We start from the raw sequence: 72,089 nt of genomic DNA on the forward strand, positions 1-72,089 counted from the left end.
AGCAGGAGTTATAAAGCCCTGAGCACCGCCCATGTGGGCCCAAAACAGAAAACAAATTTTAAGTTAAAATATTTAGAGCGTACTTTTCTATGGAGATTTGTAATTTCAAAGGGATATTGTGTATACGTTAGGTAAAAGCACTTGCTTCTAAAGTTGTCCTTGATAATAAATGTATCTCAACGTTTAAGTCCCCACTGAGACTTTCACCTACATTTGCCATGCTACACTGGAATCAGGGTTCCTGCTATCACCGGGTGTTAAAAAGAGCAATTGCTGGCTCCACACACAGCCCTGCAGACCTGCAAGAACGTTGGTTTCATTATCCTAGAACTGCTAACACCTCTGACACATGCTCCGTGGAGATTAACAGTCCTCCCTTCGCGCTCACTCCGCTTCACACCGCTTCTGTTTTTAACTGCTCTCGAGCACTACCACCCGCGTTACGAGAGCAACCGCTCTCGTGCTGGAACTTCATCTGGATGTGCGAGGGAGGAACAATGGTCCTCCAGTCGTTCCCGTTTGAAATCATTACCATTCCACTAATTTTACGCAGACACACACACACACACACACACACACACACCCCGACGCGTTCACGGTGATCTGGTTAGGACAGCAGACGGCACCCCAGGCACCGCCGCTACACGACTCCCGAGCAACTTTGGAGGCGAGAGGCGACGAGCTTAGTTTGTGCTGCAACTAACGACGAGGGAAGGGTCGCGCCCAGGAGCCGAGCCCGGAGCCGCCGGCCCGGGCCCGTGGCGCTGCCCAGGACGCGCGGGGGCATGGGGTCGGGCGCGGGGGGCGCGGGAGCCCGCGGTCCCGCAGACCGAGCCGGGCTTGGAGCGGGTGGGGGAGGGCCGCGTCCCAGCCTGGCGACCCACCCCCTGTGGAGTAACTCCCTCCGCCCCTCACCCCCCGCAAACGCGGCGGCTCCCGCAGCCACAAACTTTCCGAGTGTCACTCGGGCCGAGCGCGGTGCCACACGGTTCAGTCCGGCGCCGACGCGCGCACGCCCTGCCCCAGGGCCGGTCCCGGGTCGCCGGGACGGGCCGGGAGGCGCGTCGGAGCCCCCGGGCCGGCCCCGTCTCCCCCACCGCCGCCCCCCGCTCGCGGCGGCAGCTCCGCGGCGCGCCGCCCCGGGAAAATGTCACTCCCGCCGGCCGGTCGCCGCGGCCCGGGCCGCCCGCACACGCACACGCGCGCCGCCCCGAGGCTCGGGCGGGCCCCGCGCTCCCCGCCCCTCGCCCGGAAGGGGGGAAAACCCGCCCGCGGGAGGATTCAACAGGAGCGCCGCGCCGCCCGCCTGCCGCCCGGGAAACAGCCGCCGGCCGGCCGGGCGGGGGGGAGGGGCGGCGGCTGCAGGGCGCGGGCGGCCCCCGGGGCCAGCGCGGACCCCCGGCCGCGCGCAAGGTCACCGCCCGCCGCCGCCGCCCGGGCCCCGGCCAGGGCGGCAAGTTTAATTTCCCGAGGCGGCGTGGAGGAAGCGCGCCGGGCCACGGGGACCTCCCCAACCCCCCCCCCACGGCGCCGCCGGGGCCCCCCGCGCCCCCCGCCCGCGCCCCGCACTCGGGGCCCCCGGGCCGCCGCCGAGCCCCCGCAGCCGGGCGGGCGAGTCTCGGCCGGCGAGAGCGGGCGGCGCTCGAGCCCCGCCAGCAGACACCAGCCGCGCTGGCGGCCGCGCAAAAATGGAGCGCGGCGGCTCCGAGCGCAGGGACGTTTTTCTTCCCGTTAACTGGATCGTTCCCTACCTCCGGCTGCCCGGCTCGCGACTCCTCTCACTCCGCTGCTCTCCGGGAGCCGCCGCCGCCGCCGCCGCATCCAATCGCCTCCTCCCCCCCCTCCCCTTCCGCAGCCAGCCCGGCCGTTCCTCCTCCTCTCCGCTTCAAAATGGCGCCAAGCCCTCTCCGGCGGCTGCTCCAATCGAACCGCCGCGGACAGCACCCGGGGGCCGGCGGGCCGAGCGCGCCGTGAGGGCGCAGCGCCCCCTGCCGACCGCACGGGCGCCGCGCGCGCGCGCGCGCGCCAGCCCGCCGGGGCTCAGCCGCCCCGCCCCCGGCCCCGCGCGCGCCCGTCCCGCCCCCGCCCCCGCCGCGCGCGCTCGTCACGCCCCGCCCCGCCCCGCGCGTGCGCGCGCATAGCCCGGAGGACCGGGGGCCGCGCGGCACCGCAGCTGTCAGTGCTGTGTCCCTGTGGCTGCTCTGACGCCTGCAGAAAACCACCAACGATTTGTGTATCTCTTTTTCTTTTTTTGTCAAAGTGGGGCGTTGGAAAGAATCGAGTGCTGACGTCTCCTGGAAATAAGATTGGTGTTAGTAACTACTTTGCTCCTGACTTGGTGACTGCTCCCATCGCGAAATGTCTTAAGAGAATAGTTTCTTCTGCACTTGTGTTAACGTCTTTACTAACTCCTGTGGCTTTCCCAAATTGATGAATTGTTGAAGCGGCAGAGGATAAAGGACACGCTGGTTCGGCCTGCAGCAAAGCCTTCCTTTCATTTAGTTAACGCAGTTGTCTGTACTGGAGGGACAAATAATCTGCAGACCCCAAGGACGCCCTCCGGGGTGGGGTTCCGTCTTTAATCACCTCCAAGGACTGCTGCTCAAAAGTTATAATGAAAATTAAATTGAATGCTTATGAATTGCTCCTCTAGAAATACAGCATTTGTGCATACAACCCGCCTCCCCTGACCCGACCCCAGGTGAAGTATGTTAAAAGTTGATCACGCAGATTATCATGGGCGGGGAGGAGATTAAAGGCCTGAATGAAGCAGGCTTTCACCGAAAACTTTTATACATCTGCAAATGAATCTACTGAAGTCTGTAATATAAGCCTTTATTTAAATGCAAGATGTGGTGAACCTGGAACCCATAGGGATTAAAACAAAAAATAGATTTTGTATCTAGGACTTTTTTTAACAAAATAACCAGGTGTAGGAGAGCACAGGGGTTAATGCAGTTGCCTTGCATGCAGCTGAAACTACTAGATGCCCCAACACGAAGTAACAGCTGAGCCCAGAACCAGACAAAAACCCTTAGCATCACTCTGTGTGGTCCAAAACCAATCCTCCCCCCAAAAAAAAGTTACAATGAAAATTAAAGCGAGTGCTTATGAATTGCTCTTCTAGAAATACAGCATTTATGTATGCAATTATATTTTTAAATATACAAATAGCAAAAATATGTCAGAATTGCTTTCAAATGACTGAAAGTAAGCTGAGCACATGCGTTTAGAAGAGATGGTATATGAGTAATTAAAAAATAAAGAGTTTTCTGAAAAAAAATCTCTTATAAGAATATATCATAGAGGTATGGTGCCTCCAGCAGGTCAACCTGTACCTGCTGGACCAGTACATCAGCAGCCTGATGGTGCCTTCACACTTCCAGATACCCCAAAATTGTTGCTGTGCCTTTGGCCAGACCCCAACAACTTGGGGCCAAGTTTACCAAGAAATTAAATGGCCAAAAGTTAGGTATGTCAGAGCCATGCCCACAAATCACCTCCAGCTCAGCTATATAAAGCTCAATTATTTGCCTTTTTTCAGATCAAAAGACACAGGTAGGGCCAGTAGCACCGAGGTAAGCAGGAACCTGTGATGAGATCTCCAAGCCCACTTGGATCAGGACTGGGCCTCCTCCCCCCAGGTCCCCAGTTTTCCAGTTACTTGGCAGTCACACACACAAACTGCCCCCAGCACCGTGTAATCTCATCAACAGCCAAGACCCAGAGACTATAAACTGAAAGAGAACAAACAACACAGAATTTCCTGGACGTTATATTCTATTCATAACAAGCAATACAAAACAAATCGTCTAGCATTGCCTTTTTGGCAGTTTTGAATGGTGGTAGGACTGGTCTCAAAATATCGAACGTAACCAAAGTGGAGAGGGAGAATATGGGGAAAATTGCCACACAGGCAGGAGAAGGGATGGAATGGGGTTGGGGGGGTCGAATACTGGGGATTTTAGTGTGGAAAATGTGCATTGGTAAGGAATGGGTGTTTGATGATTGTATGACCGAAGCTCAAACATGAAAGTTTTGTAACTGTATCTCACGGTGAAGCAATAAAAAAGGGGAAAAATAGCACTGTCGCAGCACTGTTGTTCATCAATTTGCTCGAGCAGGCACCAGTAACATCTCCATTGTGAGACTTCTTATTACTGTTTTGGCATATCGAATATGCCACGGGTATCTTGCCAGGTTCTGCCATGCAGGCAGGGTCCTCTCGGTAGTTTGCCAGGCTTTCCGAGAGGGACAGATGAACCAAACCCGGATCGGCCGCGTGCAAGGCAAATGCCCTACCTGCTCTGCTAACACTCCAGTCCAGGGGAAAAATAATAATAATAAAATTAAATTAACATTCTGAATTTAAAAAAAAAGTAATGTGGAGTTCATGCCCAATTCAATCAGCTTAATCAATGGCTGAATAAATAGCAGTACTCCTACATTATATAAAAAACAAATATATATGTATATCATTGGTGGGGTGAAGAATAATAGTACAATGGGTATGGCATTTGTCTTGCACATGGCTGACCTGAGTTTGATCCCTGGCATCCCATACGGTCCCCCAAGCACCACCAGGAGTAATTCCTGAGTGCAGAGCCAGAAGTAACCCCTGAGCACTGCCAGGTGTGGCCCATAAACAGCAACAACAAAAAATATGTCATTTTTACATTTACCTTTATAATCACTAAAAAACAGAACACTTGTTGTATGTATTAAAGCATGCAAAGTATCTCATTAGTGAATGAGGAGACTCCATTTACTTAGGTAGAGACTATTACTTCAAACTCCCAAAGGTCAGTCAAAATGAAAAATGAGTCCTTCCACTCTGCAACTGCTAAATTCTTCCATTTAAATCACTGGCTTCAAAAACCACATTGAATTTGGTTGTGTTACTTGACAAACAATACCCACGAGTTCATTAGTATCTATTAGTGGAGACTAACCAGAGTAGAAATTAACTCTATGATGTCTTAGGAACTGGACAAAACAAGATTGTGCTGTCTTCCCCAGACCCCTGTCAGCCAGCACTCAGCACTGGTAGTCTGTGGGCCTGTACTCAGTGATGGGAGGATATTATATCTATTTATGCTCTAAAGCATGTATTTGGCCTTTCCTGTTTTGGTTTTTTTTTTTTTTTTGGTTTTTGGGTCACACGTGGCGATGCTCAGGGGTTACTCCTGGCTCATGCACTCAGGAATTACTCCTGGCGGTGCTCGGGGGACCATATGGGATGCTGGGATTCGAACCAGGGTTGGCCGCGTGCAAGGCAAACACCCTACCCTCTGTGCTATTGCTCCAGCCCCAATTTGGCCTTTCCTTTTCAGAAAAAAACTACCCAGAGCTGCACCTGGAAATCTATCTCTTTTTTTTTAAGTACATGTTTCAGGACCAGAGCAGTACCACGTCAGGTAGGATGCTTGCCATGCATGCAGTCGACCTGGGTTCAGTCCCCGGTATCTTATATATCTCCTGAGCACTGCCAGGAATGCAGAGCCAAGAGTAACTACACTGAGTATACCCAGTGTAGCCCAAAAAGAAAAAGAAAAGTAAAAACAGTTTATTCCGGGTAATAAAATGAGGGAAGGAGACAGAGCTATGTGAGCAAGAGAAAACAGGAGCTTACCCAAAATAGAAAAAGCAAACTCCCATCAAAGCAGGAATGTGTGAGCCATTCCCCCAGACTGGGGAAATGTGCCCTAAAGTAAGAAAGTCCACATCTCAGGCAGATGCAGGCAAGGCAAGGCTAAGAGATTATACACACAAGAGGGGAAAGCCGGCAAGTGCACCAGAAATCTAGGAACAAATAGAAAGCGTCCCCCCAAGGGCAAAATAAGAAATTTAAATATTTTCTGTAATATATATTGACAATATATATAGCCAAGTTGTCATTCCCACCCAAAGATATGGTGGGAGTGACAACATATATAGCCATGTTGTCATTCCCACCCAAAGTGAATTTAAAATGGATGAATAAGCTGTTTTACATCATTTGGTTCATATAGTAAAAAATTTTAAAGCACCTCTTAATTCAAAGTGGACTTATTTCAAGTGCTTCGTGAGCACATTGTGGCTAGAAGCTTCCAGTGTGAACCCCCTAAGCTGTAGACCCTGCAGTGAAAATGCTATCTTTTTCTCTTTACCCTTATTCATTGAGGTGATTTAGACTATCATAAATTGGACTTTTCATGCACACACCCATCATTCCAACACCACTCGCTCTACCACACTGCCCACTTCCTTCCACCAATGTCCAAACAATACCTCTCATCCACTCTCATCCCCAGAAAACTTCAGTTCTGTAGACAGAATCTCCATTTTTTTTTTCTGGGTGGGGGACGGGTAGCAAGTGGGGCCATATTCAGTAATGCTCAGGGGGGTTACTCCTGGCTTTGCACTCAGGAATCACTCCTGGCAGTGCTCAAAGGAGCATATAAGATGCTGAGGATCTAACCACGGTCAGCTGCATGCATAGCAAACTCCGTATCCACCATATTATCTTCCAGCCCCAAATCTCCACTTCAGATGCCTTCTGCCATTTGTTGTTTTCCTTACTATGGTTCTTTATATCCACATACATAAGAGATCTTATGCACGTATGTGTGTGTATGTGTATAAACAGTGACATGTATAGATAAAGCTAAACTTCTAGAACAAAATGCTGTTTCTTAACAATGTGCAATAAATAACCAACAGCTTTGCATCATGTTTTTTGCAATATTGGCACTTATGATGTTAAGTTAATAATGATGTTAATACTAGTTGAATGTGTATATTTATTAATAAATAAGATAATAAATTTGGGAGTGTCCAAATGTGGCCTCATTTGGGGGGTGAGTAAAATCTATCATCTGTCAATGAATAAGCCAGTCATGGGCCTGGAGTGATAGTATAGGGGTAGGATGCTTGCCATGGACACTACCAACCCTGGCTAGATGTCCCGCATCCCATAGGGTTCCCTGAGCGCGGCCAGGAGTGATTCTGGCTGGGGGATGGAGCAATAGCACAGTGTGTAGGGTGTCTGCCTTGCACGAGGCTAACCAGTGTTCGATTTCCAGCATCCTATATGGTCCTCAGAGCACCACCAGGAGTGATTGCTGAGTGCAGAACCAGGAGTAACTTCTGTGCAAGCTGGGTATGACCACCCCCCCACAAAAAAGGGAGTGATTCTGGAATGCAGAGCCAGGAAAAGCCCTGAGCACAGCCCGGCATGGCCCAAGAAGGAAAAAAAAAAACTAACCAGTCATAAAAAGACAAATACTCTCCAATTCTATTTAGAAAGTTTCTAAAGTATACATTCTTTGAAGCAAAATAGAATGGTGGTTATCAGGAGCTGGGGAAAGAGCAAAAGCATTTTGTTACTAATGAGTTGAAAATCTCACTTCTATAAAATAAGGAAGCTCTGGAGATGTTTTGTAACAATGTAAATACACTTCACACTACTGAACTACTTATAAAAGGTTAAGAAGGTACATTTGATGAGATTCTAGAAGTAACCATGACTTAGGGCTTCATTTCTCTTCTCAAATTCAGTATTCCCGCAACCTGCATGTTTTCTAGTGACTTGAGTGGTATTTAATTTTATCTGGGTTTGTGTGTGTGTGTGTGTGTGTGTGTGTGTGTGTGTGTGTGTGTGTTTGAGAGAGAGACAGACAGAGAGACAGAGAGAGAGAAAGTTAGAGAGAGAGAGTTTGTTTTTGTTTTGGGTCATACCCAGCGATGCTTAGGTGTAACTCCTGGCTCTGCACTCAGGAATTACTCCTGGCGGTGTTCAGGAGATCATACGGGCTACTGGGAGATCAAACCAGAGTTGACCACGTGCAAGGCAAACACCCTACCTGTTGTACTATTACTCCAGTCACCTTGAGTGGTATATAATTTTAAAATATTTAAGCATATTCGTGATATGGAAAGGGATTTTTACTATTTATTATTATTTTTTATTCACTCCCAGCAGTGCTCAGCGAACAGTACAGTGCAGGGAATGGAACCCAGGGTTCTGCCATGCAAAGCACATGCTCGGATCATCGATCTATCTCCCCAGGCCAGAGTTTCCTTTCTTTTGGGAAAGTGTGAGAATTACAGGTGATCATTTCTATGCTCTATTAATCCTAAAATTCTCAGTATCTGTGGCTTCTGACACCTTTCCCTAATCATTTTCAAAGTGTACCTATATGTAAGTAAACTGATAATAAAATTTGAAAAGTCAACATCAAACATCAATTAACTGAAAGACTTTTAGTTAAAAGGCAGATTTTGTTGTTGTTGTTTTGTATTGTTCTGTTTGGGGTCACACCCAACAGCCCTATGTACAGGGCTCAGGGCTCTGTACTCAGGAATCACTCCTGATGATGGTCAAGGGACCTGGATTGCAGGGAGGTGGGGAGGGGGGATGGGGAATTGATCCCAGGTCAGCCACATGCAAAGCAAGCATCCTACACCCGTCCTATCAGTCAGCACTCACCCTCCTCCCTTCTGTTTTCTGCTGTTGCAATGACTGAGGGTTATACACATGTTTGACTGTGGTGCTCATACTTGACTATGGTGCTCCCTAAGGGTTGCAGACTTGAGCAACCCTTATTCTCATGCCCATGTTACCCCGAGATTGCACTCGATGACACTGAGATACGCAAAGTGGAGCCTATTGGTACATGTGAGAAGGAACAGGGTTTAAACTCACACTTCCAAGGCAGGTGCTTTTGGCACTGAGTGATCCCCGGGCTCAAAAGCATCCCTAGTTGTTTTATTTGTTTTGTTTTGTTTTTTGTTTGTTTGCGAGCCACACCCGCAAGCTAGTGAGGGGTCATTTTGGGCTCTGCACTCAGAAATCACTTGTGGCATTCCTTAGAGAAACATACCGGATGCTGGGGATCAAACCCTGTTCGGCCCATGCAAGGCCTTATCCGCTATACTATCTCTCTGGTCCCCATGTCCCTAGTTTTAACACAGGAATTCTGTTTCTTTGAGCAGGAGGGAGAAGAAAGGTAACACTTAAGTTTACTCAGCAACCAGCAGATGGTGCTATTGAAGAACATTGACATTACTTAAAGAAAAACTTTTTTTTTTTAGCTTGCAGAAGTAAAACCAGTAGAAGAGACAAAACAAGGCAATGTACACTATTGAACAATGACCAACTCTTAAACTTACATTATAAAACTGACTAACAACAAGTACCTGGAAAGACAGTGCAGCAGATAGGGCACTTGCCTTCCAAATGGATGACCCTGATTGAATCCCTGGCATCTCATATGATCTCTGAGCATCACCAAGAGTAATTTCTGAGTGCAGAGCCAGGAGTAACCCCTGAACATTGCTGGGTGTACACCCCACCCAAGTAAAAAAAAATTATTAACAACCAGAATTCAGTGGAGCGGGTCAGGGAAAAAGGTATATGGGGTGGAGGAAGGAGAAAGATGGACCAAAACTGACATAGGAACAGTGGTGGAGGATATGAGATGATATCTCTTCGTTGTTTTGATTCAAATTTCCCTGTAGCACTGTAGCACTGTCCTCCCGTGTTTGATTGATTTGTTCGAGCAGGCACCATTAACATCTTCATTGTGAGACTTGTTGTTACTGTTTTGGGCATACGAAATACGCCACGGGTAGCTTGCCAGGCCCTGCCATGCGGTCGGGATATTCTCCATAGCTTGCCTGGCTCTCCGAGAGGGACAGAAGAATCAAACCCAGGTCAGCCGCGTGCAAGACAAATGCCCTACCCGCTGTACTAACGCTCCAGTCCATATTACATATATTTATTATAAATATAGTAAGTGATCATTTCAAAAGCTTGTTGATCATTTATATGTATTCTTTGAAAGATTATCTGTTCAGTTCCACTTGTCCCACTTTTTGTTTGGGGATCAGACCCAGTGGTGTTTCAGGGCTACTTCCAGCTGGGTGCTTGGGGTTTGCTCCATGTCCCTTGGTCCCATGGACAAGCTATTGGGAATCAAACCTTAGACTTCTGTATCAAAGCATGCACTCTAGCCCTTCAAGCCATTTGCCTGAACTATCCTCTCTCCATTTTTTGATGGGTTTGTTTTGTTGTTGTTGAGTTTCATGAGTACTTCACCATCTCATAGATTTTAGCACTGTCAGATGTATGATGTGAGAATTTTTTCTTCCATTTGGCAGGGTATCTTAATTTTGACTGTCATTTCTTATTGTTTGTTCGTTAGTTTGTTTTTATTTGGAAGACACACCCACAGTACTCAGGACTTACTTTTGGCTCTGTGCTCCAGGGTCATTTCTGGTAAAGCCAGGGGAATCCTATTGGGTGCTGGAGATCAACCCAGGTTCGGCCATGTGCAAGGCAAGTGCTCTACCAGCTGTGCTGTCTCTCTGACCCCAACTCTCGTTTCTGTCACAGTGCACTGTAGCACTGTAGCACTGTCGTCACGTTGTTCATCGATTTGCTCAAGTGGGCACCAGTAATGTCTCCATTGTGAGACTCAATAGTGTTTTTGGCATATCGAATATGCCATGGGTAGCTTGCCAGGCTCTGCCACAGTGCAAAAAGGCATTTTTTTTAAATTTTTTATTGTGGAAAGTTACAAAGTTACAAAGTTTTCAGGTTTAAATCTCAGTTATACAATGCTCCAATACCCATCCCTTCACCAGTGCTCATATTCCACCACCAAGAATCCCAGTATAGCTCCACCCCGCCCCCTCACACCCCAAACCCCCCCACGCCCCTAGCCTCCCCACCCTAAGCCCCTCCCCCCGCCTGTGTAACTAATAAATTTCACTTTACTTTCACTTTGATTGCATACAATATTTCAACAAAACTCACTATTATTGTTTGGAGAGTCTCTCCCCTAAAGTCAGACCTGCTGAAAAGGAAGCATTAGATAATTTGTTTTCCATTGCTGAGGATGAAGAAGTATGAGGTCGAGTGACCACACTTAGCGGCCTCTCAGTTTTGGGCTTCTGTAATTTAGTATTTTAGTAACTAAGTCCAGAGAGATATCTGCCAGAAGTTGCATCGTTGCCAACTTGTACTTCTCAGTTACATTATATTCCACATATGAGTGCAATCTTTCTATGTCTGTCTCTTTCTTTCTGACTCATTTCACTCAACATGATACTTTCCATGTTGATCCACTTGTATGCAAATTTCATGACTTCATGTTTCCTGACAGCTACATAGTATTCCATTGTGTAAATATACCAGAGTTTTTTTAGCCAATCATCTGTTTTCGGGCACTCTGTTTTTTTCCATATTGTGGCTATTGTGAACAGAGCAGCAATGAACATGGAAATGCAGATATCATCTCTACTATACAAAAAGGCATTTTTTTAGAATGTAGTAATACACATGCCTTTTATTTCTGTATTATCTCTCTGCCCTATCACTGTAGCACAGCGGGTAGGGCATTTGCCTTGCACCTGGCCGACCCAGGTTTGATTCCTCCATCCCTCTCGGAGATCCCGGCAAGCTACCGAGAGTATCCTACCTGCATGGCAGAGCCCAGCAAGCTACCGAGAGTATCCTGCCTACACGGCAGAGCCTGGCAAGCTACCCATGGTGTATTCGATAGGCCAAAAACAGTAACAATAGGTCTCACAATGGAGACATTACTGGTGCCCACTCAAGCAAATCGATGAGCAACTGGAAGAAAGTGATACAGTGATACAGTTATTATCTCTCTGACCCATTAACATACACTTTAAAGATGATGAAGAGATATAAAGACTTTGTTCTAGATATGACCACTATATCAACTTTAGTCCTATTTTGTCCCTTCCTGCGGAACTGGATAACGGGGTTCACGAGGAGAGGGTATGAGAGTGATAGGGAGAAGGGAGACAAACACACACACATACAGAGATGAGAAAAAGCAAAAGAATACTTTATTGTAACTCCACAGCACTTATGTATGCTTAGGCTTAAATCTACTTGTGTCATGGCCTTAAGGTAAAACTACAAGTAACTAATGGCACCCCGGGCAACTAGGAGAGATAACAATAGATATCCAGAAGGCTGATCTATCTGTTCCTGTTGGCTAACCATCCTGCTCTTGTAAAAATGTCCCAGTCCTCTGGTTCTTGTAAAATGGCTTTCTCAACCTGTTTATGCGAATGTTTGACTGCAAGCTATATGCTGAAGGACCGCTCACCACACTATTTTTCTGATCAACAACATAATTTTATTTAGTTGGTACTTCTTTTTTTTTTTTTTTTTTTTTTTTGCTTTTTGGGTCACACCCGGCAATGCACAGGGGTCATCCCTGGCTCATGCACTCAGGAATTACCCCTGGCAGTGCTCAGGGGGACCATATGGGATGCTGGGATTCGAACCCGGGTTGGCCGCGTGCAAGGCAAACGCCCTACCCGCTGTGCTATCTCTCCAGCCCCTAGTTGGTACTTCTTGATCCTAGAGATGAGTTTGCAGGGTGAGGTATAGTTTGTCCATACTGGATGTACTCAGAGCTTACTCCTGGCTCTATGTTCAATTATTCCTGGTGGGAACCATAAGTGGGATTGAACCAGGGTTGGCTGTGTGCAAGGCCTTACTTGTCTTATATCTCTTACCTTAGAAATAGATTTTATTGATGAAATCAATGATGTTCAAGATATAATGATGAATAAATAGAAAGACAGATATGTGCTGATAGAAAGCAAAACATACAGTACTTATTCTTAGATTAATAAGGCATCCTTGAAGCAATGTGATGTTATTTTCTTAAAAGATTGCTTAGAGTCCGGAGTGATAGTACAGCGAGTAGGAAGTTTGCCTTGCATGCGGCCAACCTGGGTTTAATCCCAGCATCCCATATTGTCCCCTGAGCACCGCCAGAAGTAACTCCTGAGTGTAGAGCCGAAGTAACCCCTGAACATCTCTGGGTGTGACCCAAAAAAAGCAAAAAAAATATTAAAGATTGTTTAGACACTAATCTGGGGGATTCTTCTTGCTTAATTATCTATAAAGTGATTTTTTGTTTGTTTGTTTTGGAGAGTTTGGTTAAGGGCTGGCAGTTGGTGACAGGTTTGGTATGTGCTCTACCACGTACGCTATGTCCTTAGCTTTATTTTGCCTTCATTGTAGTTGTTTTCATAAACTCTTCATATGGTTGTGCCTAGGACCTTTAAATGTCATTTTAAAGAATGTTTGAAGTTCTTAATAAAACTTACAAAACAGGTTTCTAATTATCATTATTCTGTTCTGTGGCAGTTTGTTAATCAAGTCTGTATATATTGCAGAAATGAGTCTAACCTGGTATCAAGGTTGTATCAATAAGCCAGTTTAACACTGCTCTACATCTAAATGATGAGGGCTACTTATGGCAAGAAAATAAACTTAGTGACAAATAAATCTCAGAAGAGAGCAAGAAGCTGCAGAGATGCCTCCACACCCTGCACCAGGCTGAGTCCATCTGGAGCACCCCAGAGAGAAGCGGGTGAGACCCACCACCTGCCCAACAGAGCCCTGGCAGCCAAAAATCTCCAGAACCCAATCCCTGCCATGCTCATAGCCAGTCTCCACAGGCTTGGAATGAGCCCCTCATGCATGAGAAAGAATCTGCTGAAAAACTCAGGTATGCGAGTTTTGGGACCAAAATTTCCAGGTTTGCAAGGAATCAGAAATGGGCAACCTCCCCGTATCTCCCTGTCCTCTGGAAGCCTGGCAGTCACGCCCACAAACTGCCTCTGTTATCATATAAGCTCATTAACAGCCATGATCCAGAGACTCCTAAATAAATCTAGGAAGAGAGCAAACACTGTAGAGATGCCTCCAGACCCCAGAGTCACCAACCAGTCAAAAATTTAAGTCTAGCTGTATCGCCCTATTTAAAATTTTAGAATTCGTGGAGCAACATCTCAAACTCTATGCCACTGATATACCAAAAGTAGCACACTATATTAGATGGGGTGTAAAGTAAAAGGCAACCAATCTCAGTTTAAAAAAATACATATATATATATATATATATATATATATATAAGTACACAAGGCTCAACCTGTAATAACATGTTAGAAATCTCTCATACAAGGGCTTTTTAGCTCCACGGTGAGATAAAATAATCTTCACACACTTTCCTCTAAAGAAGCACTTTTGGATCATTTTTAGCAGATTATTCTTAACAAGCACCATAGCACTGTCATCCTATTGTTCATTGATTTGTTTGAGCAGGCGCCAGTAAAGTCTTCATTGTGAGACTTGCTGTTAATGTATTTTTTGGCATATCAAATACGCCGAGGGTAGCTTGCCAAGCTCTGCTGTGCAGGTGAGATACTCTCAGTAGCTTGCCGGGCTCTCTGAGAGGGACAGAGGAATTGAACCCGGGTCAGCTGCGGGCAATGCAAATGCCCTACTCTCTGTGCTATTGCTCCAGTCCCATAACAAGCAATACAAAATAAATTATTTAAGATCTGGAGCGATAGCACAGTGGGTAGGGTGTTTGCCTTGCCCCAGCCAACCCGGGTTTGATTGCCAGCAGCCCATATGGTTCCCCGAGCACCGCCAGTGATAATTTCTGAGTGCATGAGCAAGGAGTGATCCCTGTGCATCGCCGGGTGTGACCCAAAAAGGAAAAAAGAAGATCTGCCTCTGGGGGCAGGCTTGAGAAGTTTCAAAGTAATGGTGGTGGGAAAGTATAATGGTGGTGGGATTGGTGTTGGAATATTTAATGTAATAAATTATTGTGAACAAGTTTATAAAAATGAAATTTTAAATAAATGAATAAACAGTAATTGTGAGTATCCGAATGACTTGGGTCTATTCTTAATATTCATCAGAATGAAATAGGGGCTGAATTATACAGACTTAAGTCAGGGATCTTGTTCCAAATGTCCAGGCAAGTGAACCGTATAGATAGCACCAGAAGATTGTGAAAATATAGGAGGGGGCTGGAATAATAGCACAGTACATAGGGCATTTGCCTTGCACGTGGTTGAACTGGGTTTGATTCCCAGCATCCCATATGGTCCCCTGAGCACCACCAGGAGTAATTCCTGCAGAGCCAGGAGTAACCTCTGTGCATTGCCGGGTGTGACCCAAAAAACTAAAACAAAAAAAGTTTATGGGGGCTTGATAGATAGCACAGCAGGCAGGCAGGGCGTTTGTCTTGCATGTGGCTGACCTGGTTAGATTCCCGGCATCCCATATGGTCCCCCAAACACCACCAAGAGTAATTCCTGAAAGCAAACATAAACAAATAGGACTACATCAAACTAAGAAGCTTCTGCACTTCAAAAGAAATAGTGACCAAAATACAGAAAGAGCCCACAGAATGGGAAAGAAAATTTACCCAATACCCATCTGATAAAGGATTAATATCCAGGATATACAAGACACTAGTACAATTGTATAAGAAAAATACCTCCAACCCCATCAAAAAATGGGGAGAAAAAATGAACAGAAGTTTCCTCAAAAAAGAAATACAAATGGCCAAAAGGCACATGAAAAAATGCTCCACATCCCTAGTCATAAGGGAGATGCAAATCAAAACAACAATGAGATATCATCTCACACCACACAGACTGGCACACATTCAAAAGAACAAAAGCAACCAGTGCTGGCGTGGATGTGGGGAAAAAGGGACTCTCCTTCACTGTTAGTGGGAATGCCAACTGGTCCAGCCTTTCTGGAAAACAATATGGATAGTCCTTCAAAAACTAGAAATTAAGCTTCCATATGACCCTGAAATACACTTCTGGGAATATATCCCAAGGATGCAAAAAAGCACAGTAGAAATGACATCTGTATTTATATATTCATTGCAGCCCTGTTCACAATAGCCAAAATATGGAAACAACCCAAGTACCCTAAAACAGATGACTGGTTAAAAAAACTTTGGTACATCTACACAATGAAATACTATGCAGATGTTAGGAGAGATAAAGTCATGAAATTTGCTTATAAATGGATAAACATGGAGAGCATCATGCTAAGTGAAATGAGTCAGAAAGAGAGGGACAGACATAGAGGACTGCACTCATTTGTGGAGTGTAGGGTAGCATCACATGAGGCTGACACCCAAGGACAGTAGATACAAGGGCTAGGGGGATTGCCCCATAGCTGGAAGACTGCTTCATGAGTGGAGGGGAGAAGGCAGATGGAATAGAGAAGGGATCACTAAGAAAATGATGGCTGGAGGAACCAGTTGGGATAGGAGATGCATACCGAAAGTAGATAATGGACGAAACATGATGGCCTCTCAGTGTCTGTGTTGCAAGTTATAATGCCCCAAAGTAGAGAAAGAGTATGCGGAATATTGTCTGCCACAGAGGCATGGAGAGGGTGGGAAAGGGGGGTATACCCGGGATATTGGTGATGGGGAAGTACACTGGTGGAGGGATGGGTGTTTGATCATTATGAGATTGTAACCCAAACATGAAAGCTTGTAACTATCTCATGGTGATTCAATAAAATTAAAAAAAAAATTTTTTTGAAAAAGAGTAATTCCTGAGTGCAGAGCCAGGAGTAACCCCTGTGCATCACTGGGTGTGACTCCAAAAGCAAAAAAGAAGAAAAAGAAAAAATAGGAGAAAATGACTCAATCAATTTTGAGTTTGTTAGAACCAGGGATGGAAAAGTAAAAGATAAGAACCATGAAGGTGGATCCAGAGAGATACTACAGCAGGTAAGTTACATGTAGCTGACCCAGGTTCCAACCCTGGCACCCTATGCAGTATTCCAAGCTAAGTGCAAAGGCAAGACTTTTTTTTGGGGGGTGGTATGGGGTTCGGCCACACCCTATAGTGTTTTGGGTTTAAGGCCTAAGCACAGCAGAGTGTAACCCCCAAACCCTAAACACTATGTTCAGTAATTATGAGTACCCAAATGACTTGGATCTATTCTTAATATTCATCAGGATGAAAGAGGGGCTGAATTATATAGACTTAAGTGAGGGATCTTGCTCCAAAGGTATAGGCAAGTGAACCAGTATAGATAGTACCAGAAAATTATGAAAATATAGGAGAGGGGCTGGAGCACAGCATAGTGGGTAAGGCCCTTCCACCACCACTGCCCCTCCGAAAGAATTAAAAGTCTAACGCAGAACTGGAGAGATACTCACAGGTCTGTGGTGCATCTTTGCATGCTGGAGGTCTGTGTTCCATACTCAGCACTGCATTGTCCCCTGAGCACTGCTGGCAGTGAACCTGTTTGGTAATAATACATGAACATTGTCAGATATGGCCACCAAACAAAACAAAACAGCCCAGAAGCAATAAAAAAATGATGAGTTTCTTTTTTGGCGGGGTAGTGTTGGGGCCAAATCTGGCAATACTTAGGGGCTACTCCTGGCTCTGCACTTGGGAATTACTTCTGATGGTGCTCAGGAGACTATATGGGATTCTGGGGATGGAACTCGGGTTGGCCATAGGCAAGGCAAAAGTCCCACCCTCTGAATTACTGCTCTGACTCCAAGAAACGATGAATTTCATAAAACTAATTTTTATGGTTAAAAAATATTTTATATAGAGGACTCAGAAAGGCAGTAGGACACTTGCCTTGCATGAAGCTTACTGAGGTTCAATGCTTGGCATCCCATATAGTCCCCTCAGCTCTGCTAGGAGTGATCCCTGAGTGCAGAGCCAGTCGTAAGCCCTGAGCATTGCTAGGTGTGGCCAAAACCCAAAAACTTTTACACACACAAAAAAAATCACAGTAAAACCACTTAGGTTGAGAAAATAGTGCAAGAAATATGTCAGAGGGACTGGAGAGATAGTACAGCAGGTATGGCATTTGCCTTGCATGTGGCTGACCCCGGATCAATCCCTGGCAACCCATATCATCCCCCAAGCACTGCCAGGACTAATTCCTGACTGAAGAGTCAGGAGTAATCACTGACCATCACCAAGTGTGGCCCAAAGCAAAAAAGAAAAAAGTAAAAATAAAGATAAGTTTCCCTAATATATAAGTACATTTTTAAATTGAATTAAACGAGAACTTTTTCAAATTCAACAAAATATAAGCCAATAGGCCTGGTAAGCTGCCAACCCCTTTCAAATTCCCAGCACAATTATGTCCCCCTGAGCATCAGGGATCACTCTTGAGTATACAGTCAGGGATAGACCTTGAGCATAGCTGGATGCGGCCCCAAAACAATATATATAGGAGCCAGAGATAAAGACACACATACAGAGTCCCAAAATGCTCTCACTCTTAATAAGATAATTATTAAATTAAAATTATGCTGACATCATTTCTCACTCATGATAGTGAAAGTTTGTAGACAGGCACTTTTACATATTGTTGGTAGAATACAGAATGAAACAATCTCTAATTTATAGTGTATCAAGATGTATCCTTTGATTTAGCAATTTCTTATTACTCAACTCCTGAAGACAGAGCTAGGAATGTTTCCTGAGCACTGTCAGGTACGGCTCCAAACTCCTGAAATGTTTGTGTGTGGTGTGAAATAGGGGTCTGGTTTGGTTTGATTTTTTTTTTTGCATAAGGCTAACCAGTTTATTGTTACAGTGCCATTTATTAAATAATCTTTCTTTGCTTCATTTAAAGCACCTCACTCACCCCTCTGTCATAAACTAACTGTTGATTCTCTGAGGGTCTTCCTCTGGACTCTCAATTCCATTCCATTGGTCTGATAATGTGTTTTCATTCTAGCACCACTCAGTTTTGATTGGTAGAGCTTTATATATAGTTTAAAGTCAGGGAATGTGCTGAATTCCCTTTTCTGTTTTCTCAGAATTGCTCCTTATACCAGTGAGAGTGATCCATGTCAAAAAGCCCAGGAACAACCAGTGATAGTGAGGATGTGGTTAAAAAAGAAATTTGTATTCAACATTGGTAGTACTGTTATCTGGTTCAGCCTCTCTAGAAAACTATACGGAGATTTTCAAACTAAACATAGACTTTTCCTATGATCTTCCTTGGCATCTAGCCCAGTATATGTACACTTATGATCATTTGTAGCACAGTAGCACTGTTGACCCGTTGTTCATCGATTTGCTCAAGTGGGCACCAGTAATGTCTCCATTGTGAGACTTGTTGTTACTGTTTTTGGCATAATGAATATGCCACAGGTAGCTTGCCAGGCTCTGCCATGCAGGTGGAATACTCTCTGTAGCTTGCTGGGTTCTCCAAGAGGGACGAAGGAATTGAACCCGGGTCAGCCATGTGCAAGGCAAATGCCCTACCCGCTGTGCTATAGTGCTATTTACTATCGTAAAGATCTGGAAACAACCCAAGTGTCTAACAACTGATAAGTGGATAAACAAATTGAACATATACACAATGAAATACTACCAAGCTATAAAAAAGTGAAATCTTGCATTTCACTGCAGTATGGATGGAACTGGTGGGCATCGAATAAGTGATTAAGAAGAAAGACAAACACTGGATAATTTCACATATACATGAGGTAAAGAGAAAAAGAACAGACACTGCCCAGTGGAAACAAATTCTGAGATACTGACAAGAGAACATAAAACCGAAACTGTCATGGCTGCTTTGGGTGATGGTGTTGGTGGTTTTAATGGGAGAAGGGACAGAGAGACATTGGGGATCTGGTAGTGGGTATGATGCAATAGCATTGTAAGGATGAAATAATAACATTATTATAAACCACGATGCCTCACTTTTTTTAAACTGGGAGAGAATAATAATGAAGAAACACTGGGAGCGGTCCAGGCAGCGGCTGACTCTGTGGTTTAAAAAGCTTGCAAGCTTATAGCTCTGACAGTGAATTCTATCCTGGGTGCTGCCCGCATACTCCCCAAAAGATTTTACCAGAAGTTAGAGATACTAGACAATACTTGATCAGGTAATAAAGGTTGTTTTGTTTTGTTTATTTTCTGGCTTGGTGCTCAGGGAAATCATGTGGTACCTGGGATTGAGCCTAAGCCTCCTGCATGAATAAACATGCACTCAAGCCCTCCCAACCCCCAGTGATAAAGATTAGCACCAATTTATAATGGATAGACAGACAGTCTATATACAACATCCAGAGAAAACACAACACTCAACATGGTTATTACTAGGTAGGATGCACAACTTGAATCTTATATGGAGCTGTGATAGTGTGTCTCTGTGTTGGTCCACGGTTCCCAGGTTCTTCAATATTTTCAAGTATAAAAATATTGAGTAATAAAAATGCTCAGAGTTGGGAAGTAGAAAAATTTATTGTAAAGTAGAAGAAAAAGAAAAACAAACTCCCTGTGTGGGAAGGAACTTTGTATAGGACTAAGTTAACTATGGCTACTTTTGTGGGATTTCTAAGGAAAACTGGGTCTTTGTGTTACAGCAAAGATAAGGGTTTGTGTGTGTTGGGTTGGAGGAAGAGCTCTTAAGTGAAAACTAAATTCCCAGAACTGTTTTATTGTTTGGCGAGAATGTTACAGAGGGGCTGGAGCAAAAGCACAGCGGGTAGGGCATTTGCCTTGCATGTGGCCAACGTGGGTTCTATTCCCAGCATCCCATATGGTCCCCTGAGCACCGGCAGGAGTGATTCCTGAGTGCAGAGCCAGGAGTAACCCGTGAGCATCGCCAGGTGTGACCCCCCACACACACCAAAAAAAAAAAAAAAAAAAAAAGAACCTTAGAGAATGCAGAGATCCTACAGAGTGAGTGGTCTTGCCATCTGCCTTATGTATTTCCCATTATCTATTCTCCTATCAGAGCCTAAACTCTTGGGGAAGAATTTTATGAAGTTGGACAATTGTTTATCCATTTACCTATTGATAAATGGACAACCCATTTTTCAGAGAGAGCCCAGGAATTTGCAGAAATATTAAAAATGTAGGATAGGGGCAGTTGGAAATGGGACTACTCACAGCAGTTGTAAAGGGGAGAAACTGAGGATTCTTTTTTCAAATCTATTCACAAGAAAATATTCGATTGAGACCTCTCAGGGTATTTGAGGAACTTTCGTTGGTTTCGTTTATATGGACAGCGCTCGGTGGACCTTATGGAATGCCAGGGATCAAACCCAAGTCAGCCATGTGCAAGAAAAGTGCCTTCTCCACTGTACTGTCAGTTGGAAACCATTTGAGGAAGTTTTATGGAGTGGATAGCTTTGACAAGGTCTCAATATTTCGAGACTGTTATCAAATACTCCAAATAAGGTTTTAACTATAACATTGTGTTTACAACTTATCACATTGTTGCAAAAAAATAATTAATTTAAACTGAAAGAGATCCGCAGTTTTCCTTGAGTCTTAGGAAAGAATACAAGGAAGGGAGTAGGTCTTGAATGGGAGGTGACAGGAAGAGAAAAATCTCTGGCAGTGATTTTGATAGAACCCGAGTGTTTTTTCTTATGCTGCCAGGGATCCATCCAAGGTCTCTATACATGCAAGACAAACGCTCACTCAGGAGCTACACTCCCAGGCCCACTGAGTGTTTTTAATAGAAACAGCTAGTAATAGGCAACCCAAGTAGGTGATAATAAATGTTGAAACCTCTTTGGGAAAGGATTCCTTATCTCCTAGAAAATCTTAAAAGTATATTCTGAGATCAGCTTCTTTATCATTTTAGGGTGCCAAAAAGGAACTCTAGGGCTGAAGTGATAGCACAGCGGGTAGGGCGTTTGCCTTGCACGCGGCCGACCCGGGTTCGAGTCCCAGCATCCCATATGGTCCCCTGAGCACCGCCAGGGGTAATTCCTGAGTGCATGAGCCAGGAATGACCCCTGTGCATTGCCGGGTGTGACCCAAAAAGCAAAAAAAAAAAAAAAAAAAAGGAACTCTAGTTCTCTTTGTCTTCCGGAACAACTCGCAGCCTTTTTCAGCCAAAATTGAAATTTCTAAATAACTTCCTCTCCGGATGTAGAAACCAATTCCGGCTTACAGGCGTTGCCACATTTCTCCGTGTGTCGCGCAGAGGGTTCTGGGAGATGAAGTCCGTTAGTGCGACAGCTCCAGGCAGGGCTGCGAACGCCGGACTCCGATTCCCACAATGCCTGGCGCCCCTCGGCGATTCCTACCGGGGTTGCCGCGAGGCGGCCGCCATCTTGCGTACGGCGCTGCGGTTTGTTGCCGTGGTCCCGAGGTCTGGAGTTTCAGGCTCTCCGCCCGGACCGCTGCCGTAGGGCCGTTTTCCTGCGCCTTTTTGGTTTTGGTGTCGGTTTTTCTCTGTCTCGGGAGTGCCTGCTCTCTGAGAGGTTTCGTTGGGAGAGAAAGGTAATGCAGAGCGGTAGAGTAAGGTGAGTGTGTGGGGACGTTTTCCGGTTGGTTTCTTCGCCCTCGCGGCGCCTCGGGCGGTCCCGATGCTCGGGAGCCCGCCGTGGACCTTCCCGCCCCAGAGACTTCCAGAATCCCAGAAGGAACCTGAGCGTGTGTGGCCTGGGGCTGGTGCGGGCCGGGCTCGGGCGGCGCCGCCGGCGAGGAGAGAGGCCGGGCCAGGCCGCCGAGGCCGCCTGCCGCTCACCTGCGCCGGCCCGTGGCTGTCCCCGCCCGCCGCCGCCGCCGCGCGGAGAGCTACTGGGCTCGACCTCGGGGCGCGGCAGGGAGCTAAGGAGAGAGCGCTTTGCGCCCCGTCCCTTCCGGACAGACCGACCTGAGTTTGATTAGGGGGGGTGCGGGCGGGATGCGGCCAGTGTCTTTGCTGACCAGCGTGGACCTGAGTTGCCTCGTTCTCCGAGCAGCCGCGGTGGTTTTCCTGTGAGGTGATGGCAGATGGAGTGGAGCCTGCAGGCACCAGTACCGGGCACCAGTACCGTCTCCGTTGTGAGAGTTGTTGTTAACGTTTTTGGCTTATCGAATATGCCACGAGGAGCTTGCCGGGCTCTCCGAGAGGGACGGAGGAATCGGACCCGGGTCGGCTGCGTGCAAGGCAAGCGCCCTACCCGTGCTATCTGTCACTCCAGTCCATGGCTTTATATATAAAAAAAAAGTTGTGGGACAAGGGGCCATCTCTGGTAGTGCTCAAGGTTTATTCATAGTTCACTCCTGGCCGTCCTCCATGGACCATACATGGGGGGTTGGGGGGTAGGGATACAAACAGTGTCCCTGCAAGCCGCTGTGCTCTCACCTGCATGGTGCTTTAAAAGAGAAGATGGTTAGGATGCAGTTTTCCTGATCTAGTTTCATGTGTTTGGCAAATTAACACCCCTTAGCTACCCATGGTGTATCTGATAACGCCAAAAACAGTAACAGCAAATTTCACATGGAGACGTTACTGGTGCCCGCTCGAGCAAATCGATGAGCAACGGGATGAGAGTGACAGTAGTACACAATTGAGTATACTAACAAAATATGTTATATATAGCTATTGGGCCGAAGAATTTGGCCCCAAAACAAAAATGTTTTTAAACAGAAAAGACAGCGGTGCTATTGGTTCACACCTATGTTCTCTTCAGTACAGAAACGCATTGTTGAGGGAACAGAGCCATAGTTCAGCAAGTAGGGTACTTGCCTTGCACAGTTCTCACTCGGGTTTCATCCTCAGCCCCCTTATAGTTCCCCAAACCCTGCCAGGAGTGATCCTTCAGCACAGAGCCTTGAGCACAGCCAGGCGTGGCTCCCAAACAACCAAGAAGAAAGCATTTAGACTGAAAGTAGGGACTGAGAGATGGCCGGGTTGGAATCCTGGGCTCAGTCCCTGGCACTGCAAGGTGAGACTGCCCTATTGAAAAAAAAGGGAGGGAGGGCAGTGCCTTATTAAGTTGCAATTTTATGAGTTTTGTGTTTTGAGAAAACACAAAACATTAGAAGGTGCTATCACAAATTTAAATGTCTTTTTTAAAAAAATTTCTGGGCTGGAGAAATAGCACAGCGGATAGGGCATTTGCCTTGCACGTGGCTGACCCAGGTTCCATTCTTCCATCCCTCTCAGAGAGCCCTCTCAGAGAGCCCGGTAAGCTACCTAAAGTATCCCTCCTACACAGCAGAGCCTGGGGATATTCGATAAGCCAAAAAACAGTAACAGGTCTCACAATGGAGACGTTACTGGTGCCCACTCAAGCAAATGGATGAACAAAGATTTGTTTATAGCTATATACAGTGCTATATTTTAGTTTCTGAAGACATTTTGTTTAGATTTTTGGGGGAGAATAGTAGTCACAGCAGGGCTTACTCTTGCTTTGCTCAGGGATCACTCCTGGTAGTGCTGGGGATTGGGCCCAGGTTGGCTTCATTCAAGGTAAATACTGTCCTGTCTCTCCAGTTCCTTGTTTAGGTTTTTTAGTTGTTAAATATTTATTGTGTAATTTATTTTCTCCTCAGATGCCTTATGGAGAAACTGAAGTTAATGGGAAGGAATTAAGTGAACCACGCAATAAAAAATTGAAGGCAACTGAAGAGCGTTCCAGTTTTCCTCGTCAGTGTAGGATTCATTTTCACAGACTCCAAGAGAAAACTGGAACTGATGTGGCGAGTAATTCTCAAGTGGACAAAACCAAAACTACAGATTTACTGAGGCCAGATGTTACTGTGGATGCAAGGCCTCCATTAAAATCTGATGATGGAATATATAGTACAAGTAAAGCATTTATAGGACCCCTTTACAAGCCTGAGAAAAAGAAAAGTGAAAAAAGGACCAATAGCAAAGGAAGAAAAGAACAAAAACAGAAATTTAACTTAAAAAAATCAGAGATTGACAGTGAATTATCCCAATTTTATAAAGAGATTGAAGAGCTTGAGAATGAAAAAGTTGATTCTGAAGATGGTTGTAAGGAACCTGGCCCCTCTGAAGATCAACATCATAAAAATGATCTCTTCAATTCTGAAGAAAAAGAAGAAAGAGGTATCAGTAATGCTCTTCAAGCCCATTGTGCTGATCAACAGTATGTGGAGAATGAGCCTGACAAACATCCTTGTAATGGACAGGTAATCCCTTCAGTTTGTGATGTTTCATTTACTTCCTTCAGGCCTGAATGGCCACCAGTTCCTTCTTTTGTAGTACCCCATGGTCCTCCTCTTCCCAGTTTTAACTATTTAAATATTCAGAGACTCAATGCTCCACCAAATCTGCCATCAGAGATTTTCTGTGCCCATGATAGCTCTCACATACAAAATGGGTTTTATGAAAATAGCTGTCATGTTAATTGGAACAGTTTGACTTTTGACCAGAACAAAGAATATGCAGACTACGGTGTAGAAGATGGATATGTTGGTTTCTGTGAAACCAGCGCAGTGCATTGGAAAGATCCTTCTATGGATGAGTATAATAGAACAGACAGGTTCCTAAACCAGCAGTTTCAAGAGGAAAAGTTGAATAAATTGCAAAAGTTACTCATTCTTTTAAGGGGCTTGCCTGGTTCTGGGAAAACAACTTTATCTCGGTAAGTAAAAGATGCAGGTGAATACTTGGTAATTCATTACTTTAAGATTGCAAATGATAGTTGCAGTAAATGACAAATATTTTCATGTTTCTAGTAGGCAGTTTTTAATTTGTCATACTTCAGTATCATATCTGTCAATGTAAATTTTTTTAAAAATTTTTTTTTCAATGTAAATATTTTTTAAACGTTTTTTGTTACGGACTTTAAAATACAGCATGTTTATTTATGCCAGTGATGAGATTCTGAGAATTGTGCTTACATTCCCTTTAAGTTGTCTGTTTGAGAATAATTGGACCTAAGAGTTTAAAGGTGGACTTAGTGTTTGATGATTTGGACTTTGACTCTGCTATTGCACCATATATTCCTGGACAGGTTTGCTATCAATAGAATATTTACTTCTTTGCAATTATTTTTGAAGCAGTTTGAGTATATTTTAAGTATTGTGGTATATTAAAACATTGATTGGCAGAGGAGATATTTTGGTTTCTTTAAATATAAGAAGTTTGACCCAAATGTTGTAAATTCCTGTTTTTATTACGTTAAAAAAGATACTGATGTGGGGCTGGAGCGATAATACAGCAGGTAGAGTGTTTGCCTTGCATGCAGCCAACCTGGGTTCGATTCCCAGCATTCCATATGGTCCCCCGAGCACCGCCAGGAGTGATTCCTGAGTGTAGAGCCAGGAGTCAGCCCTGAGCATCACCGGGTGTGACCCAAAAAGCCAAAAAAAAAAAAAAAGATACTGATGCAATGGTGAAAAATAGTACAAAGAAAAACAATACACATTCTTTGCAGTTTATAGAGGATGATTCCAAATGTATACTAACATAAAGAAAAAATTATTTGATGATCAGGAAAGATAGCACAGACTTTAATGTTCTTGCCTTTGCCTTGCTTGCAGCTTACCATGGTGGTTTCATACACAGACACACACACACACACAAGAGTACCTAAGCACTGCCAGGAGTGACCCCTAAGCACCACTGGGTATGACCCACCCCCACCCCCAGGGTTTTTATTTGATATTTTTGGATAAGATAAAGGTTCGAGGAACTAATTTGTTAATGTTTATTTTACTTATTTGCTTGTGTAAATCCATCTCAGAAAACCTATTTGTTCATCTGTTGTTTTCAGGACCTCTTTGTGGTATTTATTTGTGATCCTCTTGGTCTCTTGCTTTTACTGCTCTTTGCATTTAGCTTAAGGTATTTAAGACAGCATTGTTTTATTTTATTAATATATAATAGTCACTAATTTGATTATAAATGAGAGTAGTTTACACTTTACTAGCAGATTCTAATACAATCAGACTACAGTCTAACAATACTCTGAGTATTTACAGGTAAGTTAATGTAAAACAGTCTATGCAACCTTTGTACATATGATGAAATGCTGGCTTTTTTATTTTTAGGCAAACAGCACTTTGAAAGGTTGATTTGAAGCAGAATCAATATTTCTGAAAATATGTTTTATTTTTTGGCGGGGTGGGCAAGTGACCACATGGCAGTGTTCATGGGTCATTCCTGGCTCCGCACTCACAAATCACTCCTGGCAGAGCTTGGGGGACCAACATGTGGTGCCGAACCATATTACCAGACAATATGTGTGCTTGAACCCAGGCAAATCACATGCAAGACAAGCTCGCTGTCTGCTATATTTTCACTCCTGCTCCCAGAATCAGTATTTTGTCATTTTATTTATTAAAGATGATTTGTTACAGACATTCAATATTCCAACACCAGTCCCACCACCATTGCACCTTCCCACTATTATTCCAATTTCCCAACTATCCCTTAAGCCTACCCCTATAGCAGGCTCTTAGTAATTTAGAACCGGTACTCTCAAGATAGAATTTTGTTACCATTTGAAATCAGCCAGAGAATTCTGGGTTTTTTTGGGGGGGGGGATTTTTGTTGTTTTCTTTTCTGGGGTGGTCACATCCGCCGATGCTTGGGGGTTTCTACTGGCTCTGCACTCAGGAGTTACTCCTGGCAGTACTTGAGGGACCATATAGGATGCCGGGATCGAACCCGGGTCTGCCTTGTGCAAGGCAAACACCCACCCTGCTGTGCTATCATTCGGGCCCCAGCCAGAGAATTTGTCTCACTGATTGAACACAGGATCATTTAAGGTATCACACTTCATGGATTTGGGCTATAGGTTTTATTAGATTCTTATATCCTATCTATACAAAGAGGAGGGCTGAATTTGTTTAAAAAAAAAAAAAACATTTGGTAGGGACAATACCTGGCTATGTGCTTAGAGATAGGACAGGTCTTGGGGTTCAGGGGTCCTTTTGGGGTACTGGGGATCAAACCCAGGACAACTGCATGTAAGGCAAGTTATTTTAAACCATCAAAATTGTAGTAAGTTTTGTGGGGATGGGGTTGGGCCACACTTGGGGTGCCCAGGTCTCCTGGTTCTATACTCAGGGTTCTTCACTGGTGTTGCTTGGGGAATCATATACTATACCCAGGGGGGCTGTTCCTGGCATGCTTCTTCCCTTTCGTGCTATTACTCTGGTGCTTCTAGTAATGTGCTAGTTTATCAGTTTCCAGAGAAACAGGAAGGTATTTTTCCCTCTCCTCCTTTTTTTTTTTTTTGCTTTTTGGGTCACACCTGGCGATGCACAAGGGTCACTCCTGGCTCTGCACTCAGGAATTACCCCTGGCGGTGCTCAGGGGACCATATGGGATGCTGGGAATCGAACCCGGGTCGGCCGCGTGCAAGGCAAACGCCCTACCCGCTGTGCTATCACTCCAGCCCCACCTCTCCTCCTTTTGGAGGATATCTTCTTTTCAATTATTGAGGAAAGTTATGTTTTCTTTTTTGGGTTTATAGACAACATGCTTAGGTGGTGCTTAGGGCTTCCTCCTTGCTTTGTGCTCAGGGATCATTCTTGATGGTGCTCTGCTGGTAGGCATGGAACCTGCGTCTGCTCCTTTGTTACCACTATGCTGTGCTATATCTCTAACCCATTAGTCTTTGTACTACTGGCATTTCTCAGCCAACCAGCACTAGCTCAAGGATGCCGTGCTGCTTGGACCCTGTGATGCCAAGAATATCGGGTGTGGGGTCCCCCCTGCGGGCATCATCCTGTCCCGCAGGGAGGACCCTTCGTGGGGCTAAGGAGGGGACATAACCGAATGAACAGACGCAGAGCCAGAAGGAGGAGGAGAGAGAGAGTTTATTCACAGCAGTTACAATACTTATACCTCTTGGTGGGAGGGGGGCGGTATGCATGCTTGGACCCCCATAGGAACAATAGTAAAATGCAGATCAGGCATGGGTGTTGGCTAGTGAGAGAGGAATGGCGAACTGATAAGATCAGTAAGGTCAGCAGTGGTGACCTTGTTACAGGAATCCCAAGTAAGCCTCTGCTTGACTAGAGGATAAGAGCGGGGCTTGTAAAATGGCTCCCTACAATCGGGACACCCTGTGATTCTGGGGTTCTCCAGGGCTGCACCTAGTGATACCCAGGGAACCATGTGGTGCTGGGATTGGATTCTTAGGGTGTGCCCTGATTGGTATATTATCTCCCCTGTAGGTCTCTAAATTCAAGGAGTGTTTAGCATAAAGGTAATGTTCAAGACTGCTTGGTAGGCAATAAAGGATTCATGAAGTATCAGTTTTACTGGAGGGGAAATTACTTCTGTTTTTAAAAATGCTTAGAGATATGTTTAAGCAAAGTATAGTTCGTAAAACAGTTTTAAATAGGCCATGAAAATTAACTCTCTTTGTTGGCTTTGGACTAGCTTTCCCAAAACAGGGTTTAAGGAAGAAGATTTACATTTGTTCCTGAAGTGAAAAATCATAAACAGGGCGTACATTCATTATTTATGGTTGCTAACAAGACTCACTTCCTAACTGACCTGGCCGTAGACCAGAGATATCTTTCAGCTCCTGCCTGGGTTGCTCCACAGTGAGAGAAACTGTTCTGGACAGAAGTTGATAGACTGTAGTTTGATTTTGGGAATGACATCCTAATAACTTTGCCATATTCTTGTCGTGGGAGTTAAACCTTCAGCATTATTCACAAAAGGTTTGCTTGTTTCCCCATCCACCGTGTTTGAAGCTAGTCACTGAATCTAACTAGCACTCAGGAAGTGAATACCAGGAAGCAGGGATCATTGTAAATCATTGGTTTGGGGGTCAGAGATCTATCTTGGCTCACCGTGACCACATTTGTTAACTCAGGTGACCAGATTTTTTTTTTTTTTTTTCCTTTTTGGGTCACACCCGGCATTGCACAGGGTTTACTCCTGGCTTATGCACTCAGGAATTACTCCTGCATTGCTCAGGGGACCATATGGGATGCTGGGAATCGAACCCGGGTCGGCCGCATACAAGGCAAACGCCCTACCCGCTGTGCTATTGCTCCAGCCCCTCAGGTGACCTGATTTTTAAAATTATTTTCATTCTTGAACTTCCTTACTGTTAAAGTACCAAGCTTATTAGAACTAAATGAAGTCAGATGTATGTATAAATATGCTTGGCATATAGCAAATTCCCAAGAAGATATTAAAGTGGCCAGTGGGCCAACATCCATGTGATTGGTTTTATTTTTGGTGACTTAGTTTCTCCAAATTATAAATGTTGGCATTCTGAGAATCCATTTTAGAAAGTGACTTAACTTGAAGGGTACTCTGTGTGTGTGTGTGTGTGTGTGTGTGTGTGTGTGTGTGTGTGTGTGTGTGTGTGTGTGTGTGTGTGTGTGTGTGTGTGTGTGTGTGTGTGTGTGTGTGTGTGTGTGTGTGTGTCCCAAGGTGCTAGGATTGAGCCCAGGTCAGACACATGCAAAGTAAACACCATAATTGCTCTACTATCTCTCTGGCCCTCTGTCTACTGTTTAAGCCACATGCCTGTCCCACAAAGTAAGTATACTTAAAAATATCTCTGAACTATCTTGGGGGGGGGGTGTGTGGAGATTTTCAAACTGTTGATCAGGAAGTCGGGGGCTCCTCAGAAATTCTCGGCCTGTCTGGCCTGCAGTTCAATGTTGTGAACATTGATCCTCATGATGCTGGGGGGATCTTGTAGTGCCACGCATAGAAGTAGGGTGAGCTGCATGTAATTCATGGGGTCTTAAAACCTTTTGCCAATATGACTCTCTAGGCATTATTAAATTCTCTTACTCTAAAAAAAATTATAGAATGTTACCTAATTGCCTAATGAATGAGGAAGAGAATTAGATAATATTTGTTACTGTTTGATCCAATCCTCTTACTGTGGGGTGGTTGTTGTGGTTTTGGTTTTGGGGTCACACCCAGTGGTGCTCACTCCTGGCTCTGAGCTCAGGAATCATTCCTGGTGGGGCTTGAGGGACCACTGAGCCATAGTCTGCTTACTCCTAGCTGTGCAATAAGAAACACTCCTATCAGACTCAGGGCACCAAATGGGATGCTGCAGATCAAATCTGAGTCGGCAGGCAAGCACCTTACCTGCTAAATTTTATCTCCGCATACCCCCTGACCCTCTCTGGCTCCCACTTTGGGGTTGTATATGTTGGTGATTCGTAGAAATGAATTAACCAGAGTTATCTGTAAAGACGAGTTTGTGTTTTTACGTTTTTTTGGTTTGGGACAACACCTGGCAGTGTGTTGCTATTCCCAGTACTGTGCTTGACGTCTGTTCCTCCTGGTACTTGAGGGATCACCCAGAGCTGTGAATTGAACTGGGGCCCCCTGAGGCAGCACATGCACTACAGGCCTTTGCATCGCCCTGGCCTTTGTTTGGGGATTCATGTATAAGAGAAATCTCACAAGTGTCATTCTCTGATGTGTTTTGTTTAGCGTAATCCATGTTGCTAATGGCAAGATTCCCTTTTTTAAGGCTGAATAGTGTGTAGAGCTAGATCTGCTTATATCGCTGTGGATTGAACATAGAGCCTTAGAACTGAGCAATAGCTCTGGCTAATAAATTATCACTTTTGTTTTCCTTTATTTTGTTTTGTGACTACTCCTGGCAGTGTTCAGAGGAACTTGATGAGGTGCTAGACATCAAACAGAGGTCTGCTGCACAAGAGGCAAGCACCTTACCTCTGAACTGTCTCTCCAGTCCCTGTATCTCTCTCTCTTTTTTTTTTTGAGGAGGGTACCAGGGATTGAACTATAATTATGACCTCGTACATGTGAGGCATGTGTTCTACCACTGGGTTGTATCTCCAGCTCTCCTCCCCAACAAGTTTTTTAATGCTCGCTATACTTAAGAAGATTGATATTTGAAATCTGTAGTCCCTTTAAGATTGTTCACCTCCCATGCTATTCTCTCTGCAGTGTATGTGCAGGTAAGTATAAGTAGTTCATTTAATCAGCTTTCCTGTGTGGCTTATTTCTTATGGTCAACGGGTTTTATAAATGGCACCTTTATGATTTCTTTTATTAACAGAATTCTGCTTGGTCAGAGTCGTGATGGCATTGTGTTCAGCACTGATGACTATTTTCACCATCAAGATGGGTACAGGTATAATGTTAATCAACTTGGTGATGCCCATGACTGGAACCAGAACAGAGGTTTGTTTTGGACCGAGTCTTCTGGGATAGAATATTTGATTAGGATTCAGATGGATCTGGGTTTTATTCTCAATTTAGATTTTTATCATCTGAATGATTTTGACAAGCTCTTTAAACAGTTCTGAAATCCATCTTTTTTAATCTGTAGGAAACAATGAAATTATATTTGTTCTTCCTGCTTGAGGAAAATAGGAGAATTTAGATGGAACAGCTTATTGTAAACAGCTTATCAGAATAACTGGTAAAAGAAGTGTGGGCAATTTCTGTAGGTTGTATATTCTGTACTTTTATATTCTATACCTCATAAATAAATTTGATAGCTAACGCTGTAGTTATTTCCTTAGAAGTCACGCTAATGTATTGTAAGTCTTATAATACCTTTGAATATTAAGTTTTTCACTTGCTTAAAATGTTTTAAGACAAATTCTAGACATTTTGTGCATTTCAGATTTACTTTTACTTAAGGCACATTTTACTTAACTACACTGTCATTATCAAACCTAAAAAAAAAAGCCAATTCTGGGGCACTGGAGTGATAATAGAGTGGGGAGGATGCTTGCCTTGCAACCTGACTTTTTTCCCTGGCACCCTGTATAGTCCCTGATCCCACCAGCGTGATCTTGGAGTGCTGAGCCAGGAATGAACCCTAAGCATAACTAAGTATTGCCCCCAAACAAACAAGAAATCCAATTCTTTGACATCACTTAATACCCAGTTTATAACCTAATTTCCCCTACTGCTGTATATATTTCTTTACAGTTTTGTTTGAATCAGGATCATACAACTTCTTTGAAGTATATTTGGTTACCTGTTAAGTTTAATTATGTTGATCTAAAGCAGATCCTCTCTTTTCACTCAAATCATTAGTTTATTATAGAAAATTGGTTATTTAATCATGTGGAATGTCTCATATCTTATAGTTTGCTTCCTTATAACTATCTTATTCCTTTTTCTCCTGTATTTCTTTAAATGAAACTTAGAGCTAGATTGGAGTATGTACTAGATTCAGATTTTTTATTTGTTTTTTCACAAGCAGATTGATAATTAGCTTCAAATGAACAGTCTTCTTCCTCTATTGTAAAGGTTCTATCAGTCTTTTGGGGGGGTTGTCGAGGGGAAAGGGTTGTACCACACCCCTCTGATCAATATTCCTGGCAGTGCTCAGAGAACTGTATTTTGTTTTGGGTATTTGAATTGGTGTTGGGCACATGCAAAGCAAGCACCTTACCTCCTGTTCTATATCTCCAAGTCCTATCTTATTTTAGTGGTTTTATTTTCTGGTGTTTGAGACATATCTGGCAGTGTTCAGGGAATACTCTTGGTGGGGATCAGGGGACCATATTCGGTGCCAGGGATTGGACCCAGAGTCACTGCATGCAAGGCAAGTGTATGTGCTGTACTATTTCTTCAGCCCCGATACCCCTTATTTTAGTGGTTTTAACCAACAATGAAATGTTTCTTGAGTCAGTTATTTCATTAAGGATTGCAAAATGTTGATTTTCTCAGTCCTTCTTTTCCGTGTAGTAACTAGAATTCTTCTATAAAAAGAACTTTATTTTTCATTTCAACTAGAACTAGCAACTAGGATTACCCTGAAGAACAGTTTGTGCAAGAAAAACAGAATTAATACTTTCTGTGTCAGGGGTCGGAGCGATAGCACAGCGGGTAGGGCGTTTGCCTTGCACGCGGCCGACCCGGGTTCGATCCCCGGCATCCCATATGGTCCCCCAAGCACTGCCAGGAGTAATTCTTGAGTGCAAAGCCAGGAGTAACCCCTGAGCATCGCTGGGTGTGACCCAAAAGCAAAAAAAAAAAAAATACTTTGTGTCAGTTATTAGTTTTTCAAAATAAGGAATTTCAGTGAGGGTATTTTTGAGTAAAATATTTTTGCCATTATTGTTTCATGGTTTCATTGGAAAGTTTAAAAATAAGTTTGATTGAAAGATTGAAATATTGATCTTATGAAAGTATAATTTGCCTGTATACATTAGAGAGGCATAAATATCTCAAAAAAATTATTCTAATGGCACAGAACATTATTGCCCAAATCAGATGACTATGGTATTATAATTCTAAAAATACTTGTGGTATTGCCTTGAAACTAGAAGTAGGTTAATACATTGAATCAATGATGATTGTAATAGATTTCACTGTGTATTGAGGGCAGGGGGTGTCCATACCTGGCATTGCATAGGCTTGTTCCTGGTTCTGCACTCGGGGATTACTCCTGGAACTAGGGGAATCATCTGGGATGCCAGGGTTGAACCTGGGATGACCACATGCAAGGCAAGTGCCTTACCCACTGTATCCTCTGGTCTCCAAATATCTGCACAGTGTTTTGTAGACTGAGATGTTTAGGATTTTTTTCCTTTTATTAATACTAGCCTAGAATATTTCATTAATGTTTGTGTCATGTGAATTATACTTGCTGAACAAAATAAGGTGTCTTGGTAAACTGTTGGTTTTATTATTGGTATAATAGAAGTTTTTTTCAAGGTAATGATAATGAACAATAGTTTGACATTTTGAAAATAAAAGCATGATTTGTTTCATTTAGGGTAAAATTGTTTAATTGCCCTTTTCAAATATTTGTTGAATACCAGGCATCATTTTGTGAATATCTCTTTGCTTTATCTTTATAATTATAATAGCTCTTAATTCATCTTAGACCAACCTCTTAGAAATTGAAAACATATCTATGGTGTCATTCTTAGATTATGATGATATATTTTAGGTAACAGATCTTACTGTTGGGATATTTACACATTGGTTATTAGATGCTATATTTTGGAGTACACCAGAATGTGGTATTGAATGGAGATTACTCTTGCAAATTAGACATGTTAATGACAGCCTATTTTAGAGCAGTGGTCTTCAGCCACCGGTCTGTACTGTGCTGATCTACAGGTGTAGAATGGCAGGCAACTCCTGGTCAGCCACTTTGGTTAGAACTGCTGAGCCATGACTATTGTGCAGACAGGTGCCAGTTTTCAGGTGTAAAAGGTATAAGCCTAAATCTCAGGGAGTAGGATAATTACTTTAATAAGCTTTTAAAATTTATCTATTTTTGGACCATAGCCAGAGGTGATCAAAGGCTGCTCTGAGCTGGATGTTGGTTGCTTCCAACAGTGTTTCGGGTACCATGCAGAGCTGGGGATTGCACCTGGGCCTTCTTCATTCAAAAATGTATTCCAGTTCATCGAGCTATTTCTCTGGCCCTATTTTTATTTTTTAATTATTTTTGAGTTATTCTCAGGGTGGTGCTTAAGGAGCCATGTGGTGCTATGGGTGAGATCTGGGGTCCTGCATGCAAAGTATGTGCTCTAGATTTTTGAGCCTTAAAAATCATTTTTTCAGGCTAGAGAGCTACCTTGTACATAGCTCACCCCCATTCTGTACCTAGCACGCATATGGTCCCCAGAGCATTACGAGGTGTGGCTCAGTGCCTCCCACCTCCCCACAAAAAAACAAAACAAAAAGAACTCCCCACAAAACTTTTTTTAAAGAAAAAATTAATTCTTGCTTATGATTGAGAATTAAATGGTGGAAGATGGGGTGATATCCTAGTCATGCCCCAAATTCTGAATTTTTTTTGATAGAACCATACTCCAGTACATGAGCAATGTATTTCATGCTACTCATCGCTACTTGACTAACCTTGTAAATTAAGCCTGCCCTCGCCGGATGTGACTTAGTCTTTTACACAAAAGTAAAAGAATTACATGTCTACCCAGACATCTGTATGAAGTTTTTGCATTATGTCAAATTTAGAGGCTTAAATATAAAAATTTCCATATCTTTGCATTTTGTGTTAGTCTTTAAAATTTCTATTATAGTTTATTTTCTCTTGTCTGCTTAAAAATTAAGAGGCACACAAGTATCATTAATAGTGGGTGATTGTGACAGGAATTCTCAGCCCACAGGGAATCATAGAATTACTGGGATTAGTTTAGAAAAGTTTCTATCTCAATTCAAAATTTAAGAATCATAGTTATAAGAATATCTAAAAAGTCATTGAACGGTGGTTATCAGCCACTTGGTATGTAGAATTTGTTGGCAAGTACTGATAAATCCATAGTATTTTTTTCTGAGCGGTGCTCAGGAGGCTGGAGGCCTCTTGACTTTTCTAGATCTGTTGGACTGGTGGTTCAGTGCAAAGGCTTGAGGATGCTGTGTTGCTTGAGATCTGCAGTAGAGGTGCCTCCCGGTATCCCAGGGCCCCCAAGGTCTCTCCTGACAACTCAGGAGAGCTTGTGGTGCCATGATTCAAACCGGGATTGGTCACACGCAAGTCATGTCCCTGAACTGCCTGCACTGTCTCTCCAACTCCCATAGTACTCTTTTTTAAAGCAAATCTATACTTCAGGAACATTTTTATTTTTTCTCTTCTCTTGGTTTTGTTTTTTCTGGCTCTGTGCTCAGGAATTACTTCTGGTGGGCTCAGGGGACAATATGGGGTGCTTGGGTTTGAATCCTGTGTTGGCTGCATGGAAGACAGGTTCCCTCCCTGCTAGCCCGTCTATCTCTCTAGCCCGAAAAGCTTCATTTTTAATTATATGCCTTGAACAACATAGATAAATGCAAATATTTCTGCTATAGATAACCACTTTTGATATCATAGTAACTCTTTCCAGCTTTTCGTATTTTATTTATTTTATATATATATATATTTTTTTTAATCTTTTTTTTTTTTTGCCTTTTGGGTCACACCCAGCGATGCACAGGGGTTACTCCTGGCTCACGCACTCAGGAATTATTCCTGGCATTGCTCGGGGGACCATGTGGGATACTGGGAATCGAACCTGGGTCGGCATGAGCAAGGCAAATGCCCTACCTGCTATGCTATCGCTCCAGCCCCCCTTTGTATTTTAATCAAATATAAGATCTTACATATTGTTTCATTACTTGCTGTTTTCCATTGGCACTCTCCATCTTTCCTTGTCAGTAAATATGTACCTCTTATGCTCAGATGTTGTCCAGAAACAAGGTGTACCTATATTTCCTGTAAATGAAACTTAGCTTTAGACTGTAGGTTTGCAAATTTGTCAAAAGCAGCATTCAGTTTGGAAAATAGAAATTGAATGTGGTTGTCGCTTTAATTTCCGTTTAGTCTAATGGAGTGCCCCCTCTCCCCCTTAGCTCTTTGATTTTTTTTTTTTTCCTTTTTGGGTCTCACCCAGTGATGCACAGGGATGCTCAGGGGACCATATGAGATGCTGGGAATTGGACCCAGGTTGGCCGTCTGCAAGCCGCGTGCAAGGCAAACGCCCTACCCGCTATTCTGTCACTCTAGCCCCAGCTCTTTCATTTTTAAGTGGCATTGATTCAGTATTTGCATAGTTTTGTTTCTTAAGTGCAGAGGTGTGGAAAATTTCTTGATGGAGTGTTCTTGCATTACCTTATTACCTTATTTTTTTTTTACTGTTTCTATTCCGTCTCTTCATTTCAAAGTCCTTGTCACCTTGTTTTATCTAAATTTTTATAGCATGTTATAGTAAAGACAGTAAATCTTTAAATTGCCAGAACATAATGTTACATTTTATTTTATTTTGACCTAATGGTTCTTTTTAAATTTTTTTTATTTTTAATTTATTTTATTATTTCAGCAAAACAAGCCATCAATCAGGGGAGATCTCCAGTTATAATAGACAACACTAATACACAAGCTTGGGAAATGAAACCATATGTGGAAATGGTAAATATGAAACATGAGAGTGTTCTTATATTTTGTCAATTTTTTTGTATTCTGAAATTTAGAATATTTACCATTTATCATGAAAACTTTTGTCCTTATTATCTAAAGAGGTATGTACAGTTACATAGTTTTTGAAAAATTAGGAATAATGCTTTCTGAAGAATATGTTCATTTTACTGTTTTCACCAGTAGTTTGAGAATAGTAATTGGAATTTGTCCATTTACGTGATCTTACTGTTTTTATAAACACAAATGTGATGTTTTATTTTAAAAGTTAAATTTTCTTGGTTGAGCAAATGTAGTAGTTTTGAAAAATAAAACTTGTCTTTTACTTTAAGAAATATTCTCTGGGTTTTTGTTTTTTTCTTTCTCTTTGTATAGGCCATAGGAAAAGGGTACAGAGTTGAGTTTCATGAACCAGAAACTTGGTGGAAATTTGATCCTGAGGAGTTAGAAAAGTAAGGCACTCAATTTTTTTTTAATTCTAATGTTTTTCTACTTTTTTCTTTATATATTTCCTTTACTAGTTTGTCTTGTTGTAACTCTGCTGTTTGTGAACTAGGTACTACTCCTTTTTATTAAGAACACTGGAAGTGTCGGGCTGGGATGATAGTACAGTGGGTAGGGCCATGCCTTACATCCGGGTGGTGCGATTCGACCCTCAGCATCCATATGGTCTTGATCCCCACCAGAAGCAAATCCTGAGCACAGTCAGGAGTAAGCTCTGAGCACCCCTGGGTGTTGCCCCAAAATAAAACTAAAAGAACATAGGGGGGGAAAAAATCAACCTGGACTTGAAAAATCAATCATTTTGAAGAGCCTTACCTTATTACAGTTTATTAAACTTCCCTCTTTAAATGTAATTATCTCTTAGTTGATTTTCTTTATCACTTCAAGATTTATGGAATGTTAATGGAGATCAGAAAACTGAGGGAAATTAGGACTTTTCACTCTGGCTTTTATCTAGGCCTCGATCACTGCGTGCCCTTAATTTAATTAATTTATTTTTGCTTTTTGGGTCATACCCAGCAATGCTCAGGGGTTACTCCTGGTTCTGCACTCAGGAATTACTCCTGGTGGTACTTGGGGGACCATATGGGATGCTGGAAATTGAACCTGGGTTGGCCTCATGCAAGGCAAATGCCCTACCTGCTGTGCTATTATTCCAGCCATTCTGCATGCCCTTTTAACTTCATCATCATCTCATTTTTGGTCTAATAGCCTCTTTACTTGTTGCTTTCTTGCTCTCTTATCAGTCTTAACTATTACTGATTTATGCCTCTCATAACTGAAATCCTTGAAATTCAATGTGTTTTGGAATTACATACATTTTTTATTTTATAAAGATAATATAAGGCATACATAATTAAAACTCTGCTAGCAGAGTTTAGGGAAACATGTCATAATCAAACATGTTAGATATTTCATTGCAAGTCAGAACTTGTTGATCAAAATATAAAGATAAGATTCTACATGATCTAACATTATTAACATTAGTCCTAGTGGATCGTGCTACCACGTGAGTACAAGTCTGTTGAGATTTTGCTCCCATGTGAATCAGCTGAAAACTGAGTTTTCAGAATTTCAGAATATTTTTGTTTCAGTATTTGTGGGAGGGATCATGGACTTGTATTACTTTCATCTTTGTTTTCTCATTTGTTTCCCTTTATCTCTTTCTGATCACATCACTGGTGTTCCTGATTACTCTTCTTTCAGTACTTAACATGGCCTACCCAAGCTGCTTTAGATAAATAGTTTTCACATAACTCTGACCTAACTTGTGAAGTTATTCCTTTAATGCAGTAGGTTTTATATATTCACAGAGTTGTATGAGCATCACTTCTCTTTTTAAACCAGTATTTCCCTTCCACCTCAGTTAAGATGCTCCTGGCTTAAAATTATAATTCTGTGGTATTTAGTATATTTAAATATTTACCTCTTGCTTTTTATCCCTTTGGTTTCCATTTTCCCCTCTCCGATTTTTCATGTCTTGTGCTTATATCTGGAGAGATCAGTTGATAGATTTGTGAATGTGTGTGTGTGTCTGTGTGTGTGTGTCTGTGTGTGTGTGTGAGAGAGAGAGAGAGAGAGAGAGAGAGAGAGAGAGAGAGAGAGAAAGAGCGAGAGAGCAACAAATTCCTTGCTTTGTACTTAAAAATTACTCTTTTTTGGTTTTGGGTGGTACTTGGGGGTTTCTCTCGGCTCTGACCTCAGAAATTCTTTTTCTTTTTGGGTTATACCTGGCAATGCACAGGGATTACTCCTGGCTAATGCACTCAGGAATAACTCCTGGCGGTGCTCAGGGGACTGTATGGAATGCTTGGAATCGAACCTGGGTTGACAACATGCAGAGCAAACTCCTTACCTGCTGTGCTATTGCTCCAGCCCCTCAGAAATTATTCTTGGCGGTGTTTTGGAGGAACCATATAGGATGTCAGGGATTCAACCCTTAGGCAAATACCCTGCCTTATGAATTACTCATGGTCGTGCTCAGGGGACTATGCATTGGTGAGGATTGAACCCAGGCCTCCCATGTGCAAAACATGAACTCATGGGGCAGAGGGATAGTAGAGTGTGTAGAAAGCACTTGCCTTAAATGTGGTCAACCTGGGTTTTATTCCTAGCACCTAATATGGTCCCAGACCATTGTCAGTAATGATCCCTGACCACAGAGCCAGAAGTAAGCCTGAGCACCCCTAAGTATGACCCAAAAGCCAAATAATAAATAAAATCATACAGTTGTATTCATTGTATCTACTTTCTTTCATTCAACATTACGTTTGGGAGCTATGTCCAAGTAGTTGCACCATTAGTAATAATTTGCTGTTGATAGTATATTTAAAAGAGCAGTAAGTGGAATAGGGAAATAGCTCAAAGGGCTCATGTGCTTGTCTTGTATGAGTCTAAGTATCAGCAACATGGCTCCAAGGCCCACTGAGCACTGCTTCAGAGGATCCGCAACTCCAAAAGAAAGCGATAAGAAGGAACTAAAACAAGATAGAAGCTGTTTTTTGTTGATTTTTGTAAGTCCTAGATCTTTTTTGGGGGGGTTCTTTTTTTTTCCTTCTTTTTTTTTTTTTTTAATTCTTTAAATTGTATTGAATCACCGTGAGATAGTTACAAGCTTTCATGTTTGGGTTACAATCTCACAATGATCAAACACCCATCCCTCCACCAGTGCACATTCCCCACCACCAATATCCCAGGAATACCCCACATTTCCCACCATCCCCCTGCCTCTAAAGCAGACAATATTCCCCATATTCTCTCTCTACTTTTGGGCATTATGGCTTGCAACACAGACACTGAGAGGCCATCATGTTTGGTCCATTATCTACTTTCGGCACACATCTCCCATCCTGACTGATTCCTCCAGCCATCATTTTCTTAGTGATCCCTCCTCTATTCCATCTGCCTTCTCCCCTCAGCTCATGAAGCAGTCTTCCAGCTATGGGGCAATCCCCCTGGCCCTTGTATCTACCGTCCTTGGGTGTCAGCCTCATGTGATGCTACCCTACACTCCACAAATGAGTGCAGTCCCTCTATGTCTGTCCCTCTTTCTGACTCATTTCACTTAGCATGATACTCTCCATGTTTATCCATTTATAAGCAAATTTCATGACTTTATCTCTCCTCACAGCTGCATAGTATTCCATTGTATAGATGTACCAAAGTTTCTTTAACCAGTCATCTGTTTTAGGGCACTTGGGTTGTTTCCATATTTTGGCTATTGTAAGCAGAGCTGCAATGAATATATAGGTACAGATGTCATTTCTACTGTGCTCTTTTGCATCCTTGGGATATATTCCCAGAAGTGGTATTGCGGGGGTCATATGGAAGCTTAATTTTTAGTTTTTGAAAGACTGTCCATATTGTTTTCCAGAAAGGCTGGACCAGTTGGCATTCCCACCAACAGTGAAGGAGCGTCACTTTCTCCTTACATCCAGGCCAGCACTGGTTGCTTTTCTAGAACTTCTAACAGTTCTAAAATTCTCAAAATAGTATTATAAATATTTGCTGTTATTCAAAAAGGGAGATTTTAAAACCCAGTGGGTCAGTAATTCAGTAGTTATGTTTTTATGAAGAAGGTGTAATCAGTTAGCATCTTGCCATGATTCATGTCTTGCGTATCTCGCACCCACACTCATATGTATCTCCCTTATTATTGGGCCACATTTGGTAAGACTCAAGATCTATTTATTCCCTGTACAATGTTCAGGGCTACTCTTGGGCCATACCCAACAGTGCTCAGGACTTATTCCTGGCTCAGTGTCCTGGGTCTGCGTTCAGGGATTACTCTTGGCAGGGCTTGGGAGACCATGTGGGATTCAAAGGATAAATTCTGGGTCAGCCACATGCAGGGCCAGCCCCCTCCCCACTGTACTATCACTCCGGCCCTGCTGAGGGCCACTTTTAGTGCCACAGATTGAACTTGGGGCTTCTGTGGCAAAGCATGCACTCCAGCCCTTAGAGCCATCTTTCTGGCCTGATGATTCATTGTATCTCTAAACCTTTAAAAAATATTAATACCTTGGAGAGGCAGTGTAACTTTTAAGTATAAAATATAGGGAAATGAGATATATGTTCTAATTTATTTGCAAAATACAATTTTGAATCTGTACTCTAATTTCCCAGTTGGTGGTATTACCCTGTGGGGTGCACTAGAATAGCGTGGGATGGGTAGTGTGGTCTTAGGGGCAGTTAGGGCACTTTCTCTTTATTTACTTTTTGTTTTGGGGAAGAGGGACACACATCTATTGGTACTCAGGGTTTACTCTGGCTCTGTACTCGGGAACTACTCTTGGTGGTGTTCAGGGGACCATATGGGATGCTGGGGACCAAACCCCCCCCCCCCAATCATGTGCAAGACAAAAGCCTTAACTGCTGCATTTTCTCTCCAGCCCCTGTCTTGCTTATTTACTTTACTAAAGTAGATTTTCAGGGAGTGCTGAGTGATTTTTTTTTTTTTTGAGAAGGGTGTTATAGGCCAAATAAGTATGGGAAACTCAGCTTTAGCCTATACATTCTTTAAAAAGAAATAAAATCCTTTTCTTTTTTGTTAGGAGGAATAAACATGGTGTGTCTCGACAGAAGATTGCTCAGATGTTGGATCGTTATGAATATGAAATGTCAATCTCCATTGTAATGAATTCAGTGGAACCATCACACAAAAGCACACAGATATCTCCTTCAGAGGAGAGACAGAGGTGGGAAGGCTCTCTAGACTCACAAAATCAAGTGTGTGTTACAAATAATCAGTAACTTGAGTATTTTTAGGTAACGCATTGGTTGCGTGCCCTGGAAAACAAGTAATGAGCCTGTCTTAAAGTTTAAATAGTCGCAAATAAAAAAAAAACTAAGGACTAAGGGTGCCTCATAAAGGATAGTCCCAGTAAGTTGTTTAAATTCTAAACTGTAAATAAAAATTATATAAAAATGTATTTTAAATGTTTTTAATAATATTTTGTTGTAATACCTTTGGTTATTATGAAAACATCTGGGTAGAATGAGTAGAAACTAGATTGTTTTTCTACAATTGAATTTTAAGCTAATTTTATGAATTTTGTAGATGATGTTGAAAAGTTTTATAGTTCATACCTAAATCTCACTTTTCATAAAATTTCAGTATTTTTCTTGGACTTCCTCAAATATACAAAACATTAATTTATTGTAGGTACCTGAGTTGATTCTCCTGTTCATTATTTAAGTAAAATTATGCTTATGTAAATTCATCTCTGATGAAAATATCTCTAAGCTATAATTAACATCATTTAGTGAAACCAAATTTACCATCAAATATCATAATAATTCTAGCAATCACGTTGACTCTTTTCTGTAATCTATGTATTTTTTCATTATAATCTGTACAGATTTTTCACTTGATCAAGCCATCTTCCCATACTCCCCAATTTTGGAATGGATAGAGAAATAGCTATATTATTAGAAAAATCACTTAGGCTATTCTGATAGCGTTTAACTTTTTTCTTTTTTAATACAGCTTAAATATAAAAATATTTTGGACAGATGTTTAGCAACTGTCTTATAGGATATTTTATTTCTGTTTCTGATTTTACTCTGTAGAGCTAACTGTATCACTCCTTCACTGTAGCTTTGTTAGATTATTCTTCTGAACTTGATTTTAAAATTAAGATGAAATTAATTTCAGACATCCTTATTTTTGCTTTTTTTTTGTTTTGGGGCCACACCAGGAGGTGCTCAGACTTACTCCTGGCTCTGTGCTTAGGGATTGCTCCTGGTGGTACTGGGGGACCATAGGTGGTATTGGGGATTGATCCCCAGTTGGCTGCTTGTAAGGCAGATGCCCCACCTACTTTAATATCTCTCCAGATACTCAATCTTTGCTTTGATTGTTCTTTTTTAGGGGAAGAAGAAAAACCAATTTCTTGCTATACAAATGTCATCAACTTATATGTTGCTTAATATTACTTCATAACCATTAAGCTATTCTAAAGTAGCCCATTCCAAATCCCAAATCTTTTTGTGTAAAATCTGCTGTTGTTTTTAACTTCATTTTAAATGTTCACCCACATCTTTATATTACTTTTTAATTAATGAGTTGTTAAGTAATCTAAGTTGCAAGGCTCAAAACTAAATACAGTACCCTCAACAAGACCTTGATTACTTTGTATTTAGTGAGATAATAAACTTGACTTGTACTATTCAATACTGTTTACAGTTGAATGAGTACTACATTGCTTTGTGTGTGTATGTCTGTGTGTTCAACTAATGTAGGAGGGGTTTGCTATTTCATATTGGTGGGTAAATATATATTTATAGGTATACACATCACCTACTTTCACATATTGTTTCAGAATAAATACTTTTTAGAACATGGTCTTGGGTTACCTAATATTTTATTGTGCAAATTAGTATGGTTTTTGTTAGTTTGTTTTTTGGTTTTGGGCTATTCCCTGTGTGCTCAGGGCTTACTCCTAGCTCTGCACTTCAGAGATCACTTCCATTGTAGTTGGGGGGAACTATATGTAGTACCAGAGATTGAACCCAGGTTGACTGCATGAAAGACAAACAAGCAACTTACCTGTTAATGCTATCTCCCTGGCCCTTAAATTAGCACATTTTAAAAATAGTATAGAGGGTTTCATTGGGGTCGGGTCAAGCAGCTGGTAGACTGTATATATCCCTTTTTCTCTGCTACTGTTTACTGCTAAACAGGATTTTAGTGCCAAAAATCCAGGTTTTTTGTCTTTTTTTTTAAGTTGTAGAATCTCAATTAGTCAAATGAAAATTTGTTATAAGTGATTATTGTAGAAGATAAAATTGGTTTTTGGGGAGTAGGTACTCAGGACTTACTCTTGGCTTCGTGCTCAAGGATCACACCTAGCAGTACTTGAGGGACCAGATGTGGTGCGAGGGTTTGAACCCACATTGGCTGCATGCTCGACAAGTGCCCCATCTTCTGTACTCTCTCTCTGGCCCCTCTTTAATTTTAAAGATAAAAGATAAAATGAATCTATAGGACCTTCGTGTAGTGTGTTTCCTCATATAGGAAAATTTGGACACAATGCATGCCGAAAGTAGACTACAGACCGAACATGATGGTTGCTCAATACTTCTATTGCAAACCACAACACCCAAAAAGAGAGAATAAAAGGGAATGCCCTGCTGCTGAGGTGGGGTGGGGGTGGTGGGAGGAATGCTGGGAATATTGGTGGGGGAGAATGGGCACTGGTGGAGGGATGGGTAAACAATCATTGTATGACTGTAATACAAACACGAACGTAAGTTTGAAACTGTACCCCACAGTGATTCAGTGATTCACTAATAAAAAAAAAAAGGCAAAAAAATTTTGGACATAGATGGGTATAAAGGTAAGATTGAGGTCAAAGGAAGATGGCATCTATAATTCAATGAGACAGATCTGTGAGGAAAATCAACCTATTGCCAGCCTCTAGAATTGTAAGGAAATGAATTTCATCTAATGAAACAGTTATCAAATGTTTGGTATCTTTGTGGTTTTAGCAAGCTAATAAAATTTTGATATTTGTACCTAGGGTAATAGACACAATACCTAGACTAACAAGTGTAGAGTCTAGTAATGTAGAAATAGGGTCGGAGAGACTGTGCATCGAGCAAAGTGCTTGCCTCACTTGCTGTCGACCCAGGATTAATACTCCCACCAGATCTGGCACCCAGTCCACATGTGGTCCCCCAAGCTCTGCCAGTTACGATCCCTGAGCACAGTCAGGAGTAATCCCTAAGTGCCATTGGGTGTGGCCCAGCAACCCAAAAGGGGGTGGGGGGCAGGAAGCTTTGGGAATGGGTATGGTAGAGGTTGAAAGAGTTTGGGGTTTGTATTAGAATAAAGCAGAAATTGCTTTGAGAGATTGCTGATAGAAATAGCCTCTAAAGCTAATTCTGGAGATTACTTGGAAAGAAAAATAGCTGTAGCTGTAGTACAGAACTTAGAGGTAACCTATATATGATCATGAGCAGAATATTAATGGAAATAAGAATATTAAAGGCAATTCTAGTGAGTTCTAAGATGGATACTGGAAATGAGGAGTATGATACCAGAATCTGGAGGTTAAGATGATCAAAGTGGCAGAGGACAAAATTGCTTTGCAGTGTTTTGTAGAGAGTACAACTTGTGGGCTGGAGTAGTAGTCCAGCGGGTAGGGCACTTCCTTGCCTTGTACGCTGCTAACTTGGGTTTGATCTCTTGCATCCCATATGGTACCCTGAGCACCTCTGAGAATGATTCCTGAGTGCAGAACTAGTAGTAACCCGCTGGGTGTGACCTAAAAAGCCAAAAAAGAGGAGGTTCGATTCCCAGCATCCCATATGGTCCCCTGAGCACCGCCAGGGGTAATTCCTGAGTGCGGAGCCAGGAGTACCCCTGTGCATCGCCAGGTGTGACCCCAAAAAGCAAAAAAAAAAAAAAAAGTAAAAAGCCAAAAAGAAAGGGAAAAAAATACAGCTTGTAAGTGATGAACTTGGATGTCAGCTGCTATTTCTAAGCAAAAAATTAACGATACTCCCTGGTTTCTGTTTCTTTATGATAAAATAAGTGGAGAGAGAGATTGGATGAAGAGTTGTTATGAAAGAAAGAACTCTGGAGGTCAGAGTAGAGGAGTGTGAATAGATGCAGAGGTGACTGCTAAAGTGTGTAAATCCATTGGCATGTTTGCCTTGGATGTAGTCATGGCAGGAGATGCGGTGAACTTCCCCTTTATACTGTGGTGCTGGGCTCAGCTGTCATCTGTGCCCATTTCCATGGTGTATAGGGAAGTGTGTTGCAGGGGAAGGACATGTTCAGCCCACTGATTGTATATGGCCACTGAGATCCGGGAATCTGGCCCTGAAACAGGATTAGACAGACACATACTCATTTTGTGCACTGCGCGGTCCATCTGCCATTTTTGCCCATTGTGTGGCCCTTGAGTGATGCTGTGAATACTCAAATGGGGCCAAAGAAATAGTACAGTAAGTAGGGCACTTGCCTTGCATGGGTTCAATCCCCAGGATCCCATATTGTACCCTGAGCTCCTCCTGGAATGGTCTCTGGGCATTTCTAGAGATGGCCCCAAAACAAAAAATTCAGATGGCCCTTGTTACAAAAATGTTGCCCCACCTTGGACAGAAAAGACTTTTTTGGGTCAAGAAAAGAGTTGTCGACAAACTTTGTCGACCACAGAATGTGCCTGTGCTCACGGTCAGCAGACTCCTAGGACGGGAATCACCACATGCTGCTCTTGCAGCTGGCTGCCACCACATCAGGAAGGGCTGATAGCTGCTGCCCCACGGAGACCCGCACACCAGCAGGGACTTGCTTCTATGCTCAGGAGCCAACAGGAACAGGTGAGTCCTGACAGGACAGAGGGCACAAGCTGTGATGTTCAGGCTTCCCCATGCTTATGTGTCTGATGCATCTCACCTTCAGGAGGCAGCTCACAGAAGAGGTAGAAACCAGACAGGTAGCTCAGCAGCTGTGAGGGACAGAGGAGTGGGGAAGGCTTTCATCTCTGCAGAGCGGCTCGAAGGCCCTCAGCTTGTCTGATGGAGCAGTGCAAGCTGGTGGTAGAGGCCTCGCATGCCTGTGGATAGTGAGTCCCAGCCTCCTCCACCTCCGTGATCCACCTGACCTCAGCGCCCATAATTCTGCATGCCACTTACCTTCTGTCCCTGCCCCAGTCACTGAAATTTCATTTGGCTTCAAGTGAAGGAAGTCAAGAGTGAAATCGCTTTTGATCTCTAGAAAATAAAAAGGGAGAGGCAGGAAAGAGGAAGGAAGGGAAGGAGGGAAGAAGGACTTATTTAGAATCAAAGGGACCGATACAATGGGTGAAGGCTGTCGTCAGACTTTAGGATTCTAGGGACAAGGCTGCAAACCTGTGTTGTCCTTTAAGAAGAGATGGAACTATATTTGCCTGTGTGTGAGATCCAGGGTTTGACACAGCACAGAGGGAAAAAAAGATGAATGTCCCTAAAGGTAGCCTATATTTTTGTCAGGGTGACCATTCTACATTTCCACACAGGATCTGCCAGGCCTAAGAGACTGGAAGCACCATGCTGAGAGGCTGAAAGGCAAATGTCAATCCCAGTGGGCTGGAAGACAGCCCAGAGCCCAAGAAGATGATTCTTCACTCATAAAATCGGCATTTCCTTTGTTGGTCTTGGGACCATACCTGGCTGTGCTCAGGGATCAATTCTAGTGGGCTTGGGGACCATACAGGGTGCTAAGGATCAAATCTAGGTCATCCAGTTGGAAGGTCTTGTAGTATCCAACCACAGAATTTTCTTAGGTTTGGGGCCTGGTTTTGGTGATTTGGGGGTTTTTGTTGTGGGGTTACACCTGGCAGTGCTCAGGGCTTACTCTTGACGCTGTTCAGGGATCACTCCTGACCTACCTTGGGGAACAGTCTGTGGTGCTAGTGATACCCTACCCACTTGACTGGGAGAGAAATCCCGCTGCAGGTTGAATCATAGTGCAGGATAACGCATATCTGTTTTAAATGATGCTTAGGTAGGGACTATGATTAGGATAAAGTTGATTATGCATTCCATTATAATTTTTGGGCTGTTGATACGGTACACATGTGCTTTGCATCTGAATTGTAGGGACTAAAGGGTAGAGTGTTTTGCTCCCAATTTTGTTTGTGTGTAGGATAAAGTCACTATCATTTCTTATTGCCCCTGTGGCCTTTTCTCTACCTCCCACCTTCTTCCTGCCTGGAAAGTTTCATTTGGCTTGTCGTTGTCCATAGGTTTTTTTTTTTATAATTTTCCCTATTTATTGTAGCAGAATAGTATTTTATGTATATGCACGTCTTTTTATTTTTATTGCATTAATTTTCATTGAATCACCGTGAGATATACAGTTACAAAGTTGTTCATGACGTAATGTTCCAGCACCCATTGGTTTCACTTGTGTACATTTCCCACCACCAATCACCAACGTCCCCAGTTTCCCTATGAACAACACATGCCTCCCCCCGCCCCCATCTATTGTTTGGTTTTGTTTTTTAGATCACACCCAGTGATGATCAGGAGTTGCTCCTGGAGGTGCTCCGGGGACCACATGGGATGCCCAGAATCAGGGGGATTGGGATCGAGGGGATCCATCCTGGCATGGTCTGGGTTGGACTTGTGCCAGGAAAATGCCCTACGGGCTGTACTATTGTTCCAGCCTTCATACACATCTTTTTAATCCACTTCTCTATTGATGTGGGTCATATTGGATTTTGATAATAGTGGGTCATGTTGGGATTTTTTTCCCCCTATAAATTACACTAATAAACATTGGGGTGGATGTAACTCTTTGTGTTAATGTTTTTATATTCAGATACTCAGGATTAATACAGTGGCTCTATTTTTAGTTTTCGGAGGAAGATCTAGAGTGTTTTCCACAATGTCTGAAACACTTCTCATAGAGGCTTGGAATGTCATGACTAAATTATGTCTCCTCAGAATTTATGTCGAGGTCCCAAACCTCCTAGTAGCTCAGAATGTAACTTTTAAGGGGCAACTCAGAGGGGCTGGAGCGATAGCACAGTGGGTAGGGTGTTTGCCTTGTTGACGGCCGACCCGAGTTCAATTCCCAGCATCCCATATGGTCTCCTGAGCACTGCCAGGAGTAATTCCTGAGTGTAGAGCCAGGAGTAACCCCTGTGCATCACCGGGTGGGATGCAAAAAAAAAAAGGGGGGGTATTTCAGATAAAAATAGATCATATGGAAGGGCTCTTGACTATAAAACCAAGCTCCCGGAAGTTTGGACCTCTTATAGCCTAGTTCTCCCTCTGGGAGAACCTGGCAAGCTACCAAGAGTTTCCTGCCCACATGGGAGAGCCTCACAAACTCCCCGTGGCGTATTCATATGCCAAAACCAGTTACAATGATGGGTCTCATTCCCTTGACCCTGAAAGAGCCTACAATACAGCACCATTGGAAAGGACAAGTAAAGAGAGGCTTCTAAAATCTCAGGGCTAGGATGAATGGAGCCATTACAGAGACCACTCAAGAAATTCGACAGTCAACAGGATGATGATGGAAGGGCTCTAATCCACTATGACTGGGATCCTTAGAGGCGACGAGGACAGACACATCCCTTGCTCCAGTGATTTTCAGTTTAATTCAGTCTTCTATAACAGAACGTGTCTCCTTAAGGTATGTCCAGGTCAGGGAGATTACTCAAAAGCCTAGAGCATGTGTTTGATGTGCGCAAGGCCTCAAGTTTCATCTCAGCGTTGCATGGCCCATGAGCACCATTGGGTGCCACTGGGCCAGAGCAGAATCACAATTTAGGATTGAACATCCAGCTGGCACTGCTGGACCAAGAATCTCTTCAGTTGGTCCCAATACCCCTTGACTTCAACTTGGAAGATTGTGTGTGTGTGTGTGTGTGTGTGTGTGTGTGTGTGTGTAAATAATGGATTGTCTGACACTGGAGATGTTCACTACACAATTGAGTCCTGTCCTTTCATATTTTAAAGGTACTTCTGAATTACTGTGAAGGGCAGAAATCTCTAATATCAGCAGAACAGCAATTGATTGCAACTTGGGCAAGTTAATTTTCTGAAATTGACTTCCCCATAAATGTGAGTGATTCCTTCCCAGTGTTATTGCACAGAGTTATAAGGTGGATTAAATGAGTCGAGTATATTAACGTAGCAGCTGAAATCACTCATATTAAGCTGGGGTTTCTGTGACTTTGCTAACCTTTTGAGTTCACCTTTTTACTTTTGAATTACACTAGAAATAGTCCAAGAAGGAAACAAAAAAAAAGAAAGAAAAAATGGGGGCTGGAGCAATAGCATAGCGGATACGGCTTTTGCCTTGCACGCGGCTGACCTGGGTTCAATTCCCAGCATCCCATATGGTCCCTGAGCACTGTGAGGAGTGATTCATGAGTGCAGAGACAGGAGTAAGCACTGTGCATCGCTGGGTGTGACCCAAAAAGAAAAAAAAAATATTTATACTGAATAGACGTGAAAAAGCTAGAAGGATAAAGCTTATGTTTTTTTTTTCTTTGTACAGGTCTTTCACCTCTATTTTTTTTTATATTACCCATATACATTTTATTATTATTTTTTTAAATTTTATCACCATGTGGAAAGTTACAGAGTTCTCAGGTTTATGTCTCAGTTATACCGTATTCAAACACCATCCCTTCACCAGTGCCCATATTCCACCACCAAAATCCCCGGTATACCCCCTGCCTCCCACCCCAACTGTATAACTGATGAATTTCACTTCATTTTCTCTTCACCTTGATTACGTTCCAAATTTCAACACAAAACTCACTATTGTTGTGGGAGTTATACCCCCAAACAAGATAACCCTAATAAGGAAGCATTTGATAATTAGTTTTCCATTAAAAGATTGTATGTTTTCAGGTTTTAGAAAAGGTTGTGTGGCCGCATTAGCGGCCGCGTGGCTCAGATGTGTCCCAGTCCCGAATCCTGGAGCCGTGTTAGTTGCTACTCAGTGTCACCAGGGCTCCATCTGGAGAAGGTGTGCTGGTGGCACCTCCTCCTTCCAGCTCCCCGGTGTTGCTGGTCCCAATTCGGGTTCGGAGCATTTTCCGGGCCGCGTTGCTCACCAGAATGCCTGCCGCTTCTTTGTTGATTGTAGCAAGATGGCGCCGAGGGTGGGTCGAGGGCGTGACTTCCCGCGGCCGGGACCACTTGGAGTTTTGGGCTGGCGCCGCCCCACTCCAGTGCCCCCCCCCCCCCCCCCCGCAGCTCGGATGTGTCCCAGTCCCGAATCCTGGAGCCGTGTTAGTTGCTGCTCAGTGTCGCCAGGGCTCCATCTGGAGAAGGTGTGCTGGCGGCACCTCCTCCTTCCGGCTCCCCGGTGTTGCTGGCCCCAATTCGGGTCCGGAGCATTTTCCGGGCCACGTTGGATAAAGCTTATGTTTTTGATGATTTAAATTCATCAAAAATATTCATATTCCGGGGGCCGGAGCGATAGCACAGCGGGTAGGGCGTTTGCCTTGCACGCGGCCGACCCGGGTTCGATCCCCAGCATCCCATATGGTCCCCCAAGCAGCGCCAGGAGTAATTCCTGAGTGCAAAGCCAGGAGTAACCCCAGAGCATAGCTGGGTGTGACCCAAAAAGCAAAAAAATATATATTCATATTCCTTAGCAGACAGAGGAGTTAAGGTGAAGAATAGCTCACAACAATCATGGGGCCGGCCAAAGTACAGCAGGTGAGCCTTGCATGTGCCAATCCAGGCTGGATCCCAGGCGCCCAGGATGCTTCCCTGGCCCCTTAGCGAAGCCAGAAGTAGACCTTGAGCAACGCAGGAGTCCCCTCGATGTTCAAGGTTTACTCAAACCCCCTTTCCCCAAAAGAACCATGGTGCCTTAAGGAAAAAGAAAGAAAAAAATATATAGGTAATTAGTTGAATGATAGAATTGATGGGGAAAGAGAATGCTTAAAGGTTTCAAACACAACTATGGGGCAAGGTAGTTTAGAAAACAAATTGGTTTACTGAAGGATGAAAAAGGCTTTCATGCCAGAGAGAGCGTGCCCAGAAGGCCGAGCACATGCTTTGAAGGAAACTAGGGATTGGTCCTTGGCACTGCCAGGAGCAACCCTCAAGCACAGAACTGGCAGCCCCACTAGGAGTGGCTAAAAAAATAACAAAAATAAAATGTAACTTTCTAAGTATAACAAAACAACAGCAAAAAAAAAAAAAGCATAGTAAATGTAAAATCATAGTAGTAGAAACTGCAGTTCACAAATTAGAATCACTGAACTGGAAAGAGTGGGTAGGGGCTTGCTTTCGACTGAGGAGCTTTTGATCCTGAGCACTGTATATGGTCCCTTTTGATCCTGAGCACTGTATATGGTCCCTTTTGATCCTGAGCATTGTATATGGTCCCTAGAAGCTTTCTAGGTGTGGTCCCCGAGTGCAGAGCTGGGAAGAATCCCTGAAACCAGGAGCACTGCTGGGTGTGGCAAAAAAAACACCCAAAAAATACAGCACCTAACACTGGATCTGGAACACAGTGGGTGGTCCTCAATGTATATATTTTTCCAAAGATACAAAAGGGGCCTGGAGAATGCATACCAAGCTGTCATCCCTAACTAAGAAGTAAAATTTGAAGAGGCTAAGCAGATAAAAAGGATTTTCATTTTTGCTCTGCTTACTTTGTTGTGCCAACTGTTTATCTGTATTATACATATCCAGGTTTGTGTTACACAAGCAGGACATATCATCGCCAAACTTTCTTATTTTGGGGATGGGGTGGGGAGGGCTGATGGGGCACACCAGGAAATGCTCAGGGGTTACTCCTGAGTCTGTATTCAGGAGTACTCCTGGTGCTGCTCAGGGGATCATATGGGGTGTCAGGGATTGAACCCCTGACTGCATGCAAGCAAATGTCCTGCTTGCTGTGTATCGCTCCTGCCCCTGCCACATATTTTAAGGTTGATGGAAGGAATGTCTAAAGAGATCCAACCTTGCCGTCTAAATCTGCTAGTCTGCAGACTGATGCCGATCCACAGCTGTGAAGAACTGAAAGCCACTGATGAATGCAGTGACAAAAATGAGGACTGGGATTCGGGACTCCAACCTTTAGGAGTGGTCAGCAAGGCCCAGCCATGTGGTGCCCACACACTCATCTGTGAAGCTCACCAGGGTTGCACCTGTGCTTGGCAAGGGTTGCTGCAGTGCTCACAACTTGTGATTTTTTTTTTAATTTATTTTATTTTATTTTTGCTTTTTGGGTCACACCCGGCGATGCACAGGGGTCACTCCTGGCTCATGCACTCAGGAATAACCCCTGGCGGTGCTCAGGGGACCATATGGGATGCTGGGATTCGAACCCGGGTTGGCCGCGTGCAAGGCAAACGCCCTACCCGCTGTGCTATCGCTCCAGCCCCTACAACTTGTGATTATTGGGAGTTGTACTCCTGCACACTTCTCATGTACACTGCCCCCGGGTCCCTCTTTCCTCTTATTGTAATGCCAGATATTGCAGGACATTGCTGCACCAGGAGTCACAGACAGCAGAGCTGCTGGGCAGAAACAGCAGGGTACCAGCATTGTTTCTGAGGTGGCCACGTCAGGGTGTGAACTTGCAGGCTCACGCTTTCCTGACTGGTGCTTCTGCCCCTGAGCTACTTTCCAGCCCTCACTGTCTGGCCTTCTGGCCATGGATGTGCACCAGTTCAACATTTTAGAATGTTTCTCCTTCAGGTCGTAATATTAAAGGGAAAAATAAAGTCACTGGTGAGGTTCAGAAGTGCAGCTAACCTGCCACAAAGGACATAATCTGGCTCAACTTTATGATTTGTTAGTCTATTTTTGTTTTCTTCTTTTTTTCTTTTGGGTCACACCCAGTGGTACTCTGGGCTTACTCCTGGTGCTGTGCTCAGAGATCATTCCTGGCAGTGCCAGAAATAGAACCCAAGTTGGCTGGTGCAAGGTAAATGCTCTGCCCATCACTGAACTGTATCTCCTGCCCCTTGTTTTCTTTCTTTCTTTAAAATGTTTTATTATTGAGGTAACATCATTAAAATAATGTTGGAATATCCTTTGTTGAAAGAGCAGGACTTACACTTTGCACATAGGAGTCTAAAGATGAGCAATGAGGCCTGAGTACAGAAATCAGAGTAAGCCCTGAGCACTTACTCCAACCCACCCCTCACCACCAAAACTGACACGTTAAGGTGAGCCTGAGCTCACAGTGGAGAGCTGGAGCACAATGCTCCCGGTCAGCAATGCAGAGGAAAGGACAGATGTTGCTATTTTCCTATTTGATAAAACACACTTTCGGCTAAAAAACATGGAGACAAAGATGACTATTATACCATGATCAACGGTTCAACCCACCCAGCAAGAAGTATAGTGGTTATCAGTGTATGTCCACCCAACATGCGGACATAGGGGTTATTAACAGACCTCAAGAGATTCATAGAAAGTAATGCAATAGAAATGGGTGGGACTTCGTGATTGTTACTGGATATAGTACGACTTTCCAGATACTCCTTGAACCTGTGAGGCATTATTGCCATTGATCTTTCCCAAGCACCCTAGACAGGAGTATTTATGGACTGAGGACGAGCTTTCCATACATTTGTGTCCTTACTAGCTGTGGCTTGTGTATGAGCTCAGAAGAAACTACAGTCAGGGTGATCCTGACTTTCTTACTCTCAGGTTGGCCTTTAGTTTTATTATCCCTGGTTTCTAGGTCTCTTCTTGGGCAGTTACTTCTGCTTTGCACTCAGGAATTCTTCCTGGGGTTGCTCAGGAGACCATATGGGATGCCAGGCATCAATCCTGGTTCGCAGTGTGCAAAGTAAGGGCTCTACACTCCGGCCCCCTCTGGGTCTCTTCTGACCAAAGTAACATCAGACCTTAAATTTGCACAAGAATCACTGGAGTCTTCAGCCATGATCTCTGCCCTCAATCCCAGGTGAACCTAAAGGAGCAATACAACTTCCAGATGACCTAGTCCAGAGCCTCATGCTCATTCCTACCTGGTGGGGTTCCCTACCTTAAAACTTAAATGAGATGCAGACGAGATGATACTATATCTAGAGAAGCCTAAAGCCTCTACTAAGAAGCTCTTAGAAACAATAGATTTATACAGTAAAGTTGCAGGCTATAAAATCAATACCCAAAAATCCATGGCCTTCATATATGCAAACAATGAGGCAGAAGAAAGGGTCATGAAAAAAGCAATCCCATTCACAATCGTGCCCCAGAAAATCAAGTACCTCGGAATCAGCTTAACCAAGGAAGTAAAAGACCTCTACAAAGAAAACTACAAAACGCTACTCCATGAAATCAAAGAAGACATGAGGAAATGGAAACATATACCCTGCTCGTGGATAGGGAGAACCAATGTTGTCAAAATGGCAATACTCCCCAAAGCATTATATAGATTCAACGCGATCCCTATAAGGATACCCATGACATTCTTCAAAGAAATGGATCAAGCAATCTTAAAATTCATATGGAACAACAAACGTCCACGGATAGCTAAAACAATTCTTGGGAAAAAGATGATGGGAGGCATCACCCTCCCCAACCTCAAACTTTACTACAAAGCAGTAACAATTAAAACAGCATGGTACTGGAACAAAGGCAGAGCCGTAGACCAATGGAACAGGGTGGAATATCCCTACACACAACCCCAAATGTATGATCATCTAATCTTCGATAAGGGAGCAAGAGATGTGAAGTGGAGCAAGGAAAGTCTCTTTAACAAATGGTGCTGGCACAACTGGACAACCACATGCAAAAAAATGGGCTTAGACCTTGACCTGACACCATGCACAAAAGTCAGATCAAAATGGATTAAAGACCTCAACATTAGACCACAAACCATAAGGTACATTGAAGACAAGGTCGGCAAAACCCTCCACAATATTGAAGATAAAGGTATCTTCAAAGGTGACACGGAACTAAGCAATCTTGTAAAAACAGAGATCAACAAATGGGACTACATTAAACTAAAAAGCTTCTGCACCGCAAAAGATACAGTGACCAGAATACAAAGACTATCCACAGAATGGGAAAGGATATTTACACAATACCCATCAGATAAGGGGTTAATATCAATGGTATATAAGGCACTGGTTGAACTCTTCAAGAAGAAAACATCCAACCCCATCAAAAAATGGGTCGAAGAAATGAACAGAAACTTTACCAAGGAAGAAATACGAATGGCCAAAAGGCACATGAAAAAGTGCTCTACATCACTAATCATCAGAGAGATGCAGATCAAAACAACCATGAGACCACCTCACACCACAGAGACTAGCACACATCCAAAAGAACAAAAGCAACCGCTGTTGGAGAGGATGTGGGGCGAAAGGGACCCTTCTACACTGCTGGTGGGAATGCGGACTGGTTCGGCCCTTCTGGAAAACAATATGGATGGTTCTCAAAAAATTAGATATTGAGCTCCCATTTGACCCAGCAATACCACTGCTGGGAATATATCCCAGAGAGGCAAAAAAGTATAATCGAAACGACATCTGCACATGTATGTTCATCGCAGCACTGTTTACAATAGCCAGAACCTGGAAAAAACCCGAATGCCCTAGAACGGATGACTGGCTGAAGAAACTTTGGTACATCTATACAATGGAATACTGTGCAGCTGTTAGAAAAAAGGAGGTCATGAATTTTGTATTCATGACCGGCATGAAAAGTTTCATGCTGAGTGAAATGAGTCAGAAAGAGAGTGACAGACATAGAAAGATTGCACACATCTATGGTATATAGAATAACAGAGTGGGAAACTAACACCCAAGAATTGTAGAAATAAGTACCAGGAGGTTGACTCCATGGCTTGGAGGCTGGCCTCACATTCTGGGAAAAGGGCAACTCAGAGAAGGGATCACCAACTTTAATGCAGTCGAAGGCCATGTGGGGGAAGGGAATTGCGGGCTGAATGAGGGTTAGAGACTGAGCACAGTGGCCACTCAACACCTTTATTGCAAAACACAACAGCTAATTAGAGAGAGAGAACAGAAGGGAATGCCCTGCCACAGTGGCAGGGTGGGGTGGGGGGAGATGGGATTGGGGAGGGTGGGAGGGATGCTGGGTTTACTGGTGGTGGAGAATGGGCACTGGTGAAGGGATGGGTTCCCGAACTTTGTATGAAGGAAGCATAAGCACAAAAGTGTATACATCTGTAACTGTACCCTCACGGTGATTCACTAATTAAAAATAAAAAAAAAATTAAATGAGAGTCATTTGGATTGCATGTCTCCATCACTTACCTCTGCATTTCACCGCCCCCACCCCCACCCCCGGTATCCCTGGTGATGTTACCTGGCTTTCCCCGTGACCTTTCTGCATGCAGAGCCTAGGTCCTAGAGCTGTGGCTTTATAAAAGCCCTGTCACTGGGCCGGGGTTGAGAACGGCTCTCCAGCACTGGATGTGGGCCTGCCTCTTATCACTTGATTTTGCTGCAGGGTTTTTTCTGCCTAGGAAACACCTGTGTCCTGGTCCTGTCAGAAATCCCTGAAGTACCTACTGCTCTGAGGGAAAGTGCTCTGTGTACAGGCCTGGGGCAGGATTTGCCATAAAAGCTTCAAAAGTCATTTTCCCAGGAGAGTGTGACTGATTGCAGATTCTCTCAGGGTTTCCTCCTTTGTCTTGAAGTTCTCCCCTCATGGTCATGACTGAATGTTACCAGTGGCAGATGTGACACCGACCAGTGAAGGAGTAGGGTTCCCACGGTGGCTTATGTGAAATGGGCAGAAGGAAACAGTAGCCTCTGGAAGGGTTCACCACTTCTCTCTTTCCCCGCCTCAGTCACTCAGGAAGAGCCTGGGGAAAAAACCATCTAGGGCTGATGGGTATTGGTACTCTATAGATATGTCTCAACCAACCCCATAAGGTGGTCAAACCAAACCCAGGTTCCACTTGATCTGCCCAGAGTGGGAAATGATCCCTGCCATCTGATTTCCCAGGCAGCTGTGAACCCTGACTGAAGTGAGGAATTGCTCTTTATAGCCTACTTCTCCCTCTCGGAGAACCTATAGCCTAGTTCTCCCTCTTGGGGAACCTGGCAAGCTACCGAGAGTTCCCTGCCTGCATGGGAGAGCCTGGCAAACTCCCCATGGCATATTCATATGCCAAAACCAGTAACAATGATGGGTCTCATTCCCCTGATCCTGTAAGAGCCTCTGATGTGGCACCATTGGAAAGGACGAGTAAAGAGAGGCTTCTAAAATCTCAGGGCTAGGATGAATGGAGACGTTACTGAGACCGCTCGAGAAAAATCGGACGATCAATGGGATAATGATGAGGAGGAGGAGGAGGAAAGGAAAGTCAGTCCTATACCTTACCCTGGCCTTTCCACAAAAGAATTTTAGGAAGAGAGAGATAGTGGAGTAAGACAAGCTTATTTGGGAAACAAGGGAAGGTAAGAAGAGAAGTGGATAAAGCTAACGTTCTCAAAGGAAAACAATGAGTTTTTTAGAAAAAGCGAAGCATATATCACTTGTGCCATGTTAGTTTATTCTAGTTTTCCCAAACTGCCCTCAGCCCAGTTCATTGCTAGGATGGACATCAAGATGGAGATCTTGGAACCTGGAGCAACTGATGATCCTTTTTTTTTTTTTTTTTTTTGCTTTTTGGATCACACCCAACAGTACACAGGGGTTACTCCTGGCTCTGCACTCAGGAATTATTCCTGGCGGTGCTGGGGGACCATATGGGATGCTGGGAATCGAACCCGGGTCGGCTGCATGCAAGGCAAATGCCCTACCCACTGTGCTATCGCTCCAGCTTCTGATAATCTTTTGATATTCTTAGAGTGACCTTTGTTTTGGCTTCTCCTCCCCCGGAGTCCAGTCACCTCTCAGGAAGCCATCTAAGCACCTGGCCCGGAGTTCTGCATTTCAGTACTTTTCTGGGCTCCTAAGATGGGGTCCTTTGTCTCAAAGGCCCCCATGCCTTTGGGCAGTTCCAGACCATGCTTTTCCCATTATACATTCTCAGCCCTCCCCCATCTGCCTGCTTGCACCAGATTGATCTCTGGACTGCTAGTGTGCGTGGGTCTGGAGCCCCCCAGGTGGAGAGACACAGCCTGTCCTCCGAGGCTCTCTCATCTCCTGTTCCTGGTAACAGTTGCCTCACAGTCCATTCTGGGGACCAGCATGGACAATAAATACTTTATCTTTTAAGGTGTTTTTTTTTTCCTTAATTGAGTCACAATGTTATACAAAGTTATAATTGATGTCGGTGGGCCCCATGGCTCATGTGAAATGGGAAGGAGAAAGATGTTCACTTTCTCCTATCCGCCTCTGCTACCCGACCCAGGGTTACTGGGTTCTTGTCTCACCTAGCAGAAAGGAATTTCAGGAGTGGACGAACAGTGAACTGACATAGTTTTTTGTTTTTTTTTCAATCCTCACTTTTTTTAAAAAAAAGTTTTATTAGAGAATCACTGTGATGTTCAGTTACAAACTTAGGAACTTTTGTGTTTGCATTTCACTCATACAGTGATCGTTTACCCATGCCTCCACCAGTGCCCATTCACCTCCACCAGTGATCCCAGTATCCCTCTCACCACCCCCACCCCAACCCCCACCACCCCACCCTGCCTCTGTGGCAGGGTATTCCCCTTTGTTCTCTCTCCTTTTGGGTGTTGAAATGACATAGTTTTTATTTGGAGGCTTTGAGGGGAAGTGGGGAGAGAAAGTGGGAGAGAGTGACGTGCTCAAGAGAGAACCCGGGCTTCTCCAAGGGCAGAGAGTTCCCCCACACACCCCAGCATTAGACATGAAAGCATGAAAGTACACATCTTGAGGGGAGATGCAGGCGACACGTGCTCAGCCACCGCATGTGCTCGGTCACATGGGCACAAGCACACCTGGGTTCAGGCAGCATATGCGCACCCTTTCTTGGTTCAAGGCGGCCTTTATAGGGTTTCTCCAACTTGCTCCCCTGTGGGGCTTCTACCTAGGTCGGAGCCTGTTGCTAAGGCTGTAACCAGGGGGATTGGAAGTAGTGATGGTCTTTGACATTCTTTTTCTGGCCTTTTATTTCTGCAGGAGCTTCTCTGGGCCTGTTGCTGTAGATGGGTGAGGGTCTTATCGGGTCTTATTTCCTCTTTTTTCCTGTTTTCTTCTGAGGGTCTTATCGGGCTCTCACAGCAACTTCAGGACTATTTCTTCCCAGGAAATTTTGCCATTGCCTTGGGAGGGAGCCTTCCCTATCCTGCCTACATCATACTGTTATTCATGAGTTTCAAGTGTATAACAATTCCTTCACCAGTGTCCGCTTCCCTCCTCCCATGTCCCCAGTTTCCCTCTTGTCCTCTAGACTTCTTTCATTTTTCATTTTTCCTTTCACCCCACATTTTTGGCAGTTAGGTTACTGAGGGCGTCATGCTTGTCACTTGACCTCCTTCCAGTACCCAGTCCTCATTCTGAGTGACCACTTCCCTTTATCATTGTTATCAGTCCCTTCCCTGGCCTATCCTCCCTCCCGACTCCCCAGGGGAAGCTTCCTATTAAGGACCACTTCTCCTGCTCTTCTTCTATTGCCTTTTGGCATTAATTTTTCCCCTTACTGTTTTTTTATATCTCACATATGATCTTTCTATCTTGCATATGAGTGAGATAATTCTATGCCTGTAGGGTAGGAGATACTTTGCCATGAGCCTTTAACTTTTTGACTTTTTTTTTTAGTTTTACAAGCATATTTATAATAGTGGATATAGTCTTCATCTAGTAAATCCTGTATCTGTGTTTCTCAGAGATAATTTGTATTCATTGTTTTTCTCTATGAATGGGCATAATTTCTTATTCATTTGTATACTAGTAATTTTTGTTGAAAAATAGACATTTGAAATAATTTCATGTGGCCACCATGTAATTAGATAATTTTCCTTCATTCCAGTTTATTTCTATTGACACAGCAATACAGGAACAAGAGGGAAATAGGCGGGGCGAGATTAGAGAGAATGGCCTCAGAGGAAAATTCCTGAGGATGGATGGGCCTAGGGTATGAATCAAGAATATAAAATTCCTGAGAATGGGTCCATATATGCCCCCAGAATATGCAGAAGATAATCCTTTTCTGGGGTCTGCAGTGACAGTACAGTGTTTTGGGTGCTTGCCTTGCGCATGGCTGACTCGTTTGATCCCCTGCAGTGCATATTGTCCCCTAGCAGCCTCAGGAATGAACGCTGAGTGTAGGACCAGGAGTAAGCCCTAAACACAGCCAGTGTGGACCTAAAACAAAAAGAAAACAAAACAAGATGACGAATGGAAATAAACGAGTAGAAATTCCTGATTTGAAGAGATGCTTCTAAGATTTCCTCTTTTTTTTTTTTGGCTTTTTGGGTCACACCCAGTGATGCTCAGGGCTGACTCCTGGCTCTGCACTCAGGATTCACTCCTGGCGGTGCTCGGGGGATCATATGGGAATGCTGGGAATCGAACCCAGGTCGGCTGCGTGCAAGGCAAACGCCCTACCCACAGTTATATCGCTCCAGCCCCCATTTCCTCTTTTTTAAAAAAATTGTTCAGCGGCTAAAGAGATGGTACAGTAGACAAAGTGCTAGCCTTTCATGTGGCTGACCTGGGTTCCATCCCAGGCACCTCATATGCTCCCTTTAGCCTTGCCAGGAGTGATCCCTGAGCATAAAGCCAGGAGTAAGCTCTTAGCACTGCCAGGTATGGCCCCCAAACCCAAACAAATAAGTTCACAATAAGATAGTATCCTATATTAAGGAAGTTTCCTTTTATTCTTGGTTTACTAATAGTGTGTATTTTATTATTATTATTTTTAGTGAAGGAAGATAGTTTCTATTGAGCAATATTTAGAAAGATGTGCTGGGAGAAGAAAAGGAAAAGGTGTTCAAGAGAGAACACTGATGTCGGTGGACCCCACTGGTGACTTAGGTGAAGTGGGGAGGAGAAAGATGTCACTTTCTCCCCATCCACCTCTGCTACCTGGGACCCAGGGTTACTGGCTTCTTGTCTCCCCTCACGGAAAAGAATTCCAGGAGTAGACAAGCAGTGAAGGGAAACAGATATTATTTGGAGGTTTTAGAAGGGGAGGAGGAAGAGAAAAGTGGGAGAAAGTGGAGAGTAAGGCACTCAAGAGAGATGGCGGGCTTCCCAAAGAACAAGAAGCCCCTACACACACCCCAGCATTAGATAGGAAAGTCCAACATCTCAAGAGGGAAGATTTGGGAGCCGCATGTGCTCAGTGATGTGGGCGCAAGCAGCACCTGGGCTCTGCAGCATATGAGCACCTTTCCTTTGTTCAAGGTGGTTTTTATAGGATTTTTTCCCAACCTGCCCTCACGTGGGGCTTCTATCTAATAAGGGTCCATTGCTAGGGTTGTTGCTAAGTGGATAGAATTGGTGCAGCTTTTGAAACTCTTTTTCTTGTTTTTTTTTTTTTTGGGGGGGGGTCACTCCTGGCAATGCACAGGGGTTACTCCTGGCTTTGCACTCAGAATTACTCCTGGTGGTGCTCAGGGGACCATATAGGATGCTGGGAATCGAACCCGGGTCGGCCGTGTGCAAAACAAACGCCCTATCTGCTGTGCTATCACTCCAGCCCCTGAAACTTCTTTTCTTGACCTTTGATTCTGCTGGATGTTTTCTCAGAGGATGGGACCAGCTTTCTCTGGTCTGGACTAGCTGAGGGTTTATCGGGTTAAAGGAAGGAATTGAGGATTCTCCAGTAATTTCCTTCAGGCTCTTTCTGTAGTGAGGGGTCTGGTCTCTTCAGGGTCTGATGCTGGAGGTCTTATAAGTTCTTGCTTTCTGTATCCACAAGGTGGGTCAGACTTAGGACTAGTGGCTTTATTACTTCCAGAAATTTCATTGCCCCCATGTGGAGGGGGAGACTGGGAAGGGGCGTGGGGGGGGCGGCCTTCCCTAACCTACCTGCCTGCATCAACATGAGCTCGAACAATCAGGTAAGCAAGTAAAAAGACAGACAAGGAAATGAGATACATGTTTGAAGGAGAATGGGCTTGAAGGAGTGAGCATGTGCGTGCGTGTATTTATGTGTGTGTGTATGTGTATGTGTGTGCATGTGTGTGTGTTTGTGTGTGTTTGTGTGTTACTTCTTAAGTAAATGTATGTTGAGTTTTGAAAAAAAAATATGTATTACTTTTCTGTTTCCCCTAATATTTTGTGGTTGTGATACCAGAGCTCACACCCATGGCTGTGGTGCTCAGACTCTATCGAGAGTTGCTCCTGGGGGCCGCTCACTGTGCTGGTGTTGGCGTCAGTAAGTTCTGCTGGAGATCCCAAAGGCAGCCCTGCCAGGCTCACACTCGGCTCGTGGGACGAGCCAGGGATGGAACTCCCAGCCTCATGCTTGCAAGGTAGGCTTTTGTGTGTGTGTGTGTGTGTGCCGCTGAGCTATCCCTGAGTTCCTGCATTTTGAAACTATTTTAAGCCATGAATGAAAAATAGATCAAACAGATTTTCTGCATCTATTGGAGTGTTTTCATATGTGTTTTCTCATTTAACCTGTCGACATGATGAATTACATTCATTGTCATTCTAGAATAAACCAATTTTGTGAATTCTGAGAAAAACAACCTAGCTCCTTCACAATATATGGCCAAGTTTAATCATCATGAAGGATATTTTGGCAAATGTTTTGTTTAGGATTTTTTTTTTTGTATTTAGAATGGAGCTGGCCGAAATGTTCCATTTTATTCAAGCCATAGCAAGCACTTCAGGAAGAGCAGAAGACCCAGGAGGCAAGACCCAGGACTCAGGTGGCAAGAGTACAAGCTTAGTATGTGCGATGCCCTGAGTCCCTGGAACTGCATGTCCCTCTGAGCACTACAGTGCCAGCTCAAACAGTACTCAGGATGGGCCCAGGTTCCCAGAGCTCTATTGGACAGATCTCATTTTTTAAAAATGAAGGGGCAGATATTTCTTTTCTTTCTTTATGTTTTGGGTTTTGAGCCACACCTGGTAGTGCTCAGGACTTACTCCAGATCACTCCAGGAGGGGTTCAGAGACAATGAAGGATGCCGAGGATTGAACCCCGGTCAGCTCTGTGCAAGGTAAATGCCCCTACCTTTCGTGCTGTTGCTCCACCTTCACATTTTTTTTTTGTTGTTCTCTAGAAAGGTTTTTGTAATATTGCATGTTTTTTGAAGTATAAAAGAATGTTTTTTAAAAGTCATCTGGATTTGGAATGAGAAGATAACTCAATGGGCTACATGTTGTACTTTGCCTAGGTTCAGACCCTAATACCATGTTCCCTGGAGCACCAAGTGAGGTATAGCACCATATATGCACCACCAATGTGGCCCCCAAACCAACAAACAAAGAAAAAAAGTCATCAATGTTAGATATTAACCGTAAATGTTTTCGGCTTCATCAGTGAATTGCCCCTTTCCTTCCATCCAGGGAAGCTTACAGTGCTCTTACAAACATCTCTAATTCCCTGAGTTTTATCTTTAACTTTTCCTTCATGTAAGTTATTAGATTCCCCAAGTCAAAATCTTCTGGTGACTTGACTTTGTATGAATTACTTGCTTTTCTATTTCTCCTATAACCTTTTCATATTTTACTATAGAGCAATGTTCTATGCTAAAAACACAGAAAGACCATTCATACTATGTTCCTAATATTTGGGAGTTGATTAACTTTGAAATATATTTCCTCCTGGGCATCCATCATAATTACTTGACTCAGGCTTTAGTTGCCATAGTGGGACTGGGATGGAAGTGGGTGAGCGGCAAAGCTGCCCTGGCATGGAAATGGGACAATCTAGAAAGCATAAAAGCACAGTCTTGATGCAAGCTGGTATGATGTAAGAGATAGGACCCCCTTGAGGAAGGAAAAGCTAAATCACTTGAGGACTTAGTCTAGAATTTATAGTAAAAGTTTGCTTGCCCTTAGAGCCCAGAGAACTAAGTTTTGGAATCTATATCTCTTACTGTGTTTATTCAATTAACTACAAGTATTAATAAGAAGTAAATTTAATTGTTTAATATGTACAATTAAAAGGAAAGAGAAAAGCAATATAGATGTCCCTGGGAGACAGAGTGTCCCCTTGAGCTAATCCCTCCAAGAGAATTGCCTCTGTGGAAATGCTTTACCTCTGTAAATGATCAATCACACCTACGTGCAGTCCTATACCTTGAACCTCCCCCCCTCCAGATGTTCTCGAAGTATGCTCACAGTTCTGCTTTAAACAAGCTGTTTTTACCTTCTATCTGTGAGTCTCTTGTCTCTGTTCTTCTGTGGTTCTCAGCCACCGAAAGTTTCCCACACTTGAACTCACAACCTGACACGTAGTTTTCTTAGCAAGGAAACCCTTAGCTGTTATTGTTTTGCCACTGTAGAAATGTTTAAGATTTCTATTTTTTTTTTTTTTTTTTGCTTTTTGGGTCACACCCGGCAATGCACAGGGATCATTCCTGGTTCATGCACTCAGGAATTAGCCCTGGCGGTGCTCAGGGGACCATATGGGATGCTGGGATTTGAACCCGGGTCGGCCGCGTGCAAGGCAAACGCCCTACTCGCTGTGCTATCACTCCAGCCCCTCTATTTCTTTTTTCAGTGTAGTAAGTTGTGTTTCCTAGATCTTCAGTTAATCTAAATTTTCAAATATATTGGTATAACATTATTCATGATTTTTTTAAGTTCCTGCAGAATGTGCAATTATCTTTCCTTTTTATTTCATAATACCAGTTCTTCTTTTTTTTTTCCTCCCACTTGCTAAATCTTACCAGAAGTTCCTTGTAAAATAAAAGGTTTGTTTTCTTCCTTGGGACGTAAAGGCTGTATCTAGTTATCCCCGGGTCGACCAGGGCTATCCCTGGTGGGGGTCTGAAGGAGACAGGCAGTGCTGGGGGACTGGATCGAGTTCTGTGCATGCTACATGTGGCTTCTGTTCAGATGTCTTCCTGGCTCTATGGGGCTTTTCGACAGGCAGAATGGAGATTTCCTTTATTTATATATTTATCTTATAAACCAACCAGCCAGACAGGTGTGATTGCTCTCATGGTTCAGCAAAATAAAGGTCTCTCTAGGGCTGGAGTGATAGTACAGCAGGTAAGGCGATTGCCAGGCATGTGACTGACCTGGGATTGATCCCCATTCCATATGGGCCCCTGAGCCCTGCTAGGAGTGATCTCTGAGCGCAGAGCGAGGAGTAAACCCTGAACAACTGCTGGGGTAGCCCAAACACCAAAACCAAAATGAAAAAGCTCTTTCTAAGAGTGCTAGCATAATATACAAAAAAATATAAAATCATAGTGTAGTAGAACAAAAGTGGCTAAGAACAAAGCAGCAAAGCTTTTTAATTTCAGGAAATATGGATAATCCTTTCCATACTTCTTTGTACTGTTACTTCCCATTTGTGATTCTTGATCCCAAAGTATTAATCTAGTTCTCTGTAGCTGGCACATCTTGATCGTGTTGTCCAGAGCACCAAGGCTACCCACCCCTCTGATTAGACCCCAGTTACACTGACAGAAAGAGGCATATAGAGAAGCAGGGTATCAAGACAGATGAACAAGTCGCTGATGAAGTTGACCAGCCCTGTGCTCACTGCTGTGTTATCCCTCAGTCCCTTCAGTTTTGGGGGATTTTTTGTTTGCTTGGTTGGTTTTGGTTTTGTTTTGTTTTGGAGCCACACCTGGAAATTCACAGGGATTGCTTCTGGCTCTGCACTCAGGAATCACTCCTGGCTGTGCTCTAGGGACCATATGGGATTCTGGGGATTGAATCTGGGTTGGTAACATGCAAGGCAAGTTCCTTGCCTACCGTACCATCTTTTCAGTCCATCTCCTGGTCTGGTTTGGTAGTTTATTTTGTAAATTACCTCAGTGTCTCATCACACATACTGACTTCCCTGTAGATCTGATGAGTTTTCGTCATTAGCAGTCTACTGTTACCCTTTCTCTTAGTGACAATCAGATGGTAGTCAATTTGGAAAATTAGGGAAACTCTCATTTCCCCACTTTCTGATCTCTACTCAAGAACAGATTGATTTACACTCTGAATTGATCTGCGATGCCTCTTATCTGGCAACCCCCCTTTTCTACCCCCACACCCCTGCCTCCAAATTCATGCCTTGCAAAGGCACCTGTGGCCACTTGCTCACTCCAGTTCTTCCTGCCCAAATCCCTGCACTCAGACTTGATGCTTATCTAGTCCTCATATTCTTATCTAAATTGTTTACAAATTCTACTTGTTTTTCCTTCAGATGTTCATCCAGAATGTTGTCATTTCTCACTTCCTCACTCTGACACCAGAAGAAAGTCCTCATGCCTGTAAAGCTGACTCACTTCCCATAGCTGATACAGAGCTTAAATGTTTGCGTGAGGGGGTAAGTGAGGGGGGGATTGATGTTTGCCTTGCCTGTAGCCTGTCTTGGCTTCAATCCCCAGGATATCACATATGGTTCCCTGAGCACTGCCAGGAGTCATTCTATCTATCTATCTATCTATCTATCTATCTATCTATCTATCTATCTATCTATCTATCTACCTATCTATCTACTTATCTATTTTTTTGAGGGTTGTCACACCTGGTGATGATCAGGGGTTACTCCTGGCTCTGCACTCAGAAATTAGTCATGGTGGGCGGGGAAGGTTTGGGGAACCATAAGGGATGCTGGGGATTAAACCCAGGTCAGCTGCATGCAAGGCAAGCGCCTTATCTCCTATACTATCACTCCAGCCCCTGCCAGGAGTAATTCTTGAGTGCTGAGCCAGGAATAACCTTTGAGCATAGGTGGGTGTGACTCAAACACACCCCCTCCCCACTCTAAATTGACTTATTTAAAAAAGTTGAAGGGCGGAGCTGGAGCGATAGCACAGCGGGTAGGGTGTTTGCCTTGCACGCGGCCGACCCGGGTTCTAATCCCAGCATCCCATATGGTCCCCTGAGCACCGCCAGGGGTAATTCCTGAGTGAAGAGCCAGGAGTAACCCCTGTGCATCGCTGGGTGTGACCCAAAAACCAAAAAAAAAAAAATGTTGAAGGGCAAAAGAGAATGTGCCTGCCATAGTGGTGGGAGGGATACTGGGAACATTGGTGGTGGAGAATGGGCACTGGTGGAGGATGAGTACTCGATCACTGTATGACTGAAACGTAATCATGAAAGTTTCTAAGTCTATAACTGTATATCATGGTGATTCATTAAAAAAATAAAAGAAAGGAAAAAATTTGGGTGGAGATTCTTTTTATTTATAACACAGCCTGGCTGTGTTCAGGGATCACTCTGGATAGTGGTTGTGGAGACCATTATGGAGTGTCAGGATCAAACTTGGGTCATCCATAGACAATTAAATGCTTCACAGACTGTGTTAGGGAGATGGGTCTTATCCCATATTATCTCCTCTCAGTTTCTGTTGATGTTTCCTTGAAAATAAGATTTTCTTCTTATCTTCTTTGAGGGAGAGATGATGAGAAAAACTCAAGATACTATTATTCAGTAATAATAGAAGTGAAGGTCAGTGCTACTTTAATGAAAAGAACTCAACTTTTGCCAGCTTAGTATTCTTGTATTTGTAATATGTGAGAACTGCAAAAAGAAATGGGAACAGGAAAGGAAAAAGGAAGTGGTTTTGCGGAAATGTTTTATTTTTTATGAAATACTCTAAGTTGAGAGGCAGTTTTGTGAAAGAGGCAGTTTTAGTTCAAATGTTGACTCTAGGGGGCTGGAGAGAATACAGTGGATAGAGCATTTGCCTTGCACATGGCCAACTCAGGCTCATTCCCCAGCACTCCATATGATCCCTTGAGTACAACCAGGAGTGAGCCCTGAGTGCAGAGCCAGGAATAAGCCCCAAATACCGCTGGATGTGGCCCCTCAACCAATAAATAGACAAATAAATAAAAGCAAAGTTCAAAGCTGCATTGTGAACCTTTGATTTCCTAGTGGAATAGAAAGTTATAAGCATTTTTGTGATGAAACATTTCCATAGACTAGGGCTCTCTTTTGTAGTAAAGAACCATTCCAGGGAACAGTCGCTGCATAACAAGCACACTTAGTCCTAGAATGACTCTTTAAGTTCTTAATGTGTCATCACTTATTCCAATTAATAAAGCAATAAGAAATTATTTTTTGTGCATGGGTGGGGGTACACCTGAATGTGCTCAGGGCTTACTCATGTCTCTGTGTTCAGGAATCACAACTGGTGGTGTTCAGGGGACTATAAAGGATGTCAGGAATCTCACCTGGATCTCGTGTAAGGCAAGCAAGTTCTCTACATGCTATACACTCTCCCAGCTTCTCTTTTCTTTCCTTTGCTGCTATAGGACAGTTCACATTTAGGCAAAGGCAGTGGGGTTAGTCTGGGAGATGTCATACTAACCTACAGTATGAACTTCATGACTGTTCAATCACACCTTAAGAGTTTGACTACAGGGGGCTGGAGCGATAGCACAGCGGCTAGGGCGTTTGCCTTGCACGCGGCCGACCCAGGTTCGAATCCCAGCATCCCATATGGTCCCCTGAGCACCGCCAGGAGTGATTCCTGAGTGAAGAGCCAGGAGTAACCTCTGTGCATCGCCGGGTGTGACCCAAAAAGCAAAAAAAAAAAAAAAAAAAAAAAAAGAGTTTGATTACAGCTTTCTCTGGGATCAGAATTTGTCATGAAGGAGAGTTACTACTACTACTTGGAATTCTTCCCTCAACATTCTTTTTATAGAATCACAAACGCTTCTAAGTAGTTTAGTATTCTTCATGTTTATTCTAAACCAGCTTCTAGGAATGTGTAAATAATGGCAGCAGCAATTAGTTGACAGAGAACAAGGTATTTCTGACCCCTGCCTTTTCATTGCCCAGCAGCTTGGAATGGAATAAGCTAGGCCAAATGCCAGAGGAATATATAGTATGTTCCTTTGTCCAATGCCTAGCCAATTGCTTGACTTCTGTTTGCTTTATTATCTCTTTTTGCTTCCATGTTTGTTTGCTTATTTGCTTAATTATTTTTCAAGTTTCCATCTGGATGTCTGTCTGTTAGCTCTATTATCCTTCCCACCTGCTTTTTACTGTCTCCATCTGTTCTTTAGGAGGAGAAGAAAAATAGATCTTTCTATTTTGTTTTGTTTTGTTAAGTCACACCGGCAATGTTCAGGGATTACTCCTGGCTCTTCACTCAGGAATTACTCTAAGCAGTGCTAGGGAGACCATATGGGATGCTGGAAATTCAACCTCAGTTGGCTGCATGCAAGACAAATGCTCTACCCACTGTACTATCGTTCTGACCCTGATGGTTCTATTGTAAATTAGAAAGTTTCTTAAATCCTTCTTTTTCTCTTAGGAGCAAAGATAATCTTCAAGTAAGGGAAGTTGTGGACTTATAGTTTGCTCAATGGGAGACCATTACTTATATATGAGATAGTTTCTCATTGTAGATTGGCATTGTAGGATTAATGGTTAACCTCTTGGGTTTAGGACCAAATTTCCAGAACATTTGACCACCCAGAAGTACCTTTACACATCTCTTCGATAACCAAAAAAATAGTGATAGAAATCTAGTTTAAAGCCATTACTAGCCAGACAGTTTGAAATACATTTAACTCCAATAGAGGGTGCCACTATTTATCATCAACCATTCTTTATATAGATTGATGGAACAACTTAATTGCCAATGTTTTTATATCTGGAGAAATTTCAACTACCAAAGCTATTGAAGTTATGCTCTTCTAAGCCTGCATCAATCACTTTTCATATTTTCAAAATTCAAAATATGGGTACAGCAAGTAAGACACCTGCCTGCCTTGCATGTGGATGACCCAGGTTCAATCTCTGGCACCCGCTATGGCCCCCTACACCCACCAAGAGTGATCCCTGATTGCAGATCCAGGTGTGACCCTCAAATGAAAACAAAACGGTAGTGTTTTATATATACATATATGTTTATATCTTCAGGAAAATATCATTTAAAAATAATAGTTTATAAAGTGAGTATGTGAAAATGAATTGTAACTTTCTGAAAATTGCTTATTTTTAATCCAAAGAACAAAAGTATCTCTCTTTTGGGCCAGAGAGATAGTACAGAGGTTAAGGAGAATGCCTTGTATGTGGCCAACTCCATTTTGATCTCTGGCATGACATGGTCCTCTGAGAACCTCTGGAGTGACCCTTGAACACAGAGCTAAGTCCCTGAGCACTGCTGAGCATGGTCCAGAAAATAAAAATGAAATCTTCACATTAAGACCATAATATTTTATGTCAGAGGATGTAGTTCAGTGGTAAAGCATTTGCCTTGCATATATATGAGGCCTTGGGTTCCCTCCCCTCCCCCTCTTTCCCTCCACAAAGCATAATATTTTTATGTGTTTTTGTTGATTTTATGTCCCCACTCTCCCCCCAGTATTTTGATTTTGAGCCACACTGGGAAATGCTCAGGGGTTATTCCTGTCTGTACTCAGGAATTATTCTCAATGGTGGTCAGGGACTATATGGGAAGCTGCAGATCAAACCCAGGCTGGCACATGCAAAGCAAGCACCCTACCCACTGCCATTGCTGCCAAGTGGAACTGTTTCTTGTCCAGCAGAAGCAAGTGATGCACTGGCACAAGTTAGCAAAGGAATATTGTATCTGGGTACACCAGGGCCCTAGACCACTAGGCTTCCAGGACTGATTTGGTGATGTCTTACAATCAGGATGAGGAAAAGAGAGAAGGTAGATAAAAGTGTCCTGGATAAAATATTTCTATGCTGTTAATACAGATTAAATACTTTAGTTCAAGTTCTAAGTGAGGA

The 72,089-nt window shown here is 43.4% G+C and overlaps 2 protein-coding genes across 11 annotated transcripts in view; one reads left to right on the forward strand and one right to left on the reverse strand.

Annotated features, from left to right (window-relative positions):
• The window catches only part of PDS5B (PDS5 cohesin associated factor B), a 171,030-nt gene extending 169,165 nt beyond the window's left edge, over positions 1-1,865 (reverse strand). For 7 of the 8 annotated variants that reach the window (XM_055140560.1, XM_055140551.1, XM_055140563.1 and 4 more), the window contains exon 1: positions 1,752-1,865. The gene's annotated coding sequence lies outside the window, so the exon portion shown is untranslated. The remainder of the gene's footprint in view (positions 1-1,751) is intronic. The other variant, XM_055140527.1, reaches the window with a different exon arrangement.
• Positions 1,866-21,924: 20,059 nt separating this feature from the next.
• Positions 21,925-44,091, forward strand: N4BP2L2 (NEDD4 binding protein 2 like 2). Of its 3 annotated transcripts, XM_012931818.2 has the most exons (6): positions 21,925-22,121; positions 24,142-25,199; positions 31,587-31,711; positions 37,318-37,406; positions 37,788-37,864; positions 42,470-44,091. In XM_012931818.2, exons 2-6 carry the CDS (start codon positions 24,142-24,144, stop codon positions 42,666-42,668), a joined length of 1,548 nt encoding a protein of 515 aa, XP_012787272.1. In that variant the 5' UTR covers positions 21,925-22,121; the 3' UTR covers positions 42,669-44,091. The 3 variants fall into 3 exon arrangements, with proteins under 3 accessions (XP_012787272.1, XP_054988902.1, XP_054988954.1); XM_055132927.1 differs by lacking the exon at positions 21,925-22,121 and having other exon boundaries at positions 24,593-24,744; XM_055132979.1 differs by lacking the exons at positions 21,925-22,121; positions 24,142-25,199 and having other exon boundaries at positions 31,610-31,661.
• The last annotated feature ends 27,998 nt before the right edge of the window (positions 44,092-72,089 follow it).

The sequence above is a fragment of the Sorex araneus genome, chromosome 1 (assembly GCF_027595985.1).
Source record: "Sorex araneus isolate mSorAra2 chromosome 1, mSorAra2.pri, whole genome shotgun sequence".
Taxonomy (NCBI): domain Eukaryota; kingdom Metazoa; phylum Chordata; class Mammalia; order Eulipotyphla; family Soricidae; genus Sorex; species Sorex araneus.

Excerpts from the sequence above, each read along its gene's own strand:
- N4BP2L2 (XM_012931818.2), top strand. The coding sequence starts at position 24,142 with ATGCCTTATGGAGAAACTGAAGTTAATGGGAAGGAATTAAGTGAACCA. Across the intron at positions 31,712-37,317 it reads TGACTGGAACCAGAACAGAG|CAAAACAAGCCATCAATCAG; the intron begins GTTTGTTTTGGA and ends TTATTATTTCAG. Across the intron at positions 37,407-37,787 it reads TGAAACCATATGTGGAAATG|GCCATAGGAAAAGGGTACAG; the intron begins GTAAATATGAAA and ends CTCTTTGTATAG.